This window comes from Nicotiana sylvestris, chromosome 7, assembly GCF_000393655.2.
Source record: "Nicotiana sylvestris chromosome 7, ASM39365v2, whole genome shotgun sequence".
Taxonomy (NCBI): domain Eukaryota; kingdom Viridiplantae; phylum Streptophyta; class Magnoliopsida; order Solanales; family Solanaceae; genus Nicotiana; species Nicotiana sylvestris.
Genome location: NC_091063.1, coordinates 147,783,420 through 147,855,508, shown reverse-complemented (window position 1 = coordinate 147,855,508; position 72,089 = coordinate 147,783,420). Strand labels below are relative to the sequence as shown.

At 36.9% G+C, this 72,089-nt stretch overlaps 4 protein-coding genes across 5 annotated transcripts; 3 read left to right on the top strand and 1 right to left on the bottom strand.

The window, feature by feature from the left end:
- Nucleotides 1-32,795: 32,795 nt before the first annotated feature.
- Nucleotides 32,796-36,644, top strand: LOC104238806 (wall-associated receptor kinase-like 20). Its single transcript, XM_070152417.1, has 3 exons — nt 32,796-33,510; nt 35,221-35,278; nt 35,573-36,644. The coding sequence occupies exons 1-3, from the start codon at nt 32,796-32,798 to the stop codon at nt 36,642-36,644; spliced, it is 1,845 nt and encodes a 614-aa protein (XP_070008518.1).
- A 2,597-nt stretch (nt 36,645-39,241) lies between these two features.
- On the top strand, nt 39,242-43,082 carry LOC104238807 (mannose-1-phosphate guanylyltransferase 1-like). Of its 2 annotated transcripts, none has more exons than XM_009793278.2 (5): nt 39,242-39,360; nt 41,163-41,293; nt 41,714-41,776; nt 41,867-42,103; nt 42,181-43,082. In XM_009793278.2, exons 2-5 carry the CDS (start codon nt 41,183-41,185, stop codon nt 42,850-42,852), a joined length of 1,083 nt encoding a protein of 360 aa, XP_009791580.1. In that variant the 5' UTR covers nt 39,242-39,360; nt 41,163-41,182; the 3' UTR covers nt 42,853-43,082. The 2 variants fall into 2 exon arrangements, with proteins under 2 accessions (XP_009791580.1, XP_009791581.1); XM_009793279.2 differs by having other exon boundaries at nt 39,294-39,360; nt 41,137-41,293.
- A 362-nt stretch (nt 43,083-43,444) lies between these two features.
- Nucleotides 43,445-48,149, bottom strand: LOC104238808 (CASP-like protein 5B2). The gene is made up of 3 exons (XM_009793280.2): nt 47,618-48,149; nt 45,640-45,772; nt 43,445-44,007 (listed from the first exon to the last, which is right to left on the bottom strand). Exons 1-3 carry the CDS (start codon nt 47,746-47,748, stop codon nt 43,807-43,809), a joined length of 465 nt encoding a protein of 154 aa, XP_009791582.1. The 5' UTR covers nt 47,749-48,149; the 3' UTR covers nt 43,445-43,806.
- Nucleotides 48,150-64,179: 16,030 nt separating this feature from the next.
- LOC104238810 (aldo-keto reductase family 4 member C10-like) lies at nt 64,180-69,966 on the top strand. Its single transcript, XM_009793281.2, has 7 exons — nt 64,180-64,398; nt 65,870-65,920; nt 66,841-66,917; nt 67,250-67,337; nt 67,723-67,998; nt 68,238-68,486; nt 69,571-69,966. The coding sequence occupies exons 1-7, from the start codon at nt 64,279-64,281 to the stop codon at nt 69,655-69,657; spliced, it is 948 nt and encodes a 315-aa protein (XP_009791583.1). The 5' UTR covers nt 64,180-64,278; the 3' UTR covers nt 69,658-69,966.
- Nucleotides 69,967-72,089: the final 2,123 nt, after the last annotated feature.

The window sequence follows — 72,089 nt, the reverse complement described above, 5'->3', positions numbered from 1 at the left end:
ACCATATGTCTGATGATGTTGATGACTCTGTTGTAACTAATGAGAAGTCTGAATCATCACAATCAGCTACATTTGAATCCATAATGGCCTTTCCATTGTTATGTTTGGCCTTATTCTTCAACTTCGGACAGTCTTTCTTCCAGTGCCCCTTTTCTCGACAAAAGGCACATTCATCTTTGCTGGGTCTGGATCTTGACTTGGATCTTCCCTTCTTTGTCCTCGTTTGATTTTGAGGACGACCCCTCACAAATAGTGCTTCTCCTTCTCCGCCCTTCTATTTTTCTCGCTTTCTTTGTTCATAGCTGTACAAAGCCGAACAAACTTCTCTGAGAGAAACTTCGTCATTTCCATGGAGTAGAGTAGTTTCAAGGTGCTCGTACTCATCAGGAAGTGACGCCAACAACATCAAGGCCAAGTCACCATCATCATAAGTTGTATCCATATTTTGCAAATCTGTGACCAACTTATTGAAACTGGTGATATGTTCATTCATCGTGGTACCAGGAACATAGGTGAAGTGAAACAGTCTCTTCTTCATGTACAATTTATTTTGACTGTTTTTCTTCAAAAATTTATCCTCCAGTGCTTTCCATAATTTACTTGCAGAAGTTTCCTTTGTGTATGGATATTTCTGCTCTCTAGCAAGGTAGGATCGAATGGTACCGCAAGCAACACGGTTGAGAATCTTCCAATCTTCTTCTCCAATAACATCTGGTTTCTTTTCTTCAATGGCCAGATCTAGCCCTTGTTGAAAAAGGACATCTAGAACCTCGCCTTGCCACATCCCAAAATGTCCGGACCCGTCAAATATTTCTACCGCAAATTTCGCATTTGACACAATTCTTGTCATAAGCGAAGATGCCAATGATGACGTATTGTTGACACTTGATGTAGATTCTTCTTGTTTATTGTCTCCCATCTTTGACACAAATATTATTTAATAGCTGACGACACAAATCAAGATTATTTCCTTTCTGGTGTGGAAGATCAGACTAAGCTGCAACCACAGAGCATACTCAGACAGAACCTTGACTCAGTTACCAAGATAAATCTTTTCTGATGTGGAAGATCAGACTATGCTGCAACCACAGAGCATACTTAGACAGTACCTTGGCTCTGATACCAATTGTTGCGGAAGCCAAATGTATATAGTGTGAATAAGTCACAACTACTATACCAAAAATTATGACAGCCACCAAATAATAAATAAGACAATAAAGCAACAATAAAAGGAACACCAGAATTTACGAGGTTCGGCTAATTTTGCCTACTCCTCGGACACAACCAATATTTTATTCCACTCCAAAAATACAAGTGAAATAATACTAAAGAGAGAAGATACAAATGCCTTAAACAGATGAGAAGGCAAATGAGAGGTGTGTTTCAATCCTAAACATTAGGCCTTCTTTTATAGGGGAAAAATCCCCCCCAAACTTAACTCCCAACCAATGTGGGACTTTGGCATTTTGCCAAACTTCAACAAATCTCCACCTTGGCAAAATTCCACATTTTCAATTCTCTCTCAATAACAAATTTTGGTTGTGTCTTCATCTTCAATCTTCAGTGTTCAACAATGTTGATCAAATCCAAACAATGTTGAAACTTGATCGCAGTCACCACCTTAGTTAGCATATCAGCAGGATTCTCCGTAGTATGAATTTTCTTCACTGTGACTCCTCCTTCTTCAAACTCTTTCCTATTGAGGGTCAAATTCTTTTTTCCCGTGACATAACCTAAAACTTAAATTGAATACTAAACCTAAACAACGAAAAGACACTCGTAAGTAACAATAAAAATTAAGACACAATTAAGTAAAGAATCCTAAACAAAGAAAATCCTATTCTAATTTAGAATCCCCACCTAAAGGAAATAAAAAACATAAAAAAGATACAGTATAAGGAAAGAATCCTAAACAAAGTAAAATCTAAAAAATCATAAACTTAAAGGAAATTGTCATTTTTCTTTTTTGACAACAATATGCTTCCTTATTTAATCTTCTTCCGTCTGCATATAATTCAGCTTTATTGCACTAATTCATGTAGGAAAAGAATAAGTCAGTTATTTCTATAAAAGCTGCCATTATTCCACGTTATTCATTATTCTTTAAAGGTTTTGGTGCAGAACGAAGAAATTTTCTCCAAAGGTATTATTAGTTCACTTTATTGTTCATGTTTTTTATAATTGAGTAAGTTCCCGTTTTTCATAATTGAGTAATATTTTAGGGTCATGTTTATGAATTAGAGAGAAAAACAATGACATCTTAACTTTTATTGTAATTGTTTTGTGTCGTACTTCTTTATTTTTCGGCGTAATTTTTAGTTTTGGATATCAAAGTCCTTTACATTGACGTAGTATTATGTTTAAATTGTATACCTTTAGAGATCAATGGTTTGTGTTATTTCAACTAATGTTAGTGTAACAATATTAATTTTTAGCTATTAGATAACATTTTGTAGTTTTTACTTATATATTGCAGGTACTTCACGCGAAGTAATGGAATCAAATTTGGAAAAATAATATGTCCCAATAAATAACCTTAAACCTTATGAAGTTGAATGGGTAATTAAGGTATTGGTTTTTCGAAGAGGGCCAATAACAAAATATAAGAACGACAACAGAGAGGGTTTACGTTGGCATTTAATATTTGTTGACGAAGAGGCAAACTTCTTTTGTAAATTTATTTTGATATAATTTATTACTTATTCGCATTATTTTTAATTAATCTACAATTCTATTTATATTAATTTATAGGTAACAAAGATCAAGGTAGTACTTTTTGTGAGCACGTGATTTTTGCCTCACAAGAATTACTCCAAAAGAATTCATAAATAATTTTTCTTTGTATACGATTTTGAATTTTTCGTGGCATTTTATTTGTACATGTTTATTTCATTCTAATTAAAGAAAAATAGTAATATATAGGTACATGTTCATTTAGGAATTAATGTTGCATATTCATAATTAATTAATCATGGGTTTATATAAAAGGATAAAATAAAATATATTTAGGAATTAAATAAACCATAGTTGGTTTTAAAAGAAGAAAATATGCATTTAAAGTGTGCCATCGTGGGATTTTATTTTTACTTGTGTGGTAATTGTTGATAAGAGTTAATATTTTGTAGTTTGATTTTGGTTTTATATTTCATATTTTATTTTAGAATTTTTGTTAAAGTGTTGATTAAAAGAAGAAATGAGAAAAATTAAAAAACATAGGCCAATCAGATCTGGGCCAAGAAACTTTAAACAAAAAAATCAGGCCCAAACTTTCTCTATACCCGGCCAAATCCAGTCCACCTGCAGCCAATCCAAACGACGTCGTATTGGAAACTTACATCTGGACCGTCGATCAAGATGATTTAATGGTCCAGATCAATTCTCTTGTTAAACCAAACGACGACGTATGACTGTATTTGATCAGGACCGTTCATCGTTATTGATCCAATGGCTCTCAGGCTTTCCCTCCTGACCCAACCCATACCCATATGAGACCGACCCAATCCCCACTAAACCAAAACGGCACCGTTCCTTTAAGTGGATAGATCCTGGCCATCGATCTTGCCTGATCTAACGGCCCAGGTCAGACCACCCCTCCCCTATACAAGCTGAATTCCTAACCCAGCCCCCCTAACCAAACACCCCCCTCCCTCTCCTGTTCATCATCATCTCTGAGACGATGCCCCCCCCCAAACCCTAGCCGCCTTAGCTCCCCCTCACCTGAAACCCGGCGGCAACTACGCTGCCGGTCACCAAACCAACACCCTAAGACCACCTGACCACTCTCTATCCAAATCTGATAACCACTTAGCTCGAATCTTCCTGGAGTTTCTCGAAACTTCATTTGAAGATTCGAGCCAAACTCAGATCCAAACCAACCAGTCCCTAATTAACACCACAACACCCCTTAACCACCCTCGTTACAGATTTGTTGGTTGTTCACCTCGAATCACCCTACATCGTCTCGAATCTTCAATCGAAGATTCGAGCATGACCTAAACCTACCCCAATGTACCCCAAACTCACACCAGTCACTCTCCTAACCTCACTCGTAACCAAACCAAACTTGGTTTGGTTCGAATCTGACCAGAAGTAGTTGAGCCCTAAATTAGACCCTCAAGAACCCTAAAAATCCCAAATCTTGGAATCTGCCCAAATTGAATAGAAGGTTGGGGTCTAATCGACCTTAATCGAAGTATTTTCAGTTGAGAATACTTCGACTAAGGTCTGTTCGATTTCAAAGTGTCCGAATCAGAGTTTCGAAGACTGGGTCCGTATAGTTTTGTTATTATGAGGTATCTTCTTTCTTTCCTTCGTGTTTGTTTTCATTAATTACGTATCTGTTTATTTACTATGTTGATTTTGGTTGTTTTTAGTCAAATTAACTCTATTCATTTTCAAAGGACCTTTTATTTGGTCTGATTCTGTCTATTATTTATAGTCGCCTTAACTGTATATGTTATAAATTGTTAAATCGAGTCCTAAATAGCGTCGTTTAATTAATTCCCTGATTAGTATATAAGTTCATCAATAACACTGTTTGATAGTTGCTTTGTTACTGATTTGTTTAAGTGTCAATTGTAATACATAATCGAGTAATTAAATAGGTCGTTCATATAATTTGAGTCACTTGGCATCCTGTTGATAATAGTGTCCGAGTAGTCTCATGTTGTTGTGTATGTTTGATCTATGACCACCTAGTTTCAGGACATTGTCATTAAGCTGACAATGAACCTGCATTCACATTACCTTCATTCATGTGCATATTGATTCAAGTTTCAACTTTAGCTTCACTGTTTTGTCAAAGTTCTGTGTGGTGTTAATGTGATGTTTGGGGTTTAAATTCAGTTTGGTTTCGTTCAGTGTTTGAAATTGTTCCTTTATTTTGCTTTAGTCAGTCTGTTCCCTGAATCCTTCATCTATATTGTAATGCTGTGTGATCCAATGTAAGGTCAGAATTATCTGATAGGATTAATGGTTTGAGTCATAATGTTTCTTGTTGAATACTAGGGCCTGATGTGGATATGACATTGGTTTGAATTCAGTTTTACAAGTGTTAATTGGATATTATTGGGTTAGAAGGTTGCATTTTAGTTAAAATTCAGTCCAAAACTTAGGAGAATTGGTTATAGCTGCAGTTTAAGGGTTTTTCAGGGGCAATTTGGGATTGAAACAGTTAGGTTTATATTTTAGTATTAATGCTTTAATAATGGAGGTATTAATTAATACACTAAGGGGGAACAAAAGGTAATGGGGGGCTGAATTTAAGGAAAAAGTTTTCCTTAGTGGATGATTAATTGGAAAAGCAGCCTTAGTGCTATTTGAGTGGAAAAAAACTGATTTGAAAAGGAAAAAGGGGGTCCGGGCAGTAGGCTGGAGGGAGGGGGAACAATTTGTATAAAAGGGGATGTTGGGAACAGATTAAGGGGATGATCTGAAAAGAGAGAACTGAAAAATCAGACAAAGATTTTAGAAGAAAAGGCAGACTAAAAAAAAGAGAAAAAAAATTCTGGAACAAAAGAACTCTAATATTCAGAAAAATAAAAACTTTTGGCATTAAGAGTTAGAGTTAGAGTGTTAAGGATGAACTTCTGCATTAAGAATTTCAGGCTGCTTTCTTTGAGTGTTTGAAAAACAGAAAACTACTGTTTCCTTGCATCTGTCTGTGTTTAGTTTTGGACTTCTGTTATTATTTCATTGCTTCACTGGATTTCTGGACTGTTTGGTTACTGGGATTGTTTCTGTTGGTTGTCATTCTGTATCAGTGCTGGTTGTTGCTGTTGTCGGCTACTGATCTACTGATTTTCACCTTCTTCTTCTGTTCTATTATCAGGTACACTTTCGAACCACTGTGATGTAGCTGTTAAAGTGAAGAAAAAAATACTCAAGTGGTCGAGTACTTAAGTTGTATATGCAGTTTAATAGTCAAATGATAGGAAGTTGTATAATCTATCTTTGTAACTTAATGAAGAATATGGACGATATACTTGATTATAACTGCTTTCTTTTGTTCGTAAACTGCAATTTGTAAATTATTAGTAGTATGTTAGTTAGAATTTCGTTTCGTTGTGAAATATGTATTGAGTGGTTGGATTTGAACAAGTTTAAGTAATCATAGTTGAAAATGGTATTTATCTGAAATCGTAGGTAATATTAAATTGATAATTGATAAGTAACATTAAAATTGTGGAACTAAATTCTTTGAAAAGGTATGAGTATCAATTAGTATAATATGTGTGTTACTTATAAGTCTCGCGTGAGTTTCATAGTTAAATAATGTCAATTTTGTTAATGCTGTGTTATCAAATACCTTAGTTCGAAATCACTTTGGTAAATAATCCATGTTGGATATCAATTTGGTATTGGTCGGTTAACAAAAATCTAGTTTTGAACTCGCAAACATTGGATTAGAAGTAATTCGCAATTTTGTAGTTGTTGAATTTTTAAGTAACAAAGACCCGCAAATTTTAGGCAAACATGAGGATCCTTAACTAGTAGAATTAGCAGGTTTAGCATATTTGAAGAGTAAATATAGCAAGGCTAAGAACATTAATTCAATAGGCATGAGTCGAGTAAAAAATGAGTTAATATTGGAGTTCAACATTTTATTCGAAAAAGTATTAGTAATTAAGGTTAATTCTATTTGCCAATATTTGTAAGTAATTAATACCCATGGTTTGTTCATTTAACAAAATAGGCGTAGGATAGTTACAAGATGTTTAGTTTCTTTCAAAAAAAATATACTACTTGTCAATTTTGTACTTTATTTTCAATTTCAATTTTGATGATGTTTATTTCTCGTCAACAATGGTCGTAAATTGGTAAATAATAAACAACGGCCCATTTAAGCATGTAAATAAATTAAGACATTTCCTCTTTCATTTTGTGGAGACATCTTTAATAGAAAAGATGTAGGTATTTTAGGATTATCCTTTTAAGATAAATGAGATGAGCCTCGCCTAATAAAACGCAAAAATTGCGGGGCCCTCAATGAATGTACATTTAGTTAATTAGACTTCGGGATGAGCCGTTTAGCAAAATTCCACGGCCTTACCCAGAAATAATAATACGCTAATTGCTTTAGGCGCGCATTTTAATAAGCTTACCTTCTTAAACTCGGGTGTGCATTTCATGCGACCCAAATCCAAATCTCAAAACATTGAATAAAAATGTGTTCCGGATTGCGGGTGCATTTCATGTGACGCAATCCAAAGACATATTTTTAAACGATGTTCACATTCTTTTAAAATAAAAATAATAAAAGCGGCTAAGGGATAAAATTTGCACATAAGTTCATATTTGTATAAAATCAGATAATCAAGCCGAATATAACAGTTGAGCGACCGTGCTAGAACCACGGAACTCGGGAATGCCTAATACCTTCTCCCGGGTTAACAGAATTCCTTATCCGGATTTCTGGTTCGCAGACTGTAATACAGAGTCATTCTTTTCCTCGATTTGGGATTAAAATTGGTGACTTGGGACACCCTAAATCTCCCAAGTGGCGACTCTGAAATAAATAAATAAATCTCATTTTGATTGTCCTTTAATTGGAAAAAACTCCTTGTACCCTCGCGGGGGCGGTAAAAGGAGGTGTGACAGCTCTGGCGACTCCGCTGGGGATCTTTGTTCCCAGAACCACTGGTTTAGGGTTAGAAATTCGAGCTTATATAAATTGTTATATTTGGTTTTATCTGATTTTGTTACATGTTTGGCTCAATGTGCTAATTGATTGCCTTTTTACCGCTTTGATATTACGTGAACTGTATATAAGCTGTGCCGAAACCCATCTCCTCTCTGAGTCTTCTGAATCATGAAGAAGGGTGCACTTTGTGTAACTTCTTTTCTGTATAGTGTCTAATTCCCAATTTAGAACGAGGTTGGATAAGTTGCAAAGCCGGTGAAGCTTCTGTATTCCCGGTACGCTGCCTCCCCTCGGCTCGAGCTGTCCGCTCGGGTAAGCCAGGTCTAGAACAAACACCCAGGTTCTGAACCTAGAATAACTCAGTCCCATGCCGGATCCCTAATAGAAATGCTTATTTGCATCATGTGCATTTTGACTTAGGGGACTCAACACAGGGGTTGGGTCCGTCTAGGGCTAACAACCTGAAATAAAGATCGTCCTGATGCATCTTATTTGTTTTATGTGCATTTATTTGCTCAGTCTTGCATGTTGACCGGCTTCTGAATCTCGGGAATGCTAAAAAAAATAAGAGTTAAAAATTCAAAAATATTTCTTTAGACGTCTTGCTTTTCAAAAAAAAAATCTTCGTCCTCAAAGACCGTATTTGAAAGCCGGGTCATTTGGAATGTAGATAGTTTTTAACAAATGTTTTTCTTTCTTTAATCACTATAATAAATGTGCAGGATAAGCACAAGTCAAAATGAACCGTTCTCAGTCTGTAGCGAGGTCCCTTTGCAACTTCACATGTGGTGGAATGATATGGAAAATGATAGTAAAAAGATAGTGGAAAGAGTTTTGGGAGGTTTTGTCGATCTGCTGAATATCCAACCAAGGACAGATATCATCGAGGCTCTAATACCGTTCTGGGACCCAACCCGCAACGTATTCTGTTTTGTTGACTTTGAACTTTCACCTACACTAGAGGAAGTCGCCGGATATGCGGGGTTGAATGGGAAAATAAGAGGGCAGTATTTACTTTCACCAAGACCAGTATCTCCGCACGCGTTCTTGGATTTGCTAAGCATTAGTCGGAAGGTGCAGAATGATGATTTGTCGAGAGGATGTTGTACTCTCCAATTCTTGTATCAACGATACGGAACTCTTCAGGGTTTTGAAGAACCAAACCTCGGATTAATTCACACTGGGAACAGAATCAAGTGGGAAGCAAGACGTACTTTGGCATTTATCACAGCATTTCTGGGAGTTGTGGTCTGTCCCCGCAAAGATAAAAAAATAGAGATAGGCCTTGTAGGGATGGCCGATGTTGCAATCAAAAGAACCGACAGTACTGTGGTTCCTTTGATTTTGTCCGAAATCTACCGAGCTTTAACTATATGCCGAGAAGGAGGCAAGTTCTTTCAGGGATGCAATCTGTTACTCCAGCTGTGGATGCAAGAACACCTCCATCACCGAGTGGGATACATGAACCACGGGTTGACTGAGAGAAACTGCATTAGCGGCTTTGAGAAACGAATGACAGGCGTCATATTTCCCGAAGGCGTCGAAGCATGGCTTGCACAATTGAGGTCAACAACAGCCGACCAAGTTGAATGGGCATTTGGGTGGTTGAATGATACTGAGGTAATATACATGGCGGCCGAGGAATGTCATGTTCTTTTGATGGGACTTCGTAGCATCCAACCATATGCTCCTCATCGGGTACTGCGCCAACTAGGAAGATTTCAGGTAATTCCCACTGATGAGGATCTAAGCAAGCACGCCATTGAGTTGAGTCCAGGAGTCGTGTTCCCCGAAGGAAAAATTAGAAAGTTGTGGCACGAATGTAGATTCCTTGAACCCAAGACTATGGTTCGAGAGCTGGCTAAGGGTGAGGTAGACCCAAAATACGATGTTTGGTTCGGGAAAAGGTTCCAGATTCGTCAGAGGCCTGCCAAAAGAGCTCACGTCCAACAATTTACGGATGATTCGCAGGAACAGTGGGGCTGGTTAGTGAGAGAGGAAGGCTACCGGGTTGAAATCGGGAAGCTGAAGCGACAAATTGAAAGGCTTATGTTTGAAAACAACGTTCAAGTAGCCTCAGAGCAGGGTGAGAAGAACAAATTAGCCAAAGAAAACCAGGCACTGAAAGCCCGAATTCGCCAAGTCAGTAAGAGTGATAGCGACCGACAGAAACGTCGCTCTGATGAAAGGTTGATAGCGGAATTGAGAAATCAAGTCAGCCAAAGCCGAGAAGACTTGGAGAGATCCCAGGCTTGTATAACAAGAATGCGGGTCAGGTGGGCCACAGTTACAACATCACGGAGAGAGCACCTATGGCAAGTAAAAAGGGACTACGAAATGAGTGTTGCGACATTGAGAGAGATAAACTCCATTCTCAATAATCGGGTCCTCAAACAAGCCCAGGATGCTAGAACAGATAGAGAACGCTGCTATGAGTCGATAGCCCGGATGGAAGAACAAATGGAGAGGTTCCAAGAGCAGCTCATTGACAATACTCGGATATTGGGACTAAAGAATCAACGGATAGAACAGCTGTGCATAGAGAGGGATAGAATCAGGGGTAGGATCAATGAGATAGGGCGCTACATCACCACAAAGTGCCTAACATGTGAAGAGATGCCCCGTGATATCCTTTTTTCCTCAGTCATGGATTATGTCCACCAGATCATGGAGGAACTAAAAAGCTTGCAAAAAAGCCTGGCACCAAAGCCCGCGGAAAGGCCGAACGATGCCTCGCGGGCACAAAAATCCAAAGCTTTAATGTATCCCTAGTTCAATCTTGCACTTGTTTGTTTTTTAGAGTCTGTTGTCTACCCTTATGTTCTCTTCAAACATTCTTAAAAAGAAAAATGGAGTCTGTATTTTCGTTTGTTTTTTTTTCAAATGATGGCTTGTAATAGCATATTTAAGTAATAAAAGGAAAAATTGGGTCTTTATTTTACTTATGGCACGAACTACGCTTGGTCTGATTCGTGCGGGGTCACGATACGTAGGAAATCTCTATAGGATTCGACCGCAAATATATGTATATATATATCTGTCAGAACAAAATAAGCCGGGATGATGCATGCGGTCAGAGCAAAAGCATGTTAGAAATGATTAACTGCCTAAGAGCATTGCATCCCCCCAACGTGCAATTACAATATCTGTTAAGACTCTAACAATGACAAGTTTGTTGTTTTTCCAATCATTATCAGCTAGTTGTTAGAGCGTACTGGCACCGTACCATTATCAAACAAGATCGAAAGTTCCTATACCAGAAAGCATGACTGGATCAGACAACAGTGTTGAGTCGAAAAAAACGGCAAATCAGATGCTGAAGGAAGCCATGGAAAAAATGAGGCTGGAAATGAATGAAATGCAGATAGCCTTGGCTAGAGCCCAAAAAGGGCAGGAACTACCTGTTACTCCTACTCTCCAACCAGGACACACGTCAGAATATCCCTCTCCCGGTCCTTCAACAAGTTTCCCAAGCCATCACTATTATCAGGGAAGAGAGGCTTATGATCCCCAAGCTCCACCACCCACTCAAAACCCTCCTCCACCAAATGTTTCCGTCTTTGCAGCACCTTCCCCAGCCTCATTGCACAGATCATCCAGTGAGCCATTGTTTCAGGCTCACGACACACAATATTACCCCCTGAACTCACATTCAAAGCACCCGAGCCACATACCTATAATCCCCACTTTGAGGTCCCGGTGGAGATTGAAAAGCCGGCTAAGAGCCCAGAGCAGGACGAGGTGATGCGGAAATTTAAAAGCTTGGAGCAGTCCTTCAGGAACATACACGGGTTAGGCAACCAGGTCAGTGTAACCTACAAGGATCTATGCCTTTTCCCTGACGTTCAATTACCAGCAGGGTTCAAAATGCCCAAGTTCGATTTGAACGAAGGGAATGGCGATCCTATGGCGCATCTACGGGGATTTTGTAGCAAAATGAGGGGAGCAGGGGGAAAAGATGAGCTACTGATAGCTTACTTTGGCCAGAGTTTGAGCAGGTCGGCGTTAGAGTGGTATACGAGACAAGATCCGAGCAGGTGGTACACCTGGGATGATTTGGCCCAGGCTTTCGCAGGACACTTCCAATACAACCTTGAGATAGTCCCAGACCGTCTCACATTGCTAAAGCTTGAGAAGAAATCCGGAGAAAGCTTCAGGGAATTCGGGTTCCGATGGAGAGAGCAGGCAGCCAGAGTTGATCCTCCAATGAGAGAAGGAGAAATGGTAGATTACTTTCTACAAACTCTAGAGCCGACTTAATTCGGTCACTTGGTGACGTCAGTCGGAAAATCCTTCAATGAAGTGGTGAAAATGGGAATTATGATAGAAGAGGGACTTAAGTCCAATAAGATTCTGAGTTACTCGGCAATTAAGGCAACAACTCAGGCCATTCAGAGCGGCACGGGAGGTGCGCTCAGAAAGAAAAGAAGAGATGAGGTCACGACAATAGAGGCAGGCAATTGGTCCAAAACTAAAAGCCCTTCCCCTTATTACCAACCCAAACCCCATCATATAAACTACCCACACAATCCATACAACCCTCCACAACCCTACTACCTACCACAAGAACAACATTTTTCCATACATCACGCCCAAACTTATACCCAGCCTCCGGCTCGTCCGCAATGGCATGTACCGGCTCCCCAACATACATATCCACCTCCACAAAGCACATATCCACCACCGAGGGCCTACAGGAATCCTTCAGGGCCAGGCTTCCGCGGAAATCAGGCTTCAGGAACGAAAGGATGCAGAAGCCCAGAACATTCACTCCGTTGGGAGAAACCTATACTACTTTGTTTCACAAGTTGAAGCAGATAGGCCTACTAAGTCCTGTTGAAACCAAATTGCCAAATCCCCTTCCCAGAAATCTGGACCATTCAGTGAGCTGCGAATATTGTTCGGGTTCTCCCGGGCACGATACTGAGAAATGTTGGAAGTTGAAGACTGCCATACAAGATCTTATTGACACAAATAGGATCGAGGTTCAGGCACCAGGGGCCCCCAACATCAATGAAAATCTGTTACCGGTGCACCATGAAGCCCACATGATCGAATTAGTGCACGAGGGAGGGAAACCAAAAACACCCTCACAAACGGTAATGATGATTCACGCCAGTACTAATGAAGAGTCGACCAGTGGAAAGGCAGTGGTATAGTCGGGAAAGGTATATGACAAGCCCTTTGTGATAGCAAGGAAAGGGCCATCTATTACTGCAAAGAGGCCAGAGTCAGTCAGAGCAGTGTTGCAGGGAGTAGCAAACAAACCCAGGTTGGTAGTAAAAGGGGTCCATGTGGGACCAGTTGTTATCAAGCCGGTCATACAATTGCCGATAACAAGTGAGAAGGCTGTGCCGTGGAGCTACAGTCAAGTGACGGTGACGCATAAGGGGAAGGAGGTTGTAGAAGACGTATGCGAGGCACAAGGGTTGACTCGATCAGGAAGGTGTTTTGCTCCCGCAGAGTTGAGAAGGGTCAATCCTAAAACAATAAAGAAACCTGTAACAGAGGAAGAAGCAGAGGAATTTTTAAAGAAGATGAAGGCGCAGGATTACTCAATTATAGAGCAATTGAGAAAGACCCCAACCCAGATTTCGTTGCTATCCTTGTTAATCCATTCCAACGATCACTGTCAGGCCTTAATGAAGATTTTGAACGAGGCCTATATCCCGGACAAACTCTCAGTAAACAACTTGAAGAAGGTAGCGCACAAGATCTTTGAACTAAACCGAGTGACATTCTCTGATGATGAGTTACCGGTAGAGGGTACTGAGCACAACCAAGAACTCTATCTGATGGTAAAATGCGAAGAATTGGTGGTCACTCGAGCATTAATTGATAACGGTTCAAGTGCCATTATCTGTCCTTTGGCCACTCTCAACAAGATAAAGGTTGTTGATGACTGGATCCACCAGAACAGTGTCTGTGTCCGAGATTTTGATGGGGGCGGCATTAACACAGTAGGTGATATCGTACTGGAACTAACAATTGGCCCAGTCGAGTTCACCATGGAATTTCAAGTAATAGAAGTGGCAGTGTCGTACAATCTTTTGTTGGGACGACCATGGATCCATGCAGCTAAGGCAGTGCCTTCTAAACTGCATCAAGTGGTCAAATTTGAATGGGATAGACAAGAGATTGTGATACACAGGGATGACGGCACACACGCCATCAGTGATGCTATTGTGCCGTTCATAGAAACCGACAATGATAAGGGCCCGTGGGTTTATCAGGTTTTTGATGCAGTCTTGGTAGACAAAATTCCTGAGGTCGAGGGCCTTCTACTTCCCAGAATCACAGCTGCAGCCTTCATGATAGCAGCAGAAATGTTGAATAATGGGTTTGTACCAGGGAAAGGTCTGGGGGTTAATTTGCAGGGAATGATCCAGCCAGTTTCTTTGCCCAAGAACCTGGAAACTTTTGGGTTAGGATTCAAGCCTACCGCAGCGGATGTGAAGCGAGCCCGCAAATTGAAGAAAAGAGTTTGGATCCTTCCTAAACCAGTCCCACGCCTGTCCACATCATTTGTCAAAACAGGATGCAGAAAGTTGCCAGTCCCGGAAGTTCTTGGACCTCTGATGGGGCCAAACGGAGATTTGAATGAAGGCTTTGGAAGAGTGTTTGCTGACGTCAACATGATAGAAGCTGGAGAGGGTTCCAGTAAGGCAGACATACAACTTGTGGGCCCCAAGGTCAAGGTCAACAATTGGATGGCCACTCCTCTTCCTACTTGGAGGGAGTCTTGGTAGTTGATTCTGATTTTCCTTTTCTGTTTTCTGGATTATTCCAGGGATGTAATCCAGATTTCTTTTTATTACACCAAATACAGTGTGAAGCCTTATTATCCCATAAATAAAACGAAAAGTTTCTTCTTTATTTCTTATCTTATTTGTTATTATTTTAATTTTTGTTTCTTTTGTTTCTTTTTCTGAACAGTTCTTTTCATACTGGTTCTAATGACATGACATGCACAACGGATCTTCAACCTAGTCTAAAAAGCCAATCTGATTCCGAGCTAACCATACAAGAGGTCGATTATGATAATGAATCGGAATACGATGAGGAGGAAGCATTCGAGGAGATAAACAGGGAGTTGAGCCAGTTTGAAGAAAAATACAAACCCAACTTAAATGACATAGAAGTCATCAATTTAGGGAATGCCGGCGATATCAGAGAAACTAAAATAAGCATCCACATTGCACCAAATATCAGGGAGGAATTGATCAAAACACTTATTGAATTCAAAGATGTTTTTGCATGGTCATATGATGACATGCCGGAGTTAAGCACAGATTTAGTGGTTCATAAATTGCCCACTGACCCGGCATGCCCTCCCGTCAAGCAAAAATTGAGGAAGTTCAAAACGGATATGAGTGTGAAGATTAAAGAAGAAGTAACCAAGCAGCTGCAAGCAAAGGTTATTTGTGTCACTCGATATCCTGATTGGTTGGCGGCTAATGTGGTGCCGGTACCAAAGAACGATGGAAAGATCAGGGTGTGTGTCGATTACCGCAATCTGAATAGGGCAAGCCCTAAAGACAACTTTCCTTTACCCAACATCCATATCTTAATCGACAATTGTGTCGGATGTGAGATCGGATCTTTTCTGGATTGCTATGCTGGGTATCATCAGATTTTGATGGATGAGGAAGATGCGGAAAAGACTGCCTTCATTACGCCGTGGGGAACTTATTGTTATCGGGTAATGCCATTTGGTTTGAAGAATGATGGGGCAACGTACATGAGAGCAATGACCACTGTGTTTCATGACATGATTCACAAAGAAATTGAGGTGTACGTAGACGATGTAATCATAAAGTCCAAGCATCAGGCAAACCACGTAGCAGACCTAAGGAAGTTCTTTCAAAGACTTCGGAGGTATGATATTAAGCTCAACCCGGACAAATGTGCATTTGGTGTTCCATCTGAGAAGCTTTTGGGATTCATCGTCAGTCGGCAAGGTATTGAACTGGATCCATCAAAGATCAAATCTATCCAAGAGTTGCCGCCGCCGAAGAACAAGACAGAAGTAATGAGTCTGTTGGGAAGATTGAATTACATCAGCAGATTTATTGCTCAACTCACAGCAACCTGTGAACCCATTTTTCGGCTGTTAAAGAAGGATGCTGCAATAGGATGGACGGCGGAATGTCAGGAGGCATTCGACCAGATCAAAGAATATTTATCAAATCCACCTGTATTGGTTCCCCTGAGCCGGGAAGACCATTAATTCTTTATCTAACGGTCTTGGAGAATTCTTTTGGTTGCGTGTTGGGGCAACACGACATTACAGGAAGAAAAGAGCAAGCCATCTATTATCTCAGCAAGAAGTTTACAGTATATGAGGTTAAGTACACTCAACTCGAGAAGACATGTTGCGCCCTAACCTGGGTGGCCCAGAAATTGAAACATTATTTATCCTCATATACTACTTATCTCATTTCCCGATTGGATCCGTTAAAGTACATTTTCCAGAAGCCTATGCCCACAGGAAGGTTAGCAAAATGGCAAATATTACTTACGGAGTTTGACATCGTCTATGTGACAAGGACAGCCATGAAGGCCCAAGCGTTGGCAGATCACTTGGCTGAGAATCCTATTGATGAAGAATACGAGCCGTTGAGGACGTATTTTCCTGACGAGGAAGTAATGAATATAGATGAGTTGAACTTACCTGAGGAACCAGGTTGGAAGCTTTTCTTTGATGGAGCCGCAAATGCGAAGGGAGTTGGAATAGGAGCAGTGCTTATTTCTGAACAGGACATCATTATCCTGTTACAGCTCAACTGCGTTTCTATTGTACCAACAACATGGCTGAGTATGAGGCATGCATTTTGGGTTTGCGATTAGCGGCAGACATGGATGTCCAGGACGTTTTGGTCTTAGGGGACTCGGACCTCCTGGTGCATCAAATTCAGGGTGAATAGGAAACACGGGATTTGAAGCTCATACCACATCGACAATGTTTGCACGATCTGAGCAAGCGATTTCGATAAGTGGAGTTCAGACACATCCCAAGAGTTCACAATGAGGTTGCTGATGCATTGGCCACTTTAGCATCAATGTTGCATTACCCAGACAAAATTCATGTTGACCCGTTGCACATCCAGGTTCGTGATCAGCATGCCTACTACAACATGATAGAGGAAGAAATGGATGGCGAGCCATGGTTTTATGACGTCAAAGAGTACCTCAGGATGGGGATATACCCGGAGCAGGCCACCGGAGATCAAAAAAGAGCCATTCGGCGATTGTCAAATGGTTTCTTCCTCAGTGGGGGAGTGTTGTACAAAAGAACCCCAGATTTGGGATTGCTGAGATATATAGATGCCAATCAAGCCACGACAGTTATGACAGAGGTACATGCTGGAGTTTGTGGGCCACATATGAGCGGATATGTATTGGCGAAGAAGATTCTTCGAGCAGGATATTATTGGTTCACTATGGAGCATGATTGTATCAGTTTCGTACGAAAATGCCATCAATGTCAGATACACGACGATCTGATTCACTCTCCACCAACGGAATTGCACACAATGTCAGCACCCTGGCCATTTGTGGCGTGGGGCATGGATGTCATTGGGCCTATTGAGCCGGCAGCTTCGAACGGTCATAGGTTTATTCTGGTGGCCATCGACTATTTTACTAAGTGGGTTGAAGCCAAAACTTTCAAGTCAGTAACCAAGAAGGCAGTGGTGAATTTTGTCCATTCCCATATCATCTGTAGATTTGGGATCCCGAAAGTGATAATCACGGACAATGGTGCTAATCTTAACAGCAATTTGATGAGAGAAGTATGTGAACAGTTTAAGATTACACACCGTAATTCCACACCTTATCGCCCCAAGGCAAATGGAGCTGTTGAAGCGGCCAACAAAAATATAAAGAAGATACTGAGGAAGATGGTAGAAGGATCCAGGCAATGGCATGAAAAATTACCATTTGCATTGTTGGGTTATCGCACTACCATCCGAACCTCAGTAGGTGCAACCCCTTATTTGTTGGTATATGGAACTGAAGCAGTAATACCGGCGGAAGTGGAAATTCCATCCCTTCGGATTATCGCCGAGGCTGAGATTGAAGATGATGAGTGGGTCAAAACCCGTTTGGAATAGTTGAGCTTGATTGATGAAAAGAGATTGGTAGTTGTGTGTCATGGCCAGTTATATCAAAGGAGAATGGCAAGAGCCTACAACAAGAGGGTGCTTTGAAGTGGGGCAACAAGTGTTGAAATGAATCCTGCCACACCAAGCAGAAGCAAAGGGCAAGTTCGCCCCGAATTGGCAAGGACCATTTATTGTAACCAGAGTATTGTCCAATGGCACCTTATGTTTAACAGATGTCGAAGGAAAATGCGTCGACATGGCTATCAATTCCGACACAGTTAATAGATATTATGTATGATTTCTTTTGATTGTAATTGCCATTTGTTTGTGCTTGGCATTTATCGGAGAATGAAATGACGGAGGCAATTCTTTCTTCTATCAAAACACTTTAACCTTTGCTTACCCTTTTGAGCCTTATTTATTCTTTCATATCCCTCTTTTGGAATCAGTAATTAAAAAAATAAAAGATAAAAAGAGAGAAAAACATTAATAAAGACAAAAGAAAATCACAAGAAAAACAAAGGAAGGGGGAACTACGTTTGACCTGATTCCTCAAAGAAGGATACGTAGGCGCCTCACGGCTCGGTCATAGTGTAACAAAAAAAAATATAAGAATCCCCAAGCAAGAAAACCGGGGCAGAAGTTGTGTTTATAATTTTGGGAAAGAAAGTTTGATTCCAAGAGTTGTAATATTTTACCCGTCAAAATGATTTTGAGCTTTTTGATAGCCTTTTCTTTTAACCCCACACAAAAATCCCTATTGATGTCCAAAAAAGACCTCCCGATCAGTATCCGAGAAGTGCCAAGTTCATACACGTGGAAGTCGGGGACAACACTCTGATCCCGTAGAGCAGAGAAGAGGATCATAAACTGGAAAGGAATTGATAAGCCGAAAGAATCCCCAACAAAGAGCGTCAAATCGAAAAACGCTCCAATCCCCAACTGAAAAAAAATAAAATGAGAGAGTCTTATCGGTGAAAACCTTTACAGGCACCATGAGGCGACGGGAGTTGAGAGAAATGAGAGAGTCTTATTAGTGAAAACCCCTCGAAGGGCACTATGAGGCGACAAGGCGAGATTGGCGGAAAGGTCCACATTTGGCAAAAGTTGAGTATTTATTTATCCCCAGCAAGATGAGGCCATCCGAAAATTGATTGATGCAAATAGACTGGGTTGATCAATCCGGAATGCACGACATGATCGTTGGGATTGGTTATATCATTCAGATAAGTTCTTTTCTTTTCTTTTTCCCCAGCTTTTGTTCAGAAAGACTTCTTTTCCTATCTTTAAAATTATCACTCTTTCATTTCTTAGTTTAAAATATTTTATTTCCCCAGTAGTTTATTTTTGAAAAGGATTTTCAGAGTTTACTGCCAATTGCCAAAATGGTGCAAGACAAAATGCGAAAAGTTCAAGCCAAAGATAAGGCGACAAAGTGAAAAGAAGTTTGTCGTAAGACCAAATGATGAATGAGTCTAGATCTTAAGAGGCCCAAATTTCCAAGGGAAGTTATGGATCAAATTCCAAGATGATCCTCAGCAGATTTGCGAGATACATGAACAACTCCGACAGGTTCTCGACCAAGCTCCACAATGGTCAAACGACACGGAGCGGGGAAGGAAGAGAAATGACAACCATCCCCAGCAGGAATATCAGCCCTAGCAATCAATATTATCCCCAGCAAGTTTTAAAGCAATGCAAGGAAAGGAAAAGGGAAAAATCATCCTCAGCAGCAGTGGCACGACCACTCGCCCCGTTTTAAACTAACAAATTTTTCTTTGATTTAAAATAGGGCAAGGAAATATTATTGACCGCAGGAAGACAAGGTCACAAGGAAGATCATCAAACTGGGGTAGAAAATTTTCGAAAAAAACAGATAGTCATTTGGGAAAGAGAGAAGATAGCACAAGTGTTGAAGGAAGAAAAATCCCCCAGCAGTATACGAGAAGGGAGAAACAAGTTTTAAGAGAAAAGCAATCTTGGAAGAAGCAAGGTAATCAGTACCATCCCCACCATTGTTAAAAGGAGAAAGATAGTTCCCTAGCAGTGTTATTCCCGGCAGGTTTCAGGGAAGCGAAAGCATCAGCTTTAAAGGAAATAGTCATTGAAGAAGGAACATGACATATTGGTGAAATAAAATAATGGTGTTATCCCCAGCAATTTTCAGAGGAATAAAACACCAGTTTTGAAGGAAGCAGTTGAGGAAGTCAGGAGCCCGCCTGGAGAATGGAGATGATAAAATTTAAGAAGTTATTGAAGTCAGGAGCCCGCTTGGAGAACGGAGGTTGTTATATTTTTAAAGTTGTTGAAGTCAGGAGCCCGCCTGGAGAATGGAGGTGTTATTTTTAAGGAATTGAAGAAGTCAGGAGCCCGCCTGGAGAATGGAGGTGTTATTTTTAAGGAATGGAAGAAGTTAGGAGCCCGCCTGGAGAATGGAGGTGATAAAATTTAAGAAGTTATTGAAGTCAGGAGCCCGCCTGGAGAACGGAGGTTGTTATATTTTTAAAGTTGTTGAAGTCAGGAGCCCGCCTGGAGAATGGAGGTGTTATATTTGAGGAAGATGTCGAAGTCAGGAGCCCGCCTGGAGAATAGAGGTGATAAAACTTAAAAAGTTGTTGAAGTCAGGAGCCCGCCTGTAGAACGGAGGTTGTTATATTTTAAGTTGGAGGAGTCAGGAGCCCGCCTGTAGAACGGAGGTTGTTATATTTTAAGTTATTGAAGTCAGGAGCCCGCCTGGAGAATGGAGGCTGATTTATTTTTCAAAGTTAGAGAAATCAGGAGCCCGCCTGGAGAATGAAGGTGTTAAAATTTAAGAAATTATTGAAGTCAGGAGCCCGCCTAGAGAATGGAGGCTGGATTATTTTGGGAAGTTGAAGAAGTCAGGAGCCCGCTTGAAGAATGGAGGCTGATAGAATTTAAGAAGTTATTGAAGTCAGGAGCCCGCCTGGAGAATGGAGGCTGATTTATTTTTCAAAGATAGAGAAGTCAGGAGCCCGCCTGGAGAATGGAGGTGTTAAAATTTTAGAAGTTATTGAAGTCAGGAGCCCGCCTGGAGAATGGAGGCTGAGTTATTTTAAGAAGTTGTCAAAGTCAGGAGCCCGCCTGTAGAATGGAGGTTGTTATATTTCAAGTTAAAGAAGTCAGGAGCCCGCCTGGAGAATGGAGGTGTTAAAATTTAAGAAGTTATTGAAGTCATGAGCCCGCCTAGAGAATGGAGGCTGGATTATTTTGGGAAGTTGAAGAAATCAGGAGCCCGCTTGGAGAATAGAAATGTTAAATTTTGAGGAAGATGTTGAAGTCAGGAGCCCGCCTGCAGAACAGAGGAATACATTTCAAGATCAAGCAGAAGGCAGTAATGAGGAGGGTTACAACAAAAATCCTCAGCACATCAAGCTTTGATGCAGAAAGCAGTGTCCCCAGTAGACAGAACGGAATAATAAAACTTATACTCAAAAAGGCCAGTGTCGCCCCCAGCAATTTTCGAAAGAAAGGCACCAGAGGAAACGCAAGCCGACAAGAGCGAGGCAACCAGAGCAAGGGGAAGACAGATAAAATTTTGTAATTCCTAGCTTAGTCTAGCTTCTTATTTTCTTTTGACACGGTGTAATAAGGAGATCGGGAGGCAGTAGCAACAGCAAGCAACAACAGTAACAGCAATCCCATGGTAGTCCCAGTTACCAAAACTTCCCGAACTACATTGGCCTGATTCCCTTTTAGCCAGGGATATGTAGGAAACCTTTGAAGCAAGGTTCGGTCAAATCTTTCAAAAATGCTTCACACGGAATAGTCAAACGGGCAAAAATCGCTCGTACTCACTTTATCTTTGTACGAAAACTCTTCGTATTTCGGACAAAGAGGGGCAACTGTGAGCACGTGATTTTTGCCTCACAAGAATTACTCCAAAATAATTCATAAATAATTTTTCTTTGTATACGATTTTGAATTTTTCGTGACATTTTATTTGTACATGTTTATTTCATTCTAATTAAAGAAAAATACAGAAAAATAGTAATATATAGGTACATGTGCATTTAGGAATTAATGTTGTATTTTCATAATTAATTAATCATGGGTTTATATAAAAGGATAAAATAAAATATATTTAGGAATTAAATAAATCATAGTTGGTTTTAAAAGAAGAAAATATGCATTTAAAGTGTGCCATCGTGGGATTTTATTTTTACTTGTGTGGTAATTGTTGATAAGAGTTAATATTTTGTAGTTTGATTTTGGTTTTATATTTCATTTTTTAATTAGAATTTTTGTTAAAGTGTTGATTAAAAGAAGAAATGAGAAAAATTAAAAAACATAGGCCAATCAGATCTGGGCCAAGAAACTTTAAACAAAAAAATCAGGCCCAAAACTTTCTCTATACCCGGCCAAATCCAGTCCACCTGCAGCCAATCCAAACGACGTCGTATTGGAAACTTACATCTGGACCGTCGATCAAGATGATTTAATGGTCCAGATCAATTCTCTTATTAAACCAAACGATGCCGTATGGCTGTATTTGATCAGGACCGTTCATCGTTATTGATCCAATGGCTCTCAGGCTTTCCCTCCTGACCCGACCCATCCCCATCTGAGACCGACCCAATCCCCACTAAACCAAAACGGCACCGTTCCTTTAAGTGGATAGATCCTGGCCATCGATCTTGCCTGATCTAACGGCCCAGATCAGACCACCCCTCCCCTATATAAGCTGAATTCATAACCCAGCCCCCTAACCAAACACCCCCCTCCCTCTCCTGTTCATCATCGTCTCTGAGACGATGCCCCCCCCCCAAACCCTAGCCGACTTAGCTCTCCCTCACCTGAAACTCGGCGGCAACTACGCTGTCGGTCACCAAACCAACACCCTAATACCACCTGACCACTCTCTATCCAAATCTGGTAACCACTTAGCTCGAATCTTCCTGGAGTTTCTCGAAACTTCATTTGAAGATTCGAGCCAAACTCAGATCCAAACCAACCAGTCCCTAATTAACACCACAGCACCCCCTAACCACCCTCGTTATAGATCTGTTAGTTGTTCACCTCGAATCACCCTACAACGTCTCGAATCTTCAATCGAAGATTCGAGCATAACCTAAACCTACCCCAATGTACCCCAAACTCACACTAGTCACTCTCCTAACCTCACTCGTAACCAAACCAAACTTGGTTTGGTTCGAATCTGACCAGAAGTGGTTGAGCCCTAAATCAGACCCTCAAGAACCCTAAAAATCTCAAATTTTGGAATATGCCCAAATTGAATAGAAGGTTGGGGTCTAATCGACCTTAATCTAAGTATTTTCAGTTGAGAATACTTCGACTAAGGTCTGTTCGATTTCAAAGTGTCCGAATCAGAGTTTCGAAGACTGGGTCCGTATAGTTTTGTTATTATGAGGTATCTTCTTTCTTTCCTTCGTGTTTGTTTTCATTAATTATGTATCTGTTTATTTACTATGTTGATTTTGGTTGTTTTTAGTCAAATTGACTCTATTCATTTTCAAAGGACCTTTTATTTGGTCCGATTCTGTCTATTATTTATAGTCGCCTTAACTGTATGTGTTATAAATTGTGAAATCGAGTCCTAAATAGCGTCGTTTAATTAATTCCCTGATTAGTATATAAGTTCGTCAATAACACTGTTTGATAGTTGCTTTGTTACTGATTTGTTTAAGTGTCAATTGTAATACATAATCGAGTAAGTAAATAGGTCGTTCATATAATTTGAGTCACTTGGCATCCTATTGATAATAGTGTCCGAGTAGTCTCATGTTGTTGTGTATGTTTGATCTATGGCCACCTAGTTTCAGGACATTGTCATTAAGCTGACAATGAACCTGCATTCACATTACCTGCATTCATGTGCATATTGATTCAAGTTTCAACTTTAGCTTCACTGTTTTGTCAAAGTTCTATGTGGTGTTAATGTGATGTTTGGGGTTTAAATTCAGTTTGGTTTCGTTCAGTGTTTGAAATTGTTCCTTTATTTTGCTTTAGTCAATCTGTTCCCTGAATCCTTCATCTATATTGTAATGCTGTGTGATCCAATGTAAGGTCAGAATTATCTGATAGGATTAATGGTTTGAGTCATAATGTTTCTTGTTGAATACTAGGGCCTGATGTGGATATGACATTGGTTTGAATTCAGTTTTACAAGTGTTAATTGGATATTAGTGGGTTAGAAGGTTGCATTTTAGTTAAAATTCAGTCCAAAACTTAGGAGAATTGGTTATAGCTGCAGTTTAAGGGTTTTTCAGGGGCAATTTGGGATTGAAACAGTTAGGTTTATATTTTAGTATTAATGCTTTAATAATGGGGTATTAATTAATACACTAAGGGGGAACAAAAGGTAATGGGGGGCTAAATTTAAGGAAAAAGTTTTCCTTAGTGGCTGATTAATTGGAAAAGCAGCCTTAGTGCTATTTGAGTGGAAAAAAACTTATTTAAAAAGGAAAAAGGGGGTCCGGGCAGTAGGCTGGAGGGAGGGGGAATAATTTGTATAAAAGGGGATGTTGGGAATAGATTAAGGGGATGATGTGAAAAGAGAGAACTGAAAAATCAGACAAAGATTTTAGAAGAAAAGGCAGACTAAAAAAAAGAAGAAGAGAAAAAAAAATTCTGGAACAAAAGAACTTTAATATTCAAAAAACTAAAAAATTTTGGCATTAAGAGTTAGCGTTAGAGTGTTAAGGCTGAACTTCTGCATTAAGAATTTCAGGCTGCTTTCTTTGAGTGTTTGAAAAACAGAAAACTACTGTTTCTTTGCATCTGTCTGTGTTTAGTTTTGGACTTCTGTTATCATTTCATTGCTTCACTGGATTTCTGGACTGTTTGGTTACTGGGATTGTTTCTGTTGGTTGTCATTCTGTATCCGTGCTGGTTGTTGCTGTTGTCGGCTACTGATCTACTGATTTTCACCTTCTTCTTCTGTTCTATTATCAGGTACACTTTCGAACCACTATGATGTAGCTGTTAAAGTGAAGAAAAAAATACTCAAGTGGTCGAGTACTTAAGTTGTATATGCAGTTTAATAGTCAAATGATAGGAAGTTGTATAATCTATCTTTGTAACTTAATGAAGAATATGGACGATATACTTAATTATAACTGCTTTCTTTTGTTCGTAAACTGCAATTTGTAAATTATTAGTAGTATGTTAGTTAGAATTTCATTTCGTTGTGAAATAAGTATTGAGTGGTTGGATTTGAACAAGTTTAAGTAATCATAGTTGAAAACGGTATTTATCTGAAATCGTAGGTAACATTAAATTAATAATTGATAAGTAACATTAAAATTGTGGAACTGAATTCTTTGAAAAGGTATGAGCATCAATTAGTATAATATGTGTGTTACTTATAAGTCTCGCGTGAGTTTCATAGTTAAATAATGTCAATTTTGTTAATGTTGTGTTATCAAATACCTTAGTTCGAAATCACTTTGGTAAATAATCCATGTAGGATATCAATTTGGTATTGGTCGGTTAACAAAAATCTAGTTTTGAACTCGCAAACATTGGATTAGAAGTAATTCGCAATTTTGTAGTTGTTGAATTTTTAAGTAACAAAGACCCGCAAATTTTAGGCAAACATGAGGATCCTTAACTAGTAGAATTAGCAGGTTTAGCATATTTGAAGAGTAAATATAGCAAGGCTAAGAACATTAATTCAATAGGCATGAGTCGAGTAAAAAATGAGTTAATATTGGAGTTCAACATTTTATTCGAAAAAGTATTAGTAATTAAGGTTAATTCTATTTGCCAATATTTGTAAGTAATTAATACTCATGGTTTGTTCATTTAACAAAATAGGCTTAGGATAGTTACAAGATGTTTAGTTTCTTTCAAAAAAATATACTACTTGTCAATTTTGTACTTTATTTACAATTTCAATTTTGATGATGTTTATTTCTCGTCAACAATGGTCGTAAATTGGTAAATAATAAACAATGGCCCGTTTAAGCATGTAAATAAATTAAGACATTTTCTCTTTCATTTTGTGGAGACATATTTAATAGAAAAGATGTAGGTATTTTAGGATTATCCTTTTAAGATAAATGAGATGAGCCTCGCCTAATAAAACGCAAAAATTGCGGGGCCCTCAATGAATGTACATTTAGTTAATTAGACTTCGAGATGAGCCGTTTAGCAAAATTCCACGGCCTTACCCAGAAATAATAATACGCTAATTACTTTAGGCGCGCATTTTAATAAGCTTACCTTCTTAAACTCGGGTGTGCATTTCATGCGACCCAAATTCAAATCTCAAAACATTGAATAAAAATGTGTTCCGGATTGCGGGTGCATTTCATGTGACGCAATCCAAAGACATGTTTTTAAACGATGTTCACATTCTTTTAAAATAAAAATAATAAAAGCGGCTAAGGGATAAAATTTGCACATAAGTTTACAATATGTATTATATCAGATAATCAAGCCGAATATAACAGTTGAGCGACCGTGCTAGAACCACGGAACTCGGGAATGCCTAATACCTTCTCCCGGGTTAACAGAATTCCTTATCCGGATTTCTGGTTCGCAGACTGTAATACAGCGTCATTCTTTTCCTCGATTCGGGATTAAAATTGGTGACTTGGGACACCCTAAATCTCCCAAGTGGCGACTCTGAAATAAATAAATAAATCCCGTTTCGATTGTCCTTTAATTGGAAAAAAATCCTTGTACCCTCGCGGGGGCGGAAAAAGGAGGTGTGACACTTTTCAATAAAAATATTGAAGATTGGAAAATTTTATTTCAACAGAACAAAAGTTATTACATTATAAATGGTCGCGTGAAGGATGCTAATTCTACCTATTTATCTGTGCATAAGGAGTTGGAAAAATGAAGGATATCCTTTTAAATTTGTTCGTAAACAATTTTCAGTACGCTTATGTTTTATAATGACAATAAATAAAGCACAAGGACAAACAATTTTGAATGTCGAATTGTATCTCCTGTAACATGTTTTCTCGCATGGACAACTATATGTTACACTTTCAAGAGGAATATCAATGTCCACAACAAAAGTTCTTATCATGACTTAGCAACCAAAGCATCATAATGGTACATACACAATATCGTATACAAAGAAGTCTTAGGTAAGATATCATCACATTGCATATTTATAAACTATAAGCACATAATAGTATGTCATAACTGACATGACTTGATTGATCATTTTTGCAGGTTCATACGATGATATCCAATGAGTTTGAGTTCTCATATTATGCTAATATATGTAATAACATTTCTAAGCATTTTAAATTGTGGAGGAATTATATAACGCAGCGCAAACGAATCTGAGCTGCTATACTGAATCCCCCGCTGGCCATCGGGGACCGAGTGTAAGGCCATGATCCGCAGGGGAACAGATCACAGCCGCAAAGGGTTGACAGGGCAGCTCGGCTGGTAAAAAAGGAGATGGTACTGAAGCGGGAGGCTCGTAGACGCTACTAGTGCAAAGACTAGTCTAATCTCTTTTCTCTACGTGAACTTTCCGGTGCGAAATGAAATTCATAGGATATATATGAGTAATTCAAAGGATAAATATAAATATTTGATAGGATTCGATTCAATTTAGGCCCCCATAGAGAGGCATGAGATGCAGGAGCCGCCAACCGGATCGACCAACAAATGATAGGCCAGAGAGATGGGCTCATTCGACTATATATATATATATATATATATATATATATATATATATATATATATATTAAGGGTTATTTTATTATTGATATTTATCTTCTTAATTTAATTTGGTGTCCCTTCATATAAAGAATTGACTACATCATCACGTGCCATTATTAACGTGCAACGCATGTACATAAAAACTAGTACTATATTAAAAGCACGAAGATCTTTAGCGAAATGTCGTTCGTCTTTTTTATCCTTTTAAAATAGAATTCACACGGTACAAAATAGTCTTTCGATTATTTTCCTAAATTTAGCACTTCGAACTTTCACTAAAGTTTTACCCATTAATTCGTTCCTTATTTGAATAAAGTAAGTTCCTATTATTTAGGAATTTAACGCCGCGTACGAATTAATGTATATAAAATATATACTCTTAACTAATATTTAATGTGTTAGAAAATTCCAACACATAAAAGGAGTAAGGTAAACTAAGTTACTGTACAATATATTCAATTTAATGAAAAAACATAATCCACCGGAACCTACCAATAATGGTCTTCTTCCTTAAGGAGAATTTTCCAATTTTAGAGAGCTCTATAGTATTTGATAGAAAAAAAAAAATTGACAATGTAAAAAGACGAAAATCCAAAAATTATACGAAACAAAAATGAATGAAATATATAATACCAAGTAGCGAAACAAAAACTGTAAGATAAAAGGTTGAGTATATAAAAAGTCAGAGTTGTAAGTTTCGTGCATTATCTTAATATTTTATTACTATTGCTGGGCATTAGTCGAAGTGGGTTTCATTAGGTACCTTGGATTCTTAATATCTTTAATGCTATGTGTTTTTATTGATACTAAAATAAAGCAAAATAACTTGTAAAATTGAACTGATAAAATTGTAAACCTAAAACAAATTTTAAGGTGAATATATTCAATAAATAATAATTGAGGATTTCTATGAACAGAGTTTTTCCTTTATTGAGTTAGCTATATATAATCAATATTCATCAATTTCAAAAACATACACTTTATTTTATAATTCAAATAAAATTTAAGAATTCTTACACTTTATATATATATATATATATATATATATATATATATATATATATATATATATATTCTTACCAAAAGTTACTTTTAAGATACGAAACACGCGCAAAGCGCGTATACTAAAACTAGTTAGTACAATTTGTGGTGGCAAATTGGATAAATGGAATAATTAGTTATCCATATTATTCACTAAAAATGGGTTGGATAATGAACTTTTTAAAAATAGGTCAAATATGGATAAGATCCATACTATCCACTTAACCAATGAGTTTAACTTTTACATTTACAAATACTCAAATTGGGGATTTTCTCAAGTTTAGGAAACTAGAAATTCTCCAAAAAGTAATCATATTCAAGAAGCCATGGATAATATAGACATCCATATTATCTTTCGATTAATCCATTTTCTGTTCGTGTTAAATAAATGTCAGGTTAGATGTTTTATTAGTTTTTGCATTATTCGTTTCCAACTCGCTCATATCCGGTCCGATCCGACCTGCCAGCTTGCTACCCCTAAGTACAATCGACCCACGTACATTACAACCAGGTGGCCTATTTACAACGCTACGAAGTGTAACCCCAAAAAAGGCTATGATTTAAAATTCAACTCCAAATAGATTCTCGAAATCGTCAGTAAAATTTTCTTTAAAATCTCAAGCTTCTAACCAATTCTTTGAATCAACAATTGTGACTCAAACATTAGTTCAACTAACCAAATCCATTTGGGTGATGAAAATTAGTTTTTAAAGGTAATCTACAATTATTGAGCAAGTTTAAATAAGTAGGTTTAAATTTTAAATCTAATTTTGTAAGAATTTGGAACTGGGTAATCTTTAGACTTGTTAGAAACAATCTAAGGAGGTTGTCCACAAATTTTGAAGTCATTTGATGGAGATTTGGACTTGATTTGAACAAGAATTGCAACTAAAAATCGTAGGGAAAAATCGCGTCTATAGACTTTATACAGTCGGAATCGAACTCGCCTACGACATGGTAGGTCAGTCTCGGAATACGGAAATAAAGGACTGAAGATCGATAACAAGTCTCACCGGGCTAGAACCCGGGTCAGAACGCCTCAGTTCGAAGTATCGAGGCCGTAATCTCAAAATCGATCCTAGCCCAATAGCCAACGGAAGACCGAAATATCCGTGACCGATCGGATATTATGGCGAGATTTTCGGCACGTATCAATAAGGGACTGGCAATCAGTAAATCAAGAGACTTATTACCTTTTATATAATGATACCTAAAGTAGGACTCCTCTACTATATATAGGGGGTCTGATAATTTATTTAGGGACATTATAACACGCATTCCAAAGCAGTATATTATTGTTTTCTCTCATTAAGCCTTTGTTCTTATGTATTTTGATACCAATCGAAGTGCATCCAGTTCAAGTGTGACTGACCTTCCAAGGCTGTACCTGTTCAAGTTTTGTGGTTTGACTTTACTTTATCATTATTTTTTTCAATTGCGTCTTAATTTATCGCTTTGTGTCAAGTTAATCTGCATATCCTTAAAACCTCTTACAAATTCAATTGTTATCTGATTTTGAGGGTAAACAGTATGTCACCCACCGTGGGGCTAATGATAATAGTGGTTATTTGATACAAATTTTCATAACACACATTACTTTACACTTGTTCTTTGAAGTGTCTCTAATTTTAGGTTAAACTCAAAAATGTTGAACTCTCAATCATCACCCCTACAGGTTGATAAGTGCGGGGTGGTGTTTCTAGAGTATTGTTTGGCCTGCTCGGTATTGGATTTGGCTTGTTCGAGGTAGGTAACATATGTAAACTTGGATTTGAGGTTATTTAACCCTGGGAACTTGTTATAAGAGGTGTATTAAGGTGAAACACATGCTAGGTGACGAGCGTTTGGGCGTGCACCGAGGAAATCATAATTTTAGTCCACTATTAGACTATGAAGGGACTTGTTTTGCTGTTATATCATGTTACCTCCATGTTCTCCCTACTTATTTGATTATATGAGTTGTGAATCATATTAGAAATCATGTTTAGGCTATATACTTACTCTGTTGAGACCCAGCGAGGTCATTTCTGTTGTTGAGTTATTTGCTTATATTGCAATTACACACTCAGTCACATTCATTCATTTGCATATCATATCTCGGTCTCTGTTATCAATTATTGTCAGATTATGTTATCATTGTTTGGGCCCAGTGGCATGAGATTTATGAGCCCAAGAGACTAGAAAGATCGATGACTGAGTGAGGCCGAGGGCCTGATTGTGAGTGATGATTATTGTATCGGGCTGCACGCTATAGTAGCCCATATTGGCTTTATATATATTATTATTATATGGATCAGGTTGCATGCCGCAGTAGGTCTTATAAGCTTTATTACTATGCGATCAGGTCGCACATCGCAGGAGGCCAGATTTGCTTTATATTAACAGTTGGACATGATCCGCCCCTCCAGAGTCTGACATACCAGCAGTGAGCGTAGGTACCGAGTGCCGAGTGATTGAGTGTAAGACAATGAGATTGAGTACTCTGAGAGTGTAAGTACATGAGTTCATCAATGTGATGCATTACATTGACATGCATACTTGGCATCTTGGCATAGAGATGTATTTCCTCATGCTACACGGTATTGTGACATTCATGACTTTACATGCACTTTGTCATGTAGGCATAGAGATGTACTTTCCTCATGCTATCTGAGAATGAAATATCTTATCTGTTGTTGAAAGTTTTTGGGAAAAACCACAGTTTTCTGATATACTCATACTTTGGCGATTTCGATGAAAGATTTGGGGTTTTACTGTTATACTTGAAAAGTATGCCTATTTTTTTGTAATTGTGAACGAGCTAAGTATCATATCTTTGAGTTACTACTTGTGCTGCTTTTATTATATCGTTACGAATTGTTCTTGGCTATTGGTGTTGGACTCTGACCGTTGTCCAAGCTCGTCACTGCTTTCAGCCTAAAGTTAGATCTGTTACTTGTTAAGTACATGAGGTCGGTTGTATTCATACTACACTCTTGCACCTTACGTGCAAGTTTTGGAGCTGATATTGATGTGTATGGTGGGAGCTAGATTTGAAGATAAACTTGTGATCCGATTGTAGTTGTCTCTTGTTCATGGTAGCTTTAGATTTATAAAAATCTGTTATGTGTATTTTGAACAAATGATGTAATTATTTCATACAAGCTTTGTGAACTCTAAATCTTAGAAGCTCATGATTTGTACTACAAGTACTTGGGTTGTTGTATAAAAGTTCAGTTATTTCATCATTATTTTCTCAGTAAATCTCATTTGAAATTGGATTATTGCTTCCTCCGTTCCAATTTATGTGAACTTGTTTGACTGGGCACATAGTTTAAGTAATAATGAAGACTTTGAAATTTGTGGTCCAAAACAAGTCAAAAAGTGACCCAGAGTATTTGTGTGGGTATAAAAGTTTTTCATTAAGGGTATAATTGTAAGTTTAAGCTAAATTATTTTCAAATTTAGAAAGGGATTATTCTTTTTGAAACGGACCAAAAAGGAAATAGGTTCACATAAATTGAAACGGAAGGAATATTAAATTGGTTTACCTAGCAGATATGATTAGATGCCATCACGACAAGTTATATTTTAGGTCGCTGACAAAATCAAATGGACTGACTTAAGTTGTGCCCAAATTGACTCGCATAAAAATATGTTCAACCTATATTATGGGCTAATTTTTCTACCCACAGTATAATTTTCCAACTGGCAAGCCTCTCTATTTTTTAGCCAAATCCCATCCTTCAATTCTCAACATAATATCAGATTTTGTACCTACCACTACTTATATGATACATCACAAAAGAAGATGGGTTATCATAACTTCTTTAATGTTCATGTGAGAATAAAAGATCACCCCCACAAACACCACAACAGCTCACATGCATATGCAAGTTCCAATGATGTTTTGAAGAATATACTAATGTACAATTATGCCATTATATAATGAAACTACCATATGTTAATGATCACATTCTGATCCTCCGATCTTCCTCAGAAATAGTTGTCCCGTTTGTAGGAAACCTAGACACAAAACTACTTCAAGTTGACGATTTTCAGACCTATGTTATAAAACAAAATAGTGTACTTTTTACGTATGTCGGCCGTCTTGTTTTCGAGACATTGATATTCATAAACATACTCCTACTCCCCACTTGTTAAGTAGTATACGAGGTTAAATCTTGCCAGCTTCTATCATGTCTAAATAACTCCCCAATAAAAAGTCCATAGAATCACCAATAATTTTCACTCACATAATTCCTTCATTTTGCTCTTCAATGGAGAAAACCACATTTCTTATCATCACATTTTTCGTTATGATAATAAATACAGTACTCTCCTACAAAGGTACAATGCCCGGACTTATTTGTGGAAATTGTGGCAAAACTCCAGTGCCTTACCCGTTAAGCACGGGGCCTAATTGTGGCGATCAATCGTACAAAGTCCGGTGCAGTGCAGGAACATTATGGTTCGATACTAAAGGAAATTCATCGTACATTATTACATCCATTAGTCCACAAATCCAAAGAATGGTTGTTAAAACACCAACCCTATATCCCAACACATGTTTATCGTCGGATTTTTATTCTGAGGGAATCCAACTTGATCCAAATCTTCCTTTTAACATCACGGGGAGTAACACAATCTTGTTGCTAAATTGCACGGACAACATGTTGCATTTGCAAGCACCGATAAATTGTTCTTCGACGTGTATTTGTCACCCTTATGTGAATAAAATTCAAGAATGGGCTGCATGTAGACGTCAAAGTTTGTGTTGTATTTTTAGGACAGGAGGGTCACAAAATGAGTATATGATTAGGTTAAATTCTAATGGGTGCATGGCTTATCAAAGTTTTGTGGGGTTGGATACTTCTTTGCCAGTTGAAAAATGGCCACAGCCTGGGCTGGAATTAATGTGGCAAATTCCAGATCCACCTGCTTGTAAAAATGAAGTGGATTGTAATATCTTGCCATTTTCCAAGTGTTTAGGGGATCCTAAAAATCCTGGAAAGAAGAGGTGTGTTTGCAAGTCTGGCCGCTATTGGGATGCACAGGGATATTGTCAAAGTAAGTAGTTCATACTTGGCATTTTCATTTTAAGTGATCTATTTTTGACTGGATACGAAATTCAAAAGAGAGATAATTTGAATGTGTTGTCTTAAATATGTCTTTGCATTTATGTGATTACAGAAGCATGTCATTAAGTGTAAAAAAAGGGTAGCTGGTACACTAAGTTCCCGCTATGCGTAGGGTTCGGGTAAGGGTCGAACAACAAGGGTCTATCATATGCAGTCTTACCCTGCATTTCTGCAAGAGGCTATTCTCACGGCTCGAACTCGTGACCTCCTGGTTACAAGTCATTAAAAAAAAGAAATTAAAGTGCACATTATTTCCAAATTTAAAATATGTTATTTTCTGAACTATTTAAAAAGAAAATAGCGTTGTATAAGATAAACTAGCGAGTATCGATCTCTCTATTATTTTCTAGCAGCTTAATTCTTATAGAATGATGAACAACATTGTGTGGGGCTTTCCATATTTCTTATAGTAGTTTTTCTTTCTTTTTTAAGACAAGAAAAATATAGAGAAAGTACTATACTAAAAGCAAAAACTTAGGCCCCCGAAAAAAAAAAAATCTTTGTGCATTTCTTTCAGCTCTTCCCTTCTTCTCCCTCCTTTTATATTGCTAATGATATCACAAAGGTTCAACTACATGAAATAAATAAAAAAATTCATTTGCAAATTGCTTGCCAACTTATAAAGGTTGAATAATTTGTTCATACCAACGCTCACCACAAGTCCTCGTGCACGAGATCAGAGAGAAAAAGAAATGGAGTATATGGAAAAATAAACTTGGGGATCCTATGGGCATAGAACATGGTAATTTTTTAGTTTTACTCTAACATTGCTGATCTCAATGTGTATTCCCAAATCCTAATTTATCTAGACACACCAATATATATTTAAAATTTTAAAAAGAGGTTAAATACCTTCTATTATAGGTTCAACGTAAAAAGTGTATTTATTTTTTAATCTATAATTATCAAAAACCAAGTTGGAGGATCAATTCAAGACTTCAGTTGTTCTTTTTTTTTTTTGTTTTTTTGATCCATTTATACAACCCATAACTTTGCTACCTAGGGAAGTACATAACGTAGATTGAAATTTGCAATTGAAACCATTGAAACAAAACAAACTTCTAAACTGGACCACATAGTTTTACCAAAGAACAAGATGATAGTAGTATAAAATTCGTCGACTGGACCATCGGCTATTGTTTGCAGTAGATAATGTTATAAGTTAGAGCAATTTATATAAAATACCCATTGAGCTTAAAATAATTACCCTTTTTACTTATTGAAAACCATTTACAATATGTACATATCCAATTAAAACTAATTACCTAACCTACATATCCACCCATCCCAACCTTTTTTTTTTTTACCCGTTTGACTTAGCTTAGCTTGATTTGGCTTGGCATGATTTGGTTTCGCTTGAATTGGCTTGACTTGAATTGGCAATTTAGTAGTTTAGTTTGACTTCATTTGGGTGGGTTAAAAAAAAAAATTCCAATTCTGAAAAAGCATTTAATAAAGGTAACTTAGTAAACTATACCTTGTATTTATTATTTTTCTTATAATTAATGGACGATGGAAAGAAATAAACTGATAGTTAAAATGGAACCGAGGATGAATTAAACTAATGTTTAATTAGCTTCATACATTTAAGAGTTTATATTGCATTAGCTAACTGCACTGTTTCTTACAATTTGTGCAGAGTGTCGACATGGCACTGCCTGTAAAATTCGAAGGAACAAAACGCCCCTTATTGCAGGTTTGTTTCTTTTACTCCAACCCACTTACCCAATTATTTAGCTAATTCAGTTACACAATTTTGTCGTGGTATACATTATTCTATACATTGTCAATATAAAATATTTTTACACCATAAAAATAATTACATTCAATTGTACCTAAAAAAAAATTAGTAAATAGTAACATGAAAAATAAAACAGGTTTCTTGTCACAACATATAACATACACTAACGGGTAAATATTCATTAAAGTATTGTTAGTGCATACGAGTTTAATCATTCCTACCTAATATGTTAACTCAACTATTTGGTTTCAATTTCAGTTGCTGTTGTCTCAGTGCTTCTTATGCTCTTAGGTGGATTTCTAGTCCACAGACGTTACCTCATAAAAAGAAGAACAATAAGGTTACTAGTTAAGGAAAGAGAGGAAATATTAAGTGCAAATACAAGTGGAAAATCAGCTAAAGTTTTCTCAGGCAAAGAAATCAAAAAATCAACCAACTATTTCGACAAGGAAAATCTTCTTGGCTCTGGTGGATTTGGTGAAGTTTTTAAAGGAACTTTAGATGATGGAACAATAGTTGCAGTTAAACGTGCAAAACCTGGAAATGCAAAAGGCACATTACAAGTCCTTAACGAGGTTCGAATTCTATGTCAAGTTAACCATCGTAGTCTTGTACGATTACTAGGTTGTTGTGTCGAGCTCGAGTTGCCTCTTTTAATTTACGAGTACATACCCAACGGGACACTTTTCGAGCACCTTCACGGGTTCCGGCTTCGTGAGTGGGCCCCACTTAGTTGGTTAAGGCGTCTCGTGATTGGTCACCAGACTGCCGATGGACTCGCGTATCTTCACTCGTCAGCCGTGCCACCAATTTATCATCGCGATGTCAAGTCAAGTAACATATTATTGGATAATAAGCTTGATGCTAAGGTTTCTGATTTTGGACTTTCAAGATTAGTCGAGTTAAGTGAAAGTGACAATACTCATATTAACACGACCGCTCAAGGCACATTGGGATATCTTGATCCGGAATATTATTTGAACCTTCAATTGACAGATAGGAGCGATGTTTATAGCTTTGGAGTCGTGTTGCTTGAACTTTTGACGTCTAAAAAGGCGATCGATTTTAACAGGGATGAGGAAGATGTGAATTTGGTTGTGTACATGAAAAGGATAATGGATCAAGAGAAATTAATGGATGTGATTGATCCTTTTATTAAAGAAGGAGCAAGTAAAGTTGAAATGGAGACAATTAAAGCTGTAGGGAATTTAGCTGCAGCTTGTTTAGATGATCGGAGGCAAAATAGGCCATCAATGAAAGAAGTAGCAGAAGAGCTTGAGTATGTTATTGGTATTGTTACTGGTCAGGCTTCTAAAAGTTAGATGGATGTAATGTTGTTATAATTAAGAGAGCATTGTCTCATCTTTGATTTTGTTCCAAAATGACTTAGTAAATTAGATGCCTTAATTTTATTTTATTTTTTGTTACATTTTGGCGTTATTAGCACGACACTCTAACCCGCTGAGCTAATAGGCTGTTATGCTCAAATGACTCAAAAACATTTTAATATTATAAAGAAGGCCACTCATTACTCACTATGCCCAAAACAAATTTCTTTGGAAATAAAAAAGAAAAGCTTTATCTGAAAGTCCATACATTAGAGTTTTGGTGATCGCGATCTATTTGGTTATCATCCCGAATTAGGACTTAGGTGGCAGAAAACAAAAAAAGCAGAATTACTTGTTTATTTGGGTTTACTTTAATTTAAAATTATTTCTTATTTCATAATAATTAGTCCAAAAGCTAAATCTCTATGAAAAAAGGACGATAACTTTCCTATGTACCAACAAGATGATGAAGAAGAAGAAGAAGGCGAACAAAGTAATGAGAAATTAACAACACCAAATTCTTAACTAACTTTTCTTTTTTCAAATAATTATAGTAAGATTGACAGTGGCAGACGCACGGCGTCATTAAAAAATAATACTGTGTATATGTATAAATTACAATTAAAGTTGCGTAAATTTTCTATAAATATTTTATTTGAATCCACTTTACATTTACTATTTTACGATTAAAGTTATGTACTTCTAAAGTTAAACCCTTGCACAAAATCTTAGATCCGCCACTGAAGATTGATACACAGCAATGAGACGGTGAATTGTTTTCATTGAAACATGGATAAACTGTGAGTTAACTACTACATCAAAATATTGATAATTTGAAGGTTCTACCGGTTATTTTACAACACATATCCACTTTAGACTAGTGTTATCCATTTAAACATGAAGCATGGATTTTATGGGAAAGCCTATTAAAATTTCAATAAGTATTAGGTCTAAACTCATAATTTTAACAATACAATAAGTTTAATGCTAAAACTCTTAAAATTTAAATTCTAAATTCACCTCTACCGACATAAACCCAAATTTTAAAAACCAAGAGACCATAAGAGGAAGAGAAGTTGAATAAACCAATGACGAGGAACGCTTATGTTATTCAGTCTATTAATTGTTTTGATAATTTTTGCTAATTTTAGCGGCAACATTCTTTTCTTTATTTTTTTCCTTGGAGGACTGGTGGTGAAGGAAACTATTATTTTTCTGCAGAAAATTAGCTTCACTCTTCACTATATAACCAACAATCAACAAAAAGAGAAAAGAAAAGCAAATCATAGTGCTCCTATTCAAAAAATATCTACTTAATTATTGATTTTCATTTTCATATATTCTATTAAAGAGTAATGTTCCATTTATGTTTCTTGAAACAACGCAAAATAACCATAAATAGATTTTTATAGATTGTGTAATCAAAATATATAATTTTTTCCTAAAATTTTCACTTTTCAACTCTTCAGAGGAAACCAATGCCACCTAAATTTATTTGAAAAATATTTATTCACGCTTAATATTTTCACCAAATTGCACTAGTTCATCTTAATTTAGTAATTGAGACATCAATATATATTAATTAGTCATTCTTAAGTGACAAAGTGTATATAATAACACATGTTTAATGTGTTAATTGGTTTAATATATATATTGGGTATGATAGTCTTTTATCAAATTTCATGCCCTAGGTCGCGTTTCAAACAAAAGCTACAAACTGAAACCCCCATCCCCACCCCACCCCCAAAACCACAAAAGAAAAACCCAAAACGAAAAAGGGCCAAAATATACCCATGTACCATTAGAAAAGGTTTGCATATATCACTCGTTATACTTTGGGTTCAAATACACCTTTGTCGTAACACTATTGATTCAAATATACCCTTCTTTCATTAAGTATATCTAAGGTGGACATTCAATCCTTGTGGCGTTGACATTTGATAAGGTAAAGCCATCATGAACAATATTGAATTTTTAGTTAGTCAACTCAGACCAAATCGAAGTATCTGAATCGTATAAGACTGTATGTTGCCTATCTGCAAATGCTCCGAGTACCTAGGTCTACAAAAAAAATAGTTTATTAGTCACCCCTAATATCGCGCACACTAGTAGAACATAAAGGATTATTTAGTTTCTTAAGGAAGAAAACTTCACCTGAAATACAAGAAACTTCGCAATGTATTGAATCCAATGCGACGATGAATGGAGAAACACACATATATAAAAGACTAAACTTTGAAATATAATATTGCTTATGGTGACGGTAATGGTAGCAATGATGATGGAGGGCAAGGAAATTTTAGTGGTGAAAAAAAAATAGAAGGGAAGGGCAAAATGGATTAGGGGCACTGAAGTGGCATGTCACATGGCATCCACCTCATCAAATGTCAGTGTCAATTGAATGTCTACCTAGGACAAACTTAAAAAGAGGGGTATATTTGAACCAATCATATAACCACAAGTGTATACTTGAACATAACGTATAACAGGGGGTAGATTTAAATCTTTTTTCACAATACAAGGGTATAAAAGGGATAATAAAATAATATGTAAACAAATACTTAAAAGAAATACATATGCTAATCAAGTACAAGCCCGAAAGATGCTGTGATTCCGCAATAAAAGCACAAAAATAGTAAAAAGAAAAAAAGAAGTCATCTCTGTCACCTTCTTCGATCAACCGGTTGTCTCCTCCGTCGCCATCCCGAGTGTAAGTAACTGTTTCATCTATCTGGGGTTTATGCTTTCTTTAGTGGGTTTCTCTCTTTTCTAATTTTTCCTTTTAGTTTTTCTCATTGCCCAGATGATTAATAGTTGCTTTAAGCTTTTGTTTATGACCGAATACTTCCTTTAATTTGAGCTTAAGCAACTATTTCAGCCTTATTGTTTTGCTAATTGCTTTCATTCTTTGCTTCCTACTAGCTATAACATTCTCAGCTTCTATTGTTGTTATTTCATATTCCTAAAAGATGCATCTGCTGAAACTTTGGGTTGTTCATGCAGCTAGAGACCAAAATCTTGTACCTCAAAATTAAACAGTTAATCTCTTGGAAACATGACATAACAAATTACCTTTGGTGCCGATCAATCAACTATGCCTCAGTCCCATTTTAGTAGGGGTCGGCTTTATGAATCTTCACTACTCATTCAATATTTGAATGGCTTATCTTAGTTAAAATATTTTACAACCCCCTCCTTTATCTAGCTCCGTGGCCAATCGCCACCCTAATTCTAGAAAAAATGGTTAATAGTCACATGATTGAGCATCTAACCAAAGGCGGATCCAGAATATAAGCTCTATGGGTTCAGCCTTTAAGGTTTTTAGCGTTGAACCCAATGTATTTTTAATTATGTTCATATCTCTTATTTGTTGCAATTTTAGTGGTTTTTTTTATAAATTTATGCTCCGCGTCGAAAATCTGGGTTTGGATGAACCCGGTATCAATACACTACATCTGCCTCTGCGTCTAACTTAGGTTGTAAAGGGAGGCTTGCCATCAATGGGAAGCGAAATAGAGGAGAAACAAAGAGGCACTAGAGCTATGTGCTAGGGATAAAGTGACAAAAACTGCATAGTGATGGACAACGTTTGGAGCTTTATCTATGTGTAGTAGATATCTTACTGCACATGGAGAGCAGGTCTACCAGCTTAGCTTTAGTCTTCTCGTGTGAAACAACAATCTAATCAGATATATGAAAACGATCATCAATGCACAATCATACTCTAGGTGTATTAGTGACATTAGTTATATAGGACTAGTCACATGTTGCAAACCTTTCTTAGTTTGCCCAACCTATGTTAGAAATACACTTCATTTTTATCAGATGTATCGATGAGAATACACTTATTTTTTTATGAGTATCCATGACAACGTATATGACATGGTCAATGAAGTGGGATTGGAGGCCAAAGTTTGAACCGCAGTAGAGGCAAAAATTACTTGGTACTTATGCTGGTAGGAGCATTGGGAGGTAGCAGGTACTCGGTGGAATAGTCGGGTGCATCATAGCTGGCGCGAACACTACTGTATCTAGATAGATAAAAATTGAGTATAGCTGGATCGGGTACATACCCATTCCAAATTTCATACAGGAGATATGACATAGTGACCAAAATTCTGCGGTTCATTTTCATTTATCTGACTTTTTGATTGCTAGGATGTTTCGTTGCTACTTTCAGAAGCTTCAGTTTACCTCTTAATTTATTTGGTAGGAATATATTCTTTTGCTTTACTTATCTTCTGTCTTACACTTTGTCAAGTTCCATCAACACTTTCCAGAGAGCTGTCATCGAACGTTTACCCATGTTCTTGTGCTAGATCAAGGAATGTTGCTGTCAGTTTTGAATCTTTTCATTGCTTTTAATTGAATTGAATGTCCTCATAATGTGGATAATTTTTTTCATCAGACATCTCCTTAGTCCTTTTAGTACTACTCATCATGATACAACTGGTTTTTTCTGGATATTTGGTTTTTTGTGATGCAGGCAACCTTTTGTTTTTTCTGATGCAGGCAGCCTTTTGGTTTTCATTATGAAGGCACTCATCCTCGTAGGGGGTTTTGGAACAAGGCTGAGGCCGCTGACCCTCAACGTGCCAAAGCCCCTAGTTGACTTTGCTAACAAGCCCATGATACTACATCAGGTTTCGTGTTATCACCACACTCCCTTTTGTTTATGATGGATCATAATAAGTTCCTGATTCCTCTATTATTTTGTTGTTCTTTCGTACTTTTGATCTTTAGCCTCATCCACCATCCTTTGGACTAAAACACACCTTGTTTTTCTATTAAACTCGAATGTTATCTTACCATTGGTATTAGTAGTATGTTGAATCAAAACCGTTCAGTTAGTTTCTCGCTTCTTCTATTCTCCTGATGGCATACATTGTTTGATAGCTAGTTGAGTATGTATTTTGCCATGATATACAAATATAACGGACATACCTCTCCTGCCTTGGGACTGAGGCGTAGTTGTAGTTGTTGTTGTTGGTACTAAAGCACCACATAAGTTTCTAATGGAAGCTTTATTATGCCTGAGTTGTTGTAAATCTAATTTTAACCAGATTGAAGCACTAAAAGCTATTGGAGTGACTGAAGTAGTTTTGGCAATTAGCTACCAGCCGAAGGTAAAGCTAAACCCCATAGTTACCAGAAAATTTAGTTCTTATAAAACTATTCAATGTTACAAGGAAAATGTCTTATCCTTTTCATTTTAGATAATGCAAAACTTCTTGAAAGAGTTCGAGAAAAAGGATATCAAGATCACTTGCTCGGAAGAGACAGAGCCTTTGGGCACAGCAGGACCACTGGCTTTAGCTCGTGATATATTGAGAGATGACTCTGATGAGCCCTTTTTCGTCCTCAATAGTGATGTTATATGTGACTACCCGTTGAAAGAAATGATTGAGTTTCACAAATCCCATGGTGGGGAAGCTTCCATTATGGTTACGAAGGTTAGAAACTCCTTGTATCTTTTACTTTTCTGTATGCATTAAAAGGAAATAATTTTGTAATGCATTTTCTCTGTTAGGTTGATGAACCATCAAAATATGGTGTGGTCGTCATGGAAGAAGGGACTGGGAGAGTCGAAACGTTTGTAGAAAAACCAAAAATATTCGTGGGTAACAAGATCAACGCTGGAATTTACTTGTTGAACCCTTCTGTTTTGGATCGGATTGAGTTGAAGCCCACCTCAATCGAGAAGGAGGTCTTCCCCAGCATTGCAGCAGAGAAGAAGCTCCGCGCCATGGTTCTACCCGGGTTTTGGATGGACATTGGTCAGCCAAAGGATTACATTACAGGCTTGAGACTGTACCTGGATTCCTTGAGGAAGAGGTCCTCACCTGATTTGGCTGTTGGGCCACATATTCTTGGAAACGTGTTAATAGACGAGAGTGCTGTAATAGGAGATGGATGTCTTATTGGCCCAGATGTGGCGATTGGTCCCGGATGTGTTATTGAATCTGGAGTTAGGCTTTCACGTTGTACTATCATGCGTGGTGTACGGATTAAAAAGCATGCCTGCATCTCAAGTAGCATTGTTGGATGGCACTCAACTGTTGGGCGATGGGCTCGAGTAGAGAACATGACAATCTTAGGAGAAGATGTTCATGTTGGCGATGAAGTCTACAGCAATGGAGGTGTTGTTCTACCGCACAAAGAGATAAAATCCAGCATTCTGAAGCCAGAGATTGTCATGTGAACAAAAATTGATTGTATGATATGGTAACTTTCTGGAAACTAAAGTGAAGAACACTGGTCTGTTCAAGGTTTTTCCATTTGTCAATGCGATTGGCTGCATGTTAGAATGTTGTAGAGATGATTCAGTTCTATGTTATGTATCCTTTCTTTTCATGGATTGTAATATGGAAGTACATGCCATTGAGGAAAAGATAGCTGCATCATTACTACTATGGCGAGTAGTTAACAAAATGTTGCCTATTGCCCAATTTATGTTCTTGCTAGATGACACAGAATGTAGGTTACAAGTTCGAGCTGTGAAAACAACCTTTTGCAGAAATGCAGAGTAAAACTACGGACGATAGACCTTTTGTGATCCAACCCTTCTCCGGACCCCGCGCATAGCGGGAGCTTAGTGCACCGGGCTGCCCTTATTAGAAATATGTGCTTCATTCTCTGTTTAGAAAGTTAAACTGCATTGCACTCATTAAGTGGAATACCAATCGATATAAGTGGATTGTACTGTTTGTTATGATCAATTAATGAGCACAAATCAATGAGTTTATCACTTAATGCAAAGCTAACCTTAATGTTATGTGAGCAAAAGGTGAACATATAAAAGAAAGAAATGTGCTTTTGCACAATGTCCAATGGCATTAAACTTCTGGTTTTCAAATGTCCAGGTAATGTATGGCTAAACTGAAACTATCAAGACCCTAGACCTGAATGCAACTGAATTGCAGCAAGTAAAAACTACAATTCAGACGTTATAATTTACACTCGAATCAAAATGGAACTCGAACGAGTTCAATTGTTAAGTGGCAGGTTTTCCAAGCAATCAACCAGTTCAGAAGAATTTCCAGTACGACCGCTAAGGAAGATACAGTGACAAGATGGTGAAACTAGATTTACAAGAGACCGGTCCTTGAAGGTCGCGACTGGAATAATCTTGTGAGGGCAACCAATGCTTAAAATGTTAAACTGTGGCTAGGATCCAAAACATCACATGGGAAGAAATGGCTATAAGAAACCAGGTTATGAATGCCAAGACAACAGAGAGCTCGAATCTGCCACATGGAAGATGCGATGAACTACTGCAGAAGTTTAAATCCTTTGAATACAAAACAGCAATTCCTGCTGACGAGCATGCAGCTGCAAGTGATAGGGTTGCTGTCACCTGTAGTTACAGTTAAGCCAGTCAACACAAATATAGCTCACATAATGTCAAGCAAATCATATCGGAATTTACCAACAGGTCAATCAAGTAAAACTAGAATTTCTCGTGACAAGGCTTTCAGAATCGTAGCCATAACATTGTATAAGAAGCACACATCATAAGGTTTAAGCACTTTTTTAGTTTTGTGGTGTTTGGCAATGATAAAGAGTGCTTACTTTTAGGCATGAAAAGTACAAAAATAAGCCAAAAGCCAAAAGCTGGGTAATATTACCAACTTATGGCTTATGGCTTTTAAGCCTTTTTAAAAGCCAATCCAAACACCCTCTAGGTCAATCTTTGATAATTACAAGTGCAGGATAAAAATCCAAGTATGGTTCCCCTGGAGCTTTATGGGACTTGCGGTTCTCAAAATGCAACAACAACAATTGCGCCTCAGTCCCAAACAAATTGGTCGCCATAGATTGTTTTTCAGTGCCCAAAAGCACCCTAATCTGAGTTTGGACTGAAATTATCAGCTGTGACATGCAAGAGAGCAAGAAACAGCAACCTCAAGCATGTTTAACTCAACAACAACAACAACAACTACCCAGTAAAATCCCACATAGTGGGGTCTGGGGAGGGTAGTGTGTACGCAGACCTTACCTGCCCTGGTAGGACAGAGAGGCTGTTTCCAATGGACCCTCGGCTCAGAATGACGGAAATAGAGAAAAACAAGGAAAACAAGAAAAGAAAAAAAAATTCATTAGTAACTCCAGTAAAAATCATTATAGTAACAGAAGCATAAAAATCAAAAGATGAATGACATGCAATAACAGTAGCCAGAGTCTAGGGAATCTAAGATAAACAACAAGAATAGTGTGGGTTCAACATAAACTGCAAACCATCTAAGATCAACCCCAATCCAACCCCGCCTCGCCCCCGGCATGCAGAAAGGCAAGCTCTACTACCCCTATCCTACAACTCTAATGCTAGTCCTCCAGGCCTTCCTATCAAGGGTCATGTCCTCGGAAATCTGCAGACGAACCATGTCCTGCCTGATCACCTCTCCCCAATACTTCTTAAGTCTCCCTCTACCTCTTCTCGTGCCCACCACGGCCAACCACTCACACCTCCTCACCGGCGCATCGATGCTTCTCCTCTGCACGTGCCCGAACCATCTGAGCCTCACTTCCCGCATCTTGTCATCCACAGGGGCGACGCCCACCTTCCTCCGAATATCTTCATTCCTGATCTTGTCTATCCTAGTGTGCCCGCACATCCACCTCAGCATCCGCATCTCTGCTACTTTTAACCTCTAGATATGGGAGTTCTTAACCGGCCAACACTCTGCCCCATACAACATTGCCGGTCTAACCACCGCTCTATAAAACTTACCTTTGAAGCATGTTTAACTCCTATATAACTAAAAATGCGGGCACAGAAAGTTGAGCACCTTGTTATCGATGCCAAGGGAGTTAGGGAGATCAAATAATTCAGCAACTTAGTAAAAGTGGTAATGAGGATGGAAGTAAATATGTAGTTTTTAGGGACAAAAGAAATCAGGGGGATTATATACGAGGAAAGTTGCTTATATATGTCAGAGTTAGACACGTTACACACATTACATGAGAAAGGAATTCGAGAAGTACATACCCAGTCTCCAACAACAAAAAGGCTCACTAAGACTGGATTATGAAGATCCTGTTTTATCCTTAAAGCATACACATCAAGACAAGCAAGTCCAAAGCTCCACAGTACTTGAAGCCCCATTGATGCAATCAAATAGCTGCAAGATACCAAGTATTCTATAAGATGGAAAGATAAGGGATCAAGCAACATACTTGTATTAAATGGCGCATGGTGATCTCCTATAATAGGAGGTGCATGGACGAGGGAAGGTTTGACATACTGAAAAACTTGGTAAAATAACAGTGAACACCGCAAAACTTGGTAACATATTAACGTTAGGAAATACAGTTGTACTTGTAAAAACAATCAATAGGCAATGGCCAGGTAGGAGAGTGAAACTTGGACTTGAGAGGGGATAGTTGAAACTTTTTTTTTTTTTTGGGGGGGGGGGGGGGGTCGGATAAGTGGATAGTTGAAAATTTCAAAGGGCATGTTTTAAACTCTAGATTGTTATGAATCCAGACTAAAGGCCAAATCAACTGTCCTTTGAGCCAATATTCCAAAATTAAAGTTTCTTAGCTATACCCAAGTAGGAGCAAAGAATTTAAGGGTATGATTTTGAAATAGGTAGGAAAGTCCCTCCATCCAACAACACAACAATTACTACTACTACCACTATTACTACGCCTCATACCAAAATAAGTTGGGTTCGCCTATATGAATCCTCACTGACTATGTTTACCCATTTAAGTTCATCTCTGGCCAATATTTTACACAAAATACAAATAAAAATGAGAAAAATCAGAAGTTCTCTACATTTCCTACTAGCATAAGAATTTCGAAAACGGCTAAAAGACTCCTAGAAAGCACAGGACCTAAAGTAAACATATTAAGTCCCTCCATCCAACAGGCCCAAAAAGAATTCGAAAGTGCCTACAGCACGAAGTTCCATTAATTGACACAACAGCCAGACAATATGCGACATGCATCAACACATAAGAGACATGGATCTTTTCAGCAGAAACCAGGAATGAGTGCATAACAGAAATAGAAAGAATGAAGGTGCCGAAAACCCTGCTTGTCGAGCAAATAGAACTTGTTTAGATATAGTGATGGTGACTTCAGGTAATTGTAAAATCAAGAAACCAGGGACCATTTATTCGAACCATATGTGAAGGTGTTTGAATCATATGTGAAGGCCCCTATGTAGTAATGCTCATCAGATAATTTCACATCTTTACTGGCCCACTTTTGCCTTAAGTAAGGCCTCTTTCATAATGATCAAGCATTTTCTAATATAAACTTCAACAAACAGAAGATATCAAAGAATCCAACCGTACTCGTTTTCTTCTGTTTTTGAATATGTTTACAGTTCTCTTTTGAGAATAAATGGACATTCCACACAGCTCCAAAAAAATTCCTGGCTGTAATAATTTCTCTCCATAAACCAGCAGGTGAACAATCAACTAGTTTTGCCCCATTTCCCCCTTTGCCTCTCCTACTTTGTTCCATACCTATTCTATTGTCATAGATATGACTTATATGTGAACAAGGTCAAAAATTTTGACTTTCTTAATTCGAGAAATCTTTGGCTAAAGTCATAGATTGATCTGATGATGCAACACAGGCCAGCTAAACTGAGCTAAATTTACCAGCAGGCCAAAGAAAGGAGCCAAATGCAATTGCCACCAAAGGGCAGCCCGGTGCACTGGGCGGGGTTTGGGGAAGGGTCGGACCACAAGGGTTTATTGTACGCAGCCTTACCTGCATTTCTGCAAAAGGCTGTTTCCACGGTTCAAACCCCTGACCTCTTGGTCACATTTGCAGCAGTTTTACCTGTTATGCCGATTGCCGCCGGAAGAATATAAAAGGTGATTAAAAAAGAGATAGATAAGATGCAGCAATGCAACATACAAATGAGCATTAGAAGCATTGATTCATCAACAAATTTGCTGGAAAAAAAATTGAAGAAGAAATCTAAAAAAAAAAGAGAAATACATACCAAAAAGCAGTGTAATTAGAGAAACCAGAAGCAGAAACCATGAACACAATTGACCCAACTGCAAAGAAACACTGGCCAAGTCTCAAAAACAATCCACTCACACTTCCTGGACTACCCACCGGCTCTTTCATTCTCTAAAAAAGTTTGCAAATTTGACACCTTTTATGCTCCAAAAAAGGGTCCTTTTTCCCCCCAAGAAAACTAAAAGGGCCCTTTCAAGATCCTTAGATCCCTGTATTTTCCTTCATCTCAGTGACCAAATTGCTATGTACCGATCTTTGCATCTATGTTAGATTTGAAGAGAAGAGGACGAGAAACCAAATCATCCAAACAGTAAGTCCAAGTTAACCGTTGAGCTGAATAAAGCAATTTAGAAAGTACACTTGATGCTGTGTTTTGTTCCCTTTTTACTCCCTTATTTTTTATTCTAACTAGTACTAATATTAAAGAGTATTAAAATATAAATCCTCATAAGTCATACCAGTAAACAGCCAAGCCCCTCGATTCGATAACAAGAGTAGACTTTACAGCGGACTTGTGTTAGTGGCTGCTAAAAAGTACATAGATATGTATCTACTTTTCTTTTTAGGGTGTGGTGTTATAGCGGTTTTCTTACTTATTTTTTAGTATTTGGTCAGGCAGCAAAAAAATTATTTTTGAAAAATATATAATTTAGATAAATGACGAAGTGGGCAAGGGCAGGGAGAGTAGTAAGTCGAGGTCTCAGGGCCGAAGTGACAGTGGTGATATTAGGGGGTGCCGGATAAGGACGGATCTATATGGGAGGGAATGAGTTCACATAACCCATATTCCCCTCCCTAGACTATGTGTAGCACTTGTAATTTTATTTTATTTTTATTTTATTCTTAAATAGATATGTGTGAACCCATGCTCGCGATAAAGGAGTGCACCTTCGCCGCCAAGGGAAGGCCATAAGTTATTCTTTAAAAAGAAATTTTTTACTTAAATGTTTCCTGAAATGTGATAAAAGAGAACTTCAAACTTGAAAGGTTAATCTCTCAAAAAAGTTTATATTTTGTCAAGAAATGAAGTACCGTAAAAAGATAATAAAATTAATCTTAAACTCGTACTATAATCAAAATTAATAGTGCAAATCACATGAATAAATAAATTTTTAATAATTTTTAGCTTGCTATATAAAACGTAAGATATTTAAAACTGTATTGTAACTCCATCTTTTCCTGTTGAAGATTGATAGTAAGTTGTAAGTGTTTGTTGAAAAAAAGAACTTCAAACTTGAAAGGTTACTCTCTCAAAAAAGTATATATTTTATCAAGAACTAATAATGCAAATCTTAAACTCTCACCATAATAAAAAACTAATAATATAAATCACATATCTACATAAAAATAAAAGTACATACAAAGATGTACGTAATAGGATAAATCAAAAAAATAATTATTAATTTTGGCTTGCTAGATAGAACGTAAGATATTTAAAACTGTAAGTTATGAACACTATTACTGATAATTTTTAAAGTATAAAACCGTGTCGAGAACATAAATAATGCTAATAATATTAATTAGAGTTTGCTCGTTAATTTAGATCGCCGTAATTTTTTTTATTGTCAAATCATATATTTATCTAAAAGTAGTGGTACCCATGCATTTAAAATTCTGGATACGTTTCTGGTACCGGGGGATGGGTGGGGTAGTGGGTGGGGTGAGGATGGGAAAGATTGAGAAAGAATTTTGGAAAATATTTTATCTCTTTTGGTAGGGAAGTCATTTTCTCCGATTGAAGAAAAATGAGTTCATGGAAAAAATATTTTTCAAAATAGTTAAACCAATCAAACATGAAAAAATTAAAAAAAAAAAAAAAAATTATTTTTTCATACCAAACACACCCTTACGTATGTATTTACCCTCACTTAGAAACTTTACATGTCAATTAGAGTAAGACATGCTTTCTTATTAAGCTACGCTCGTTCTTGCTTATGACGATTAATTTACTTTAAACTAGTTTGATAATTAATTATCTCGCGCTATATAAAGCTATGACTTAATAAATTTGAATCTCGAAAATTATGACAATAATGCTAAATATATTGAAACATTCTTAAATTAAATATAGTTTAAAGGAGGGGGCATTTTGTTTATTTGGTTTTTTCATTTCCTTATATATATATAACTTCTATATTTATTTGCTTTTATATATTTTTACTTTCTTTAGTGCAAATGATGGCTTCACTGTTAGAATTTGCGGTAACGGGAAGCTTTGTACTCATTTTGATGGCAGCCATGGGAGACAATCCTGTGTGGGATTTGCTTTTAATGTTTGTTGTTCACTTTTAATTGTTGTTTGTGTCTTTGTTGGATCTGTCACTATAATGGAATCTTAGGAAGGTTGGATCTGGTCTTGCCACGTAGGTGTGAGTGTTGTTGACGTCGGTGGTGTTTGTTAATTATGTGCTTTGCCATTGACAAATGAAAATTTTCTAACACATGTATGGTAGCAAATTACTCAACATATTCAAGAGAATTTAGTAGGCTGTGCATGCAATTGATGGAGTGTGTGTCTTTCATAATTTCTGAATTCGAACTTGAAAAATGAGTTGAGGTGGAAAAATGTTCCTGTAAATTTTGGAATTTACTAAAAGAATACACTTTCAAACTAATATTTAATTTTTCATTTGAAATTTAATTATTGCATTTTAATGTTACAAATTACTCACGATCAAACTGAATTTCAGTACTTGCAAATTATTCCGATTCTCTAGATGATAGCAACTTTGTATTCGACTTTGATGTGCAAATTGTTCAGAAAGGAAAAAAAATAGTTTTAATTGCAATGATGAGTCTTGAGATAAGAAAATGTGGTGAATCTCTCATCTCCAACCAAAAAGAGAGGGGAGAAAAAGGCAGAATAGCTTAAATGGCACATATACTTGCCCCATTTTGTCATGCCGGTCTCTAAACTTAATAATTTGTTAATTGAACACTTACACTCTTTCAAATCGTGTATGCTTATGACATGAGGCCGCCAGTATGTGTAATACAATCTCCTACACATAGGACGTCACGTCAAAAAAATCAAACCACACAGGCTCCAGGTCATTTATTATGGCCACATAGGAAATAAAACGGGAAATGATTATTATCTCTCTCAGACCCAATTTTGTTATGTCAAGGAAGAAGCAAACCCGAAAATAAAGAAGATAAAGAACACCAAATTTTAACGTGGAAAACCCTTCAAATCGAAGGTAAAAACCACGGGATTACAAAGATCCAAAAAAACTCCACCATAATAATAAGAGGGTTATAAAAGTTCTCCAAATTGGCTACACAACAAGTGTCAAACACGGAGCAACAATATCAATAAGAGCAACAACTAATCAATTGAAGAAAGAGTATAATCCACAAAACCGAAGCTGTTGTTCGAGGCTCGAAATCAGATGCTACGGGCCTCCAAATCCGATCTCCACCATTAAAATTCAAGACCAAGATGTTACAAATACTCAGTCAAAATTTCAGCCCGATCCAACAGTTAACGAATCGGTTAACATGATGTGAAGTTGGCTGGTCGCAATAAAAATCTGCATCAAAACAATTATTTTTCTTCTCTCTTCTCTCTTGACGAAAGCTCTATCAAAAATCACTCTTATGTGCTTAAGTCTTTCAAAGACTTGTATCAATGAGCATAGAATAATTCTCCAAGGTTGTCCTATTTATAGATCATGAGTGGTGCTTTCTCTTAAAGCCAAAACCCACTCAAAATAGGAATAAATCGAATCCAATTCCGAATATGATTGGAAACCAAAAGAGAATAAGATTAGGTCATTGGGCCTTTGGCTGGACAACATGGGCATGTGCCCAACAAACTCCCCCTCCAGCCAAGGGGCCAAATGTGTCTTCAAGTAGAGGAACTATTGACAAGCTTCATGCATGCCAATTTTCTACAAAATTCATGTTTATCTGCAACCATCGCCTTTGTCAGTATATCCGAAGGATTTTCATCAGTATGTATTTTCTCAACCTCAAATAATTTCTCTTCCACGGCCATTCTTATCCAATAATACTTTCTATTTATATGTTTGGTCTTAGAATGAAAAGTGGAGTGCTTGGTGAGACAGATAGCACTCTAATTATCACAAAATAAGATGTACATTGGCTGCTCAAAGCCAAGATCATTAATAAACTCCTTCATCTATAATAGTTCTTTGGCACCTTCTGTGACAACAATGTATTCGGCTTCTGTTGTGGGATAGAGCTATGCACTTCTGTAGTCTAGATTGCCAAGAAACAGCTCCCCCTGCAAAAGTGATCAGATAACCGGAAGTGGATCTTTAATTATTAAGATTGCCTCCTAAATCAGAGTCCGTGTAATAAACAAGTTCATGTTTGCCATTGCCAAAGCACAGCTTCAAATCTGCAGTACCTTTCAAATACCTTAATATCCATTTTACTGCATCCCAATATTTTTTTCCAGGATTAGAAAGGAATCTACTAACAGTACTAACAACATGTGCAATATCTGGTCTAGTGCAAATCATAGCATACATCAAGCTACCAATGGCATAAGAGTAAGAAATAAGAGACATCTCCTTTTTCTCTTCACCGGTAGATGGACTTTGACTAATACTCAATTTGAAGTATTTATCAAGAGGAGTACTAACTACTTTTGCATCTGTCATATTGAACCTCTTGAGTACCTTCTCAATGTATTGCTTTTGGGACAGAAATAACTCATTTCTATCTCTATGTCGGTGGATTTGAATGCCCTAGATTTTCTTTGCTGGCCCCAAGTCCTTCATCGCAAACGATTTGCTCAACTGCTTCTTAAGGACTGCAATTCTGGATTTATTCTTGCCAACAATAAGCATGTCATCTAGATAAAGCAATAAAATAATAAAATCATCATCAGAGAACTTCTGGAAAAATACACAGTCGTCTGAAGAAGTTTTCTTGTGCCCTTGTTCTTCTATGACAGATTCAAACTTCAAATACCATTGCCTTGGAGCTTGTTTCAATCCATACATGCTCTTTTTCAATTTGCAGACATAATTTTTTTCCCCTTAGTTACAAAACCCTCAGGTTGCTCCATATAAATATCCTCATCTAAATCACCATAAAGGAAAGCAGTCTTGACATCCATCTGCTCAACCTCTAAATCTAGACTTGCAGCTAAGTCTAGGACCACACGAATAGAATACATCTTCACAACAGGGGAGAAAATTTCATCAAAGTCAACTCCCTTCTTCTGGTCAAAACCTTTAACAACTAACCTCGCCTTGTATCTAGGCGCAGAGGTATGGTTATCTTGATTTATTCTGAATATCCATTTGTTAGATAAAGCTCTCTTACCTTTCGGCAATTTCACTAACTCATATGTGCCATTCTCATGGAGTGACTTCATCTCATCTTCCATCGTTTTGATCCACTGATCTTTGTGAGTATCTTGCATGGCTTCATCATAATTTCCGGGTTCTCCCATGTCAGTCAAAAGTACATACTCATTAGGAGGATATCGCATGTATTTTTGCTTCTCCCTTGTCGATCTTCTAAGAGAAGTTTCAGGAGCATTCGAAGTAGTTACCTATGCAGGAATTGGTTGCTGATCAACCACAACTTTGTCAACTGGAGCATCCATAACATTTATACCATGATGATTGTTTTGATCTTGATCACTATCTCTATCATTGCCTTGGGTTCCTTCATGTGCAATAGGTGCCTTAGCAATTGAAACTGGATCAATATCAACTAAGCTTTCATTACTCTGAGAGTCTATCTTCTCAGCATTGTCAATATCTTCAATAGTTTGGTCTTCAAAGAATATTGCATCACGACTTCTAATAAGTTTATTGTCAACTGGATCATAAAAACGATACCCAAACTCATCTTGACCATAACCGATAAAGATGCACTGCTTAGTTTTGACATCTAGTCTCGATCTCTCATCTTTAGGAAGCTTTACACCCAAAAACTCTCAGGTGATCATAAGAAACATCTTTGGCAAACCAAACCATCCAAAGCAACTGCAGGAGACAAATTGATAACATAGGCAACAGTGTTAAGTGCTTCCGCCCAAAATGTATTTGGAAGTTTAGCCTCTGAAAGTAAGCATCTAACTCTCTCAACTAGAGTTCTATTCATCCTCTCTGCCAAACCATTCAATTGAGGTGTCTTGGGTAGAGTTTTCTGATGACAAATTCCTTTTTCCTTGCAATAATTATCAAAGGGACCACAATATTCACCACCATTGTTAGTGCGAATACATTTTAATTTCTTCCCCGTCTGTCTCTCAGCTAAGGCCTAAAATTCCTTAAACACGCTAAGTGCTTGATCTTTAGATTTCAAAGGATACACCCAGAGCTTACGAGAATGATCATCAATGAAGGTCACAAAGTAAAATGCACCACCTTTTGACTTTACTTTAAAAGGACCACACAAATTAGAGTGTACTAGCTCCAATAAATCGGGTTTCTTGAGGGAGGATGGCTATGAAAGGAAACCCTTTTCTGTTTGCCAGCTAAACAATGGATACACCTTTTCAGTTTTGCTTGTTTCATTCAAGAAAGCAAACTTTTCTTAGCCAAACACGTAATCCCCCTCTCGCTTATATGAATCAGTCTTCGGTGCCACAATTCTGATAAAGTATTACTTTCCACCAGATTTATGGAGTCATTAAGAATAGAGCCTTGTGTCACATATAATTGACCAGACTTGACTCCTCGAGCCACTACTAACGAGCCCTTGGTGAGCTTCCATTAGCCATTAAAGAGGGCATTATGGTAACCTTCATCGTCTAATCTTCCTGCGGAGATCAAATAGAAAGGAAAGTCTGGAGCATGCTTGACATCTTGAAGAACTAATGTTGAACCATTATTAGTTTTCAAACAAACTATGCCACTACCAAACACCTTAACTTCACTGGCATCACCCATCTTTAACACTCCAGAATCAACATGAGTATAAGATGAGAAAAAATCTTTTCTTGGTGTGACATGTGAGGTAGCTCCAGAATCTACTATCTAACTCGTCTCATGAGATACCAAATTGATGATGTTTTCATCATAAGCAAAAAGAAGGTCATCTTGAACAATAGCAGCAACATTGTTCTCATTATTTCAGCTTCCTTTCCTTCTCTAGTGTCTTGATTCAACTTGCAGCAAAACCTTTTGATGTGTCATTTCTTGCCACAGTGATTGCATGTAATATTATAGTATTTGGACCTTGACTTACTTCTACTTTTACCTCTATCCACGAGCCTCTTGTTCTATCTCTCCCCCGGTCTTCTGTAACCAAGATATCTGCTTGTGCGGACGAACCCTGAGATTTTCTCCTTACTTCCTTGTTCACCACACCACTCTTGGCATATTTCATGGCCACCTTACCTCCAGGAGCTGAATTTGTCAAAGAAACACGAAAAGTTTCCTAAGAGTCTGGCAGAGTATTAAGAAGCCAAAGTCCTTGTATCTCATCATCAAAATTAACTCCCATTCCAGATAGGTGATCAAGGACGCTCTGAAAATTATTTATGTGATCAAGGATAGGGCTGCCTTCCTTGTATTTAAAGGTCATCCAGAAACAATTTTTTGTTCCCGATTTTTGAAGCATAAAGAGTCTCTAGCTTTTCTCACAATGATCTCGCATGTATCTCGTTCACAACATGGTTGCGAACATTATCTTCAAACCATTGTCATATATATCCACATACTTGTTGGTGCTCGAAATCCCAATCTTCATCGGATATACCCTCGGGTTTATGAGCTTAAAAAACGGGTAGATGCATCTTCTTCACGAACAACAAGTCTTTCATCTTGTTTCTCCGAACATTATAATTCTCCTATAGTTGGCTAGTCTTTTTTCTTGCAGGAAAAGGTTTGGACTTATATAATTGAGGATCCTTCCTTCTCATTCAGTAGCATCCACAATGTAGCCATAGAGAGCTTAAGAGTCTTGTTTAGGGGGAGAACTTTACGGGACAAGTGTTAGTGTGTCACTTGTGTTTGTCTCTTCGTGAGGTTGTTCTCTCGATATTTTGTACTCTCTTTTTATTATAGTGGATTGCTCATCCCCGCTGTGGATGTAGGTCAGTTGATCGAACCACGTTAAATATTTGTGTCTCTTTTGATATATTTCTCTTGTTGTATGATTTATCGTCGTTCAAAGTTTGCTTTGCTAGATTCCGCATGACACCTGATTTTTTGGGTCCTAACAAGTGGTATCAGAGCGAGGTTCAAGATAGGTTCATCTTGGCGGGTTCAGTTCTAGCCGCAACATATTTGACGATAATCATGATTTTTTTCTGAGAAATTTGACCGGTGTGCTACGCACGTTGAGACAAACTTTGTGGTGGAGATTTAGAGATGCGGCCTGTTGAAGGCTATGTGAAAAAGGTGGATCAAATTTATTTTGTCAGAAAATTCCGGCCAAGGGGGAGAATTTTTCGGTCCTAACAAATTTTCCCACATTTTACACTTACTCGCTTAGTTAGGGCTTAGAAAGTATGAACCGCTTCTGTATCTCCCCTCTTCTCCGTCATCGTTACTAGGATTTTTATGTCCAAAGCCCACTTAAATCTTGTCTGCTTAAACAAGGGTTGTTGGTTTTTTTAATGGAGGAAAATCAATGGCAAAATAGAGACTGAAAATGTAGGGAAATCACTGGCGGAACAGAGATTGAAAATGGAGAAAAATCGATAGTGAAACGGAGATTGAAAATGGAGGAAAATCAATGGCGGAACAGAGATCGAAAATGGAGGAAATCAATGGCGGAACAAAGGCTGTTGGTTTTTACCTTCGAATTTCAAAATTTAACGGAAAAGAGCATGTAGGTTTGCACTTTAGAAAATAACCTTCCAATTGAGGCTCAAATCTATAATATTGAAGACAAGGCAAGAGATTGGAGACAGAAGAAAAAATTATCATCACAACCTCAGATTTTCGCATCCTAGATAACAATTCTATTTGTGTTTGAGATCAATCTTATTTGAGAACAATTGATTGGGATGTAAACAAGTTGAGATTGTAAATATTTACTTGGAAGAAGAAGAAGGTACATCGGGAACAAAAGGGGGGGGGGGGGGCGGATGGGCTTACAGAAAAAAGAGATGAATGGGATGGGTATGGGAAAGAACAGAAATAGACATATCTCTTTTTCTTTTTTTTTTTCTTTTCCTTTTTACTTATTTTATTGATTTTTTCTTCTTATTTTAATTATTTTTGGTTCAAAAGGTTCATATTCACGCTCATTATTCGCGTGAATTACATTCATTTTATCCAGCTTAACCATTATTTTGTCATATGTGCTTGGTCAACGGTCAGAGGGGTTTAAATAATAGGCTTTGATCAAGTTAAAGTGTCTGGATAAAAACAAATGAAGTAGGAGAACCGACATGACAAAATAGGACAAGTATAAGTATCGTTTAGACCAAAACTTGACCATAGTACTTATTCAGCAGCTCTTGGCAGTTTATTTGTTAATAATTATATATATATACATAGGCCATAACTACTTTAGCTTATACTAGTTGATAACTTGATAATAAGTTTATTAGCATAAATAGTACGGATAAAATTTATTCACGTCCAATATTACATCAAATCAATAAATACAATATATGTATTTTCACTTTGATTTTTTAACCTTTAAATTGTTTAGTTTGGCTTGATTGTAAGCACGGAATACTAGTAAGTATTTACCTATAAAGTACTTTTGATCTAATTTCAATTAAAATATTAAGTCATTCGACTGATTGATTACTGTTAACACGATAACATCTTATCAGAATCAAATTGGCATGCAATAATAGTGGCCATCCAAATGCCATTTGTTTCTAGAGGAGAAGGAATATAATTAGACGATAAAGAAAAAAGAAATTAATCCAAATAAATTATTCTTATTAGTAGAATATATAAGATAATACTCCTATATTTCTTTATTGCTCTGAGGAAATTTGTAGACATTGTAACTTATAGTCTCTATGGAAATAATTGATTCTCTAAGTAAAAATAGCACGGTATAGCCAGTTTTCGGACAGGTCGTTTATAAATAGCCAGCGTTTATCAAGTCAATAAAAAATAGCCAATATTTTGCTGCAACAGAGACCGGTCCAGCATAATATACTGGAGTTCGGTGCACCTGTGTATGAACTCCAGCATATTATGCTAGACCAGTATACTTTGCTGGCTCCAGTATAATATACTGGAGACTGGAGCACCGGTGCTCCAAACTCCAGTATATTATGCTGGACCGGTATACTTGCTGGAACTCCAGTATATTATGCTGGAGTTCTAGTGTACTTATGCTGGAACTCCATCATATTATGCTGAAGTTCCAACATACTTATCCTGGAACTCCAGTATAATATGCTGGAGTTCAAGTATACTTATGCTGGAACTCCAACATAATATACTAGCGTATTTTTCGGGTTTTGAACAGTATTTTCGTTCAGATTTATTTTTACATGAAAAGTGACTAAATTTTGATTATTTTTGAAACTGGGCTATTTTTGAACGACCGGTTGTAAATTTGGCTATTTTTGAATTTCACCCTTAAGCATCTAGAGTTATCGAAAGAATTAATTAGACTAGCTGCCCATATTAGCAATAAACTTAAGAGAGCCCCACTTTTTTAAAACTAGCCACACTTTTTTAAAAGAGTATATGAATAATAATGATCAAATATTCAGGCCCACCAGTTCTCGGTTGTCGCCATTTTTGCTAAATAAATACAATTAAGAAGTTGCCGGAGGGGACTAGAGGCTATTCTAAGAAGCTAAAATCTAAAATCAAAGAAGCCAAAAAAATAAAATGAATGCAAGGGTATTTTACACGGCTGGGGCCGCCTGGCTTTAGAGCCTGTTTGGATTGGCTTAAAAGCTGGGCAAACCAGTTTTTAAGCCATTTTTAGATGTTTGAAGTGTTTGGCAAAAAAGAAAACGGCTTAAAAAAAGTTAAAAAAGACTTAAAAAAAAGCTAAAAGCCACAAGTTAGGATATCCTAACTTCTCCGTTTTTGGCCTAAAAGCCATCTTATTTTGACCAACAAAATTACTTACTTGTCCCTTATAACTTTTACTAATCCCAAAACTACCCTCGTCAAGTAAATCCTAAAACATCCAACTACTCCCACTTTCTGTTCATCTTCTTTCCTCTTCTTCTCCTTCATCTTCGACGGTAAGTTTGTTCTTCTCCTTCATCTTCGACACTTTCTGTTCTTCTTTCCCAAACTACTCCCAAATTTTCTGTGTTCTTCATCCTAAAACATCCAACTACTCCCAAACATGATTTTAAGGCTTTACATTTTAAAAAAATATGGTAACAATCTTTTTGCAAGTTTTATGTTTGGTCATGATCAACTTATAGAAATCGAGGTTTGACAGATTGTTACATAATAAGCAAGAGGAAGATGTAGGTTCTTGATTTGTTTTATGCGATATTTTTGTCTTTTTAAGAGAAAAAAGTGCCTACCGACACTTATTTACCAAACACTTCAATAACTTTTTTTAAGTTTCAGCACTTTTATCCAAACATTTAACTGCTTATTTATAAAACAAGTTCCAGCACTTAAAAGTAAAAGCCATTTTTTAAGCCAATCCAAACGGGCTCTTAGCCTTTAGCCTTATAAAGTAAAGTTACGTTGCGGCTCCTAAAAGATAAACAGAATCAAGATTTATAGCCTATTGATATGATATTGGTAATAGTATCTCACAAAATAAATGTGAGTTTAATTTGCTTTATTATTACGTCCATTTTCTTCTTTAATCTCCAAAGTAATAATAAAATTTAAATGGATTGTCGCATCTCAACCTATAATCGGAGTTCCAACTAAACACGTTTCCTTTTCGAGAATCTTATTACCGCCTGAACTATTATAAAGTGAAATTATTGCCACCTTAAATTCACTCTCTTTAAGAGAGTTAGAAGCCCCAATAGAGGGAGGTGCACTGATGCACCTGTGAGGAGGTGTGAGCGATTGGCGGTGGTGGGTACGAGGAGAGGTAGAGAGAGACCTAAGAAGTATTGGGGAGAGGTGATCAAGCAGGACATGGCGCGACTTAGGATTACTGAGGACATGGCCCTAGACAGGGAATTGTGGAGGTCGAACATTAAGGTTGAAGGTTAGGGGAAGTTGTGAATATTTCTACAACGCACTAGAGTGAGACTAGCTCGTTAGGAGTTAGGCTTAGGATACTATGGTTAGCTACTGATGCAGGGCTTTATACGCTGGATATTAGTTTACCTTCCATCTCTCTCGTATTTCCTATATTCTCTTAATATGACTGTTATTTTGCTATTTTAATTTCTTTTATGTATGTTATGTATTTTATGTTATTATATATTGAGTCTATCAATAGTACTAATATATCGTCACTTGGTGTTTTCTTGAGTTGAGGGTCTCTTGGAAACAGCCTCTCTGCCCCTCGGGGTAGGGATAAGGTCTGCGTACATACTACCCTCCCCAGACCTCACTTGTGAGATTATACTGGGATGTTGTTGTTGTAAGAGAGTTAGAAGCCCAAAAATTACATATTTCTTTTTCTTTTCGTAATCTTTTGTCTTTTATTTTTCTTCTTCTTTCCCAACTTACAAAGCCAACATTGAAAGGTATTGAGCTCCATTTACAACATCATTCCTTTGAAAATTTATTTTTAACTTTAGATTGGTATTTTTTCCTCAATCTAATATGAATTTATTCTTATCTTTGCATTAGCAAGAAAATAAATTTAAATTTGATTATATGTATTACACTTAATTAATTATGACATTAACTTAAACTAACATCTTTTTCCTTTCTTTTCGAAAATATACAGTTCTTTTCTTTAAAATTCGGCAGCAACAACGGCAAAAGAATTATCATACGTGAATATTAATTTTTGAACCGAAATCAAAATCGGAGAATTAAAATTTTGGACGTCATTGTTGTCATGTTGTTGCTATTAGTCATGAAAGAATAGAATAATAGATTAAAATAAGAAACATAATGAGGGAGAAAAAAGAGAGTAACAAAATATACACATGGAGGCGAGTGTGTTTCACCTCCCATGGTTATGACATTTCAAGGAGATGTTTATTCCACTTTAGAATAGTTTAAGGGATAATAGAACCCCATAAAGGAACAATATGTAATTGAAACTTCGGTCATAAGTTGAGGGGATATTTATACCTTTTCCCTAATTTTTATGACATTAACGGTTTCAAGAGAATTTTATTGGATATCTATAGTATTAGGACTTGTCTAAATAAACTTAATTACAGAAATCATAACAAAGGATCGTATATAAGGATTAACTAGTATCGTTTTAATGTACTGATTTTTTTTTTTTGAAAGAAAGTACAAAATAAACACAAAACAGCTAATAACCTGAAATAGAACGAAACTCTTTAGAAAGAAGAAACATTTATACCAAAATGTAGTATTAACTGGACATCTAAAACTAAAAACTAGTCGGGCCATTTCCATGTTGTAACTTGCACCGGGTGATTTTTTTAGATCACTGTTTATATTTGGAACTAGTAAATTTGCCGCATTTCGCGCGATCACAAAAATAAATTAATGTATAAAAAAGTCCTTCATAATTTTAATTTTATAATTTGAAAAAATTGTAGTACATACAAATATTTCTTCAATTAGCTTCAAGACTTTTTCATATAATTATAAATGTGTTTCTTAGAGATAAATATGTCATATTACATGATCATTGCGTAAAAAGAAAAAAGAAATGTACGATTTTTTTTTTTTCTTTCCTATTATTTCTCGTTCCTTCTTTTCTTCTTTTTCTTCCTCTAACTTATGTTTTCCTCCATCGCTAAGATAAATTCTTGCAAACTACACTATTCCGTACAAATCACATGCACAATCTCTATATTGATATTTTTCAATTTTTTTGGTATTTAATATAAACCAAAAAAACAATTAAAAAAAGGGAGGAAATTGGAAAAATGAAAAAGCAGCTAGAGTTTTTGACACAGAAATGTACGATTTTTTTTCTTTTCCTTCCTTTTATTTCACTTTCCTTTCTTGTTCTCCCTCTAATTTGTGTTTTCCTCCCTCACTAAGATAAAGTACTCCTTTTTTGTTCTCCTAATTTGTCTTTGTGACAAACACCCGAATGAATCTGCAAATTACAATATTAAATATAAATACACATGCACAATCTTTACAAAGGTGAGATTATCGTTAAACATAACTAATTGAAAAGAAAATATTATACATGACTAACATATGCTAAAATTTCAAGCTGTAAATATATCTCATGAACCAAGAATAACCAAATATGTTAGGATATTGCCACAAAAGTGAGATTGTAGTTAATCCCGACCAACTGAAAAGGAAAAATTACACTTGACCAACATCCACCAAAATTTCAGGCCGCAAATATTATGTCTCCAAAACTGAAAAATAATTTGCCTTTGTGACAAACACCTGAATAAATCTACAAACTACACTATTTCATATAAATAAATATGCACAATCTTTACAAAAATGATATTATCATTAAACATAACCAATTGAAAAAGAAAGATTATACATGACCAACATCTCCTAAAATTGCAGGCAGTATATGTCGCATTAACCAAAAATAACCAAATATGTAGAGTATTGCCACAAAAGTGAGATTGTAGTTAATCCTAACCAATTAAAAAGAAAAAAATTACACATTACCAACATCATCCAAAATTTCAGGTTGCAAATATTATGTCTCCAGAACCTGAAAAATAACCAAGTATGTTAGAATATATTTTTGAATTATGTGCAACTAAGATTAGTTACTAATACTAATTAAATGACAATCACATTAAAATATGAGTGAAGGAAGAAAATAAATATATATGTTTAAATGAGGAAGGAGAATGAAACTAATAAGAAGGAGAGGAGGAGGAACGTTTCGGAAAGTGTATAAATGATAATTAAGAATAAGAAGGAGAGGAGGCGTTAGTAATAGGAGGAGAAAGAGTATAAATGGTAGTTAAGAAAGAAAGAAATTAATGATATATTGGGCTATATAAAAATAAAATAAATAAAAAAATAAGGGGAAAGAAGTCAAAAAAAGGAGAAAAAAGAGTAAATAGAATTCTTGGTAAAAGAGAAGCTCCAAGTCATCTTTTCTTTTCCCTCAATTATATATATATATATATATATATATATATATATATATATATATATATATAGATCCATCAAAAAAATATTGGGAAAATAGACAGAAATTATAGCATCAAAAATTCTGACGGACACCAAAATTTTTAATGCCAAATTTTTAAAAGCACTAGAAATTCTAACGATCACTAGAATTTTTAGTGCCAGAATTTTAAAGCACTAAGAATTATGATGATCACAAGAATTTTCAGCTTCAATAGTGAATTTTTTTGATGATTCATCAAGTTTTGTGATAAAATCCTCTCGATCAACATTACTGCTATGTGCTTTAAAATTCTGACAATAAAAAAACGAAAAAACTCCTGTCCAACGAATTTAAATTTCTAGCACGATACTTTTTTTTTCCCCAACACTTCTGTAATTGGGGTAAAAAAATCAATAGTAGCCCTAAACTATCATTGCTGTTATTCTCAAAGTTTCACTTACACTTCACAGTTCAGTTGAATTATGATTACTCAGTTATAATCAGCAAAATAACTTCTTGATTATGATTATTAGTTGATAATCCCTCCGCTTTAAGTTATATGATATACTTTTTTTTATTAATATGTTCTAAAAATAATGACATATTTTTTATTTTGAGATAATTTAACTTTAACTTTTTGTTTTGACCATTTTACCTTTTATGAGAAAGTTTTATACACACAAATATTATTGCTCCACAAAACTTTTATCCTTATGTTTTAAGAACATAAGTTTCAAAAGTTTTTTTTTCCTTAACTCCGTCAAATCAAACTGTATAATATAAATTGAAACGAGGAGGTAGATATGGCATTGCTTCAGTTCAGTGAGTACATGACCCTTGAGAGGAGGTGTGGAGGTCGAGTATTAAGGTAGAAGGTTAGTGGGTAGTTTTTAGTCATTCACCGATTGTCTTAGTAGCATGCATGTCCCTTCATATTCTTAGATTTTCACGTTATGTGATTTTGTTCGTCTCATGTATTGTATTCCCTGTTGTTATTATTTGGTACTACTTATCATTTATCTCTCTCTTTTTCTTTTCGCTTCCTCCCTTGCTTTCCTCCTCTTTTTACCCTTCCTGAGCCGAGAGTCTATTAAAAACAGCCTCTCTACCTGCATTAGATAGGGTAAGGTCTGCTTACATATTAATCCTCCAGACCCCACCTATTGGGAGCATACTGGATTTTTTTGTTGTTTTTGTTGTTGTTATTTATGTAAATAAATAAAAAAGAAATAGCCGGGTCAAACATGACATATTCAATAATTCAAATGGATTTACACCTCCAAATTATTTGGATGCTGCCGTCTAATGCCAGGAATTTTTTAGGAAAAAGACTTAAAGACCCTCAAACTTTCGCACATATAACCGGCTAGATCAACGTCTTTCAAGATCAAACGGTAAGATGATAAGCCACGTGGCAGTATCTCAAGAGACTAGCTGTAACTGACGCACGATTCTCTCGCTTATATTAAATGTGAGAGGAGGAGAGCAAAATGCAATTCGCATTGCTATGTGACTGTGTTTTTGCTGTGTACAATTCACTCTCGTCTTTTCAATTTTCCTCCTCTGTTTGTATCAATGGCGGCGGCAATTCGATACTTTGAGTTGAACACTGGTGCCAAGATGCCGTCAGTAGGTTTGGGAACGTGGCAGTCCGATCCTGGCGTCGTCGGCCACGCTGTTGAGATTGCTATCAAGGTATGCTTACTCTCTCTCACCATATATGTGTGTACGTGTGTGAATATTAGTTTCTGTCTATGTAGATTTAATTATTTAAGAATTAAAAAGTTGATGCTCTTAATTTTTATTTTTTCGATCTAACTTAAGCAGAAATTCTGTAGATAATGTTTGATATATAGGAATTTGTTTATTGCATGCTTACGTATTTTGCGACTCAGGACGTTTTTTATTTAATGCTTTTCTTGACTATACTTAATGTAAGTATGATTTTATTTTGTGACTTAATTCTTATTTAGATTAATTTTTAATATGTTAACTTTTGAGTTTTATACATTATTTATGCTCTGTTTTTTAAATATATCAAAAATAAACTTTGATAGACTTATATCCTGTTCCTTTGAGCTAACGCCTAATCCATCATATAAAAAATGCCTTCTGCTTTTGAAATACAGTGCAAACGATCCTTATCAAAAAATGCAGTTAAACACTTGTTAAATTTTGTTTAGTTTTGTGGTTATGAATTAGTTTAGGAATAAAAAAACCAAACAACTCATGCGAATAAAGATGGATTTATGTCTTTTGCCATGTTGTTGTGCTGGTGCTTGTCCTTACTTTAGCATCCTAAGCTGACTATGGAGTGGTTTATGCCTCAGAACATTAAAAAAGGTTAGGAAAATCAAAATAGTCAAGAACTATGCTTCTTCGTCCCATTTAATGTGGTGGTGTTTGATTGGACTTTTCAAAATTTGTGATGTAAAACAAGTCATAGAAATTTGTTTGGTTATAAATCATCTCATTAAGGGTAAAATGAGAAGTTTAAAGTTAAATTGTTTCTAAATATAGAAATGCGTCGTTATTTTTGGGACAAACTAAAAGGAAAAGTGTGTCACATAAAACGTGATAGAGGGAGTACTATGTTGGAATCAGAAATAGTGCTAAATTTTTAAGTCTTTATGTGCAAGAAGATTAAATAGGTAGTATTGAGGGCAGAAAAGATTGTCTTTGATAATCAGTTGTGTTCTTTCTGGACATGTTTTTTGTTTATACGAAGAATTTGAAGACAATTAGTAGAAGTTGATACTTTTGGTGGTTAGATTCAGAAGTAGAGATTCATTTTCTGAATGCTTTTTGCCTTTAATATTTTCTTTTCTAGACTAATTGTAAAATATACCAGTAGTATCCTGTTCAAATGTGGTAAAAAAGTGAAAGAAATATTCCTTCCTACATATGCTGAAATTGTGCATGGGTCTTAAAACTTCTATTTGAGTTTATGGAAATATATAGGGGGCGCATTGTTCTTCTGGAGAACTAATTTCCATATTGTAGTTCTTACTCATAATTGGCAAAATAGATGTAAGAAGTCATGCTGCTTCTAAAGTAACTTTGGGGTAGTCCTAAGCATTCAACAACTTTAAAGTGTCATTTGCAACTTAGTGATTTGGTATTCTGACACAATTTAGACCTAATTATTCTCTTCTTTTTGCTACAGGTGGGCTACCGGCATATTGATTGTGCTCGAATTTATAAAAATGAAAAGGAGGTAATCTGACTTAAATCTTACTAAGCTTTCATAGTATTGAAGTGAGCGATTCACGCATCTAAATACTTAAATTGTTATAGAAGTGACACTTTTATTTATTTATGTATTTTATATCTGCAACATGCCCCTTATTTCTAAACGCTTAAATTGTTATAGAAGTGACAGTTCTATTTATTTATCTTATATCTGCAATGCACCCCTTATTTTATATCTACAACAAACCCCTTTATATGGGCCAGATTCATTTTAGGGACAAACATGTGGAAATAATCTGTTGGCGGGTTGCGGATGATGTTAAACAGTATGACTATCTAGTTTGAAAGGTTTTTAAACCATTAGAGAGTGACATTTATTTATTTATTAATTTTCAAATGAAAGAAAGTAAAAATCAATAACTTGGAGGTTTTGCAACCAGTGGATGTCTTGCATTGAGACGGCGTGATGGAGGGGCTTATAGAGTTATCACTTACAAGGCTCAATTTTAAGTGCTAATGAGGCTTTTACATATCTTGTTTACTGTTCCTGAATATGGTTGCAGTGTGGAAGGTTATGGTTGTTATGTTAAGATCTGAAAATCAGTACATATGCAAATAGTCATTAAGGTGGCACTCTAGGTGCCCTATTGGTGTCATTAGCTGATAGACATTCCACCTATTTGCTAGTTTTTTCTGGCACATGCAATATTTAGGTCTTACGGGAAAATCTAGTGTCAATCGTTGCTGTTTTTGGATTCATCTTTTACCTAGGGAAAGGTGATCAATTATTATCATTCTTTTTCAGATCAATCTGTTGTTTACATTTTCTGGTCAGATTTATTCTATTTGTTCAAACCTAGTTTCATTTTGTTAGAAAACATGGCCCGGTTTCTTGATTAACCTGTCACTAAATATATTTCCTTGTCTAATTTTTTTCCTTCAAAGATTGGTGAAGTTTTGAAGAAGCTGTTTAAAGATGGCGTTGTCAAGAGGGAAGAGCTCTTCGTTACGTCCAAACTCTGGTAATTAATCCGAACATTCCTATAACAACTTACCTCCTTGTTCCTCGCCCTACAATTTGAATTTGCTGAGTCAGTTTCTTTCCATTATGAATTTGACTTGTTCAACTTTGGTGTAGTTATTCTCATCAATTGTTAACCATCACTCTTTTGTTTAGCATCGTTGATTTCTCTCTTTTATTATATATGTTTTCTTATAGCTTGGTAATTCAATAACTACTTCTAACCTGGCTTTTAGCAATAGCGGTTCTGGTAGGGCCTCTGGTTTTTTCATCATTGTGATCTCGATAGTGTTTTAGGATACTCATACATTCAGGTGGTATTAACTTTTGTAGGAACACTGATCATGCACCGGAAGACGTACCATTGGCACTAAACAGAACTCTAGAAGACTTGCAGCTGGACTACGTTGATCTGTACCTCGTAAGTACTGCCAAACAGGAAGCTTTCTTTCTGCTAGTGTTTCTAAAGTTGCCAACTAGTTCAAAGCCAAATCTCTAAATTAATATATATACTTCTTAGAAGCGTTTGCTGCAATATGCGCCCACTCTTCCCTTAGGTAGATGCCCTGGGACAAAATTTAAGAGCTGCCGCGATGCTCCTGAGATCTTTAAATAGTGCCATTGGACTTCTACGTATATTGGAAAAAATTTTAACATCAAAAGAGGGTTCATTAAATTGCCTAATTTAAGTTATTTACCTGTTTCTTCATTTTTTTGTATTAAATGGTGTTGTTATGGTAAAAATAAACTGAGACATTTTCGTTTTTTCCTCCTTTTTTGTCTTTTTGGTTATGTGGTTTCTGTAGATGCACTGGCCTGTCACTTTGAAGCCTGGTTCGGCTGACTTTAAACCTGAAAACCTTATGCCAACAAACATACCTAGCACATGGCAAGCAATGGAAAAACTTTATGATTCCGGGAAGGCTAGAGCTATTGGTGTTAGCAATTTCTCTACTAAGAAACTGGGAGATCTTTTGCAAGTAGCTCGTGTTCCTCCTGCTGTCAACCAGGTGGAGTGCCATCCTTCATGGCAACAAGCCAAATTGCGGGATTTCTGTAAATCCAAGGGAGTGCACCTCTCTGTGAGTTCATTTCTAAAGCACTTCTAGTTCTTGTGTACATTGTGGCCAATTTATCTTTTGATTTTTTCCCCATTTCTATTTTCATTTGATTACTATGAGAAAATGTTTGGAGGGGATGTATTTATTTGTCCCGTTATTGTTTTTGTTGGTATCTATTGACTAATCGTCTGTGATTTTATGAGTGGATTGTCAATGAGTTGTTTATGGTTTTACTCCTTTCTAACACCTTTTTATTTCAGGCCTATTCACCACTTGGTTCTCCAGGTACAACCTGGCTTAAAAGTGTTGTACTAAAGCAGCCAGCTGTAATCTCAGTTGCTGAGAAATTGGACAAGACTCCTGCTGAGGTTTGTCTTCGTTGGGGCATTCAAATGGGTCAGAGTGTACTTCCTAAGAGCACACATGAAGCACGGATCAAAGAGAATCTTGATGTACTGGACTGGTCTATACCTGATGATTTGTTTGCCAAATTCTCAGAAATTCCACAGGTAATTCCTTTCATGGTAATGGCAATTTCTTTTGATATTGCTGAGATTGAATTGTAAGTTTGTTAACTCTTATCATATTAATTTCAAATTTAAACGTGCAGATGGACCTAGAAATTGGCCATATCTCTTCTCAGTAGATAGCAATATCCATTTACCAAGGAAAAAAAATGAAGAAAGAACAATAGAGAAAGAAACACAAACAAGACTTGCATTGTGCATTCGAAATGGCTGTTGGACTTGTAGGCATGAGTGCTTTGATACCTTTAGTAGTGACATTCATATAATTTACAAATAGACACTTTGATACCTCTAAATAGTGAGACTCATAGTGCCAAATGAACGGCTAATATGCATGGCCATATACTTGGGAGAAATTAAAAAATAGCCAGATTTATAACTGGTCGTTCAAAAATAGCCCAATTTTAAAAGTAATCGAAATTTAGCTACTTTTCATGTAAAGATAAATTTGAGCGAAAACACTGTTCAAAACCCGGAAAATATGCCACTATATCATGCTGGAGTTCCAGCGTAAGTATACTTGAACTCCAGCATATTATACTGGAGTTCCAGGATAAGTACACTAGAACTCCAACATAATATACTGGAGTTCCAACAAGTATACCAGTCCAGCATAATATACTAGAGTTTGGGGCACCAGTGCTCCAGTCTCCAGTATATTATACTGGAGCTAGCAAAGTATACCGGTCCAGCATAATATGCTGGATTTCATACACAGGTACACCGAACTCCAGTAGATTATGCTGGACCGGTCTCTGTTGCAGCAAAATAGTGGCTATTTTTCATTGACTTTGTAAACGCTGACTATTTTTTAATGACCAATCCGAAAATTGGCTATACCGTGCTATTTTTACCATATACTTCCATGTGCTACTTAGACAACCATCCCCTTCCCTCGGTACCAAAAGCAAACAGAAGACTTTTGGACCGGTACATATTGCCTCTCTAGGCTCATACTTTACTTCCTTGATGGTTGAGATAAGTGGCTATATAAAGCCTTTTACCAGATATTTTCGCTAAGAATGCAGTTCATGGATTATTGACATTACTGTTGAACATCATGCAGGCAAGGCTGCTGAGAGGCACTTCATTTGTTCACGAGACTTATGGCCAGTACAGAACACTTGAAGAGCTATGGGATGGTGAGCTCTAAGGTCTCAGTCAAAATTAACTGTTGAAGATAGGCAAATCTCAGTCCATTTATCTCATAGATATAGGCTTCTTGTGCACTTCCTTTTCCTTCGAACTTTGGGAGATCGGCCAATGTCAACCCATTTATCTCGTAGCTGTAGGCTTCTTGCATGTGTCCCTCTATTGCCTTGGCGCTGGAAGCCATTCAAGAATCTTGCAGATTCTACTAAACATTACTCAAACGTTTGATTTGCTGGGATATACCCCAAAATTGTCAACTTTTGTGATCATTTTTATTATATAGTCAAATCCTATGCTTTATCGCCCTTTATATATCCCTTTCCTTTTGTTTGGTGGAAGAATTAAGAACTTAAATTTCTGCAGCAGACGTGAAAAGAAAGAAAATAAGCAGAACAGTAACTAAAGCATCCAATTATTGACGTGTTGCATTCTCATTTTGTGGTTTCTCTAATTTTATCTTGGCAATGACCATGTTTCTCAAAACCTCTTGAATCGAGGGTTGGAGAGCTGACGCATGACATGAAAACTGTCTCTCATAGCATGCATAAATTACACTTGTTTATGCAATGAGTTCTTTACTACTCCATCTATTTCTTCCGAAAATGGTCATTGCTGATAGTACATTAAATACGGTTCTCAGTACTCAATTTAGAATGTTCTTAAACGAGCATAAAAGGCAGGTACACATGGATAAACGATCACCTGTTGGACAAAATAATGATAGACAATTGTTATAACAACTACATTTTCCACGCTCTGCCTCTACCAAAATTAAGTCACTCAAAAGTGACAGACGATAACAACAACAACCCAGTAAAATCCCACAAGTGAGGTTTGGGGAGGGTAGAGTGTACGCAGACCTTATCCCTACTCCAAGGAGGTAGAGGCTGTTTCCGATATATCCTCGGCTCAAGCAGATGAAAAAGACAATATATTAGTATCAACAACAGAAAGCATAGAAATAATAATAGCATTATAAGTACCAGAAAATTAATGAAAAACAATAACAGTAACACGTAAGAAAGGCTCGGTACTATGAAAAGTGAAAGAAAAGTGTGGACACAATAATAACCACTAGCACTCTAGGACACAACCCTATCAGACTAGCCTCTCACCCGGTACGAAGTAGACAAGAGCTCCATTACCTCCTAACCTATCAAGGGCCATGTCTTTGAAAATCTGAAGCCTCGCCATGTCCTGCCTGATCACCTTTCCCAAATACTTCTTGGGCCGCCCTTTACCTCTTCTCATACTCGTCAAAGCCAATCGCTCACATCTCCTTACTGGGGCATTCAGACTTCTCCTCCGCACGTGCCCGAACCATCTGAGCCTAGCTTCCCACATCTTGTCATCCATCGGGGCCGCGCCCACCTTCTCTCGAATATCTTCATCCCTAATCATATTCCTCCTAGTGTGTCCGTACATCCAACTCAACATCCTTATTTTTGCTAATTTCATCTTCTGGATATGAGAGTTCTTGACCGGCCAATACTCTGCCCCATACAACATGGTTGGTCTAACGACCGCTCTATAGAACTTACCTTTGAGCCTCAGTGGCACCTTCTTGTCACATAGGACTCCAGATGTTAACTTCCATTTCTTCCAACTCACCCCTATACGGTGTGCAACATCCTCATCGATCTCTCCATCCCCTGGATAACCGACCCAAGATACTTGAAACTGCTTCTCTTGGGGATGACCTGTGATTCGAGCGTCACGTCCATGACCACTTCCCTCGACTCGGCGCTGAACTTATACTCCAGATATTCTGTCTTAGTCCTGCTAAACTTGAAACCCTTACACAAGGGGATCTATTTCTAGTATGCTCACATAGGCCTTGTCCTATCTTTTTCCTTGAAGAATTAACTTAAATAATTGTCTACTCAACCGCTTAAACTAAAAATAACCGGTAGATGTATAACCGTATATGATCAGTGCATAATCTTTGTATACTAGTTAGAAAAATTAAACAGTAAATTTAGCTGGCTATTTGGGTAAAATCCCTTCCTCATTTTGGGGAGAATGACACAAATATGATACTTTTGTGGCACTGTGATTTTTTGAACTTGCTAAGAAAATTTTGGAGAAATAGCCTCGCTTCCAAAATTTTAAAGCACGCAGCTAGGATTTGGAAGCGTGTTGTCAGATTTTTAAAGCACGCTGCCAGAATTTTGAAGCACACAGTTAGAATTTTAAAGTATATACTGCCAGAATTTCAAAGCATACTGCTAGAATTTGAAGCACACTATCAAAATGTAAAGCACACTGCCAAAATTTGAAGCAATTGCCGTAACTTACACATTTCTTAGCGGGGTAAAAACATAAATTGTAGAGAAAGATCCATCTGACGTAATTTCCCGCTCCTTTTGCGGATTTTACTTGTTGGAAGTATCGAGATATTGGTAGAAATAACAAGGGCTGTCCAGTTCTTGG

What these genes read in the sequence shown, in the direction of transcription:
- LOC104238806 (XM_070152417.1), top strand. Translation starts at nt 32,796, where the DNA reads ATGCCCGGACTTATTTGTGGAAATTGTGGCAAAACTCCAGTGCCTTAC. An exon ending in TGCACAGGGATATTGTCAAA is followed by an intron (nt 33,511 to 35,220) that starts GTAAGTAGTTCA and finishes CAATTTGTGCAG; the next exon opens with AGTGTCGACATGGCACTGCC. An exon ending in AAAACGCCCCTTATTGCAGG is followed by an intron (nt 35,279 to 35,572) that starts TTTGTTTCTTTT and finishes CTATTTGGTTTC; the next exon opens with AATTTCAGTTGCTGTTGTCT.
- LOC104238807 (XM_009793278.2), top strand. Translation starts at nt 41,183, where the DNA reads ATGAAGGCACTCATCCTCGTAGGGGGTTTTGGAACAAGGCTGAGGCCG. An exon ending in AGCCCATGATACTACATCAG is followed by an intron (nt 41,294 to 41,713) that starts GTTTCGTGTTAT and finishes AATTTTAACCAG; the next exon opens with ATTGAAGCACTAAAAGCTAT. An exon ending in CAATTAGCTACCAGCCGAAG is followed by an intron (nt 41,777 to 41,866) that starts GTAAAGCTAAAC and finishes TTTTCATTTTAG; the next exon opens with ATAATGCAAAACTTCTTGAA.
- LOC104238808 (XM_009793280.2), bottom strand. Translation starts at nt 47,748, where the DNA reads ATGAAAGAGCCGGTGGGTAGTCCAGGAAGTGTGAGTGGATTGTTTTTG. An exon ending in TCTAATTACACTGCTTTTTG is followed by an intron (nt 45,773 to 47,617) that starts GTATGTATTTCT and finishes GGTATCTTGCAG; the next exon opens with CTATTTGATTGCATCAATGG. An exon ending in TTTTTGTTGTTGGAGACTGG is followed by an intron (nt 44,008 to 45,639) that starts GTATGTACTTCT and finishes CTGTAACTACAG; the next exon opens with GTGACAGCAACCCTATCACT.
- LOC104238810 (XM_009793281.2), top strand. Translation starts at nt 64,279, where the DNA reads ATGGCGGCGGCAATTCGATACTTTGAGTTGAACACTGGTGCCAAGATG. An exon ending in TTTATAAAAATGAAAAGGAG is followed by an intron (nt 65,921 to 66,840) that starts GTAATCTGACTT and finishes TTTCCTTCAAAG; the next exon opens with ATTGGTGAAGTTTTGAAGAA. An exon ending in AATTCTCAGAAATTCCACAG is followed by an intron (nt 68,487 to 69,570) that starts GTAATTCCTTTC and finishes AACATCATGCAG; the next exon opens with GCAAGGCTGCTGAGAGGCAC.